Source organism: Coturnix japonica, chromosome 27 (assembly GCF_001577835.2).
Source record: "Coturnix japonica isolate 7356 chromosome 27, Coturnix japonica 2.1, whole genome shotgun sequence".
Classification (NCBI taxonomy): Eukaryota; Metazoa; Chordata; class Aves; order Galliformes; family Phasianidae; genus Coturnix; species Coturnix japonica.
The window spans coordinates 4,709,486-4,778,301 of NC_029542.1; the positions used below are offsets into that span (position 1 = coordinate 4,709,486).

The window sequence follows — 68,816 nt, forward strand, 5'->3', positions numbered from 1 at the left end:
AGTCAAGTCCTACAATGGAGAAGAAAGAGTGACATGGGGCCCTATCCCACACAAAACCTCCTGGCATGGAGGCAAAGCCAGGTATGATCCAGTTAGTACCACACCTTCAAGTGGGATAAAGCCCTTACTCACACTTGTAAGCCCTCTCCATGGCCAAGTATTCTGATCCCTCTTCACTTAGAACTTTCCTGTCTTTTCCATGCCAGCTCTGCAGTCAGCTCTGAGTGCAAGCTGTGACTTTAGGCAGCAGCAGCTGGCAGCTCCTTGCAGCTCCCAGGGAGCAGGACTTCCACCCTCACCCTCTGCTGAAGGGACAGGGCAAAAATACGCTGCTGCCCCCTCAATGGTTTTTAGCACTATCAACAGGATTTACATTGCTTCCCTCTCTGCCCTACAGGAATGGCTATCCAGATGCCCAGTATCTCCGTGAGGTTCGTGTTGTCCTGAAGAAATTGGGTATTGACTGAGACTCTTTACCTGAGCATTTGCATCCTGTGCCTTCGCTTCACTTTTCTTCCCTGTTGACAAAACTACAGCTCAGCACAGCTCAAGAAAAAAAGCAGACTTCTGGAAGACTGTTCCCACTGGCCACCACTGGCAGGCTGTGGCTCAGCCACCTCCACAGCCTGTGCTAGAGCTAAGCTATCATTAATTTCAGATGTTTATGTAGATATTTCAGTCCTCAAGCTGACAGCCATGAGGTACAGCCCCTCCCCAACACCTGCTCTGGGGACAGCAGGGAAGTTTATGCGTGGTTGGGGAGCAGCAATGAGTTTCAGATCTGAACAGCTGCCTCCTGAGAATATTGGGCATAGACAGGCTGCAGGTGCAGAAACACAAATAAACAATATTTATCTCCACAGTCTTTGTTGTGGCTGCTCACACACAGATTGCCTTACTGTCACTCTGGGACCCCCTTTCAATCTCAGCAGTCTACAGGGATACCCCAACACAAACTAAAGTGCAGAGACCAGCTCAGTGCTTTGCAAACAAAACCAATCACTGTAACTGCCCTCCAAAATAGAGTATTACAAGAGTGATACAATGTCTCTGTCTCAACAGAGATTAACAGTTATCCTTGAGAGCAGCGGCAGCTTTTCAGCCTAGGAGAATTGTTGGGATTTGTAAACTGATTACATCCACACTGCTGCCTTTTGAAGCAATACAAGGGCCCCAGAGACTGGCAGAATATTGAGCAGTTCACCACTGAGGGTTTTGTTATGCTTTAATTAACATTTTAAACACATAAGGCATATGGAAACATTAGATGGAGGAGCATTACACATTATAGTCATGTAAACAGCATTGGCACACTTGCTTTCTGTCTCACTTGGTTATACAAAGCAGAATACATTTTTAAACAAAGATTTTCCAAGTGTCTGTAGGGTGAGCATCACTCATATCACATATTTGCACATCAACATAACTCAGACAGTACAGATCAGACCATATGCTGTAAGAGGCTCAGTCTAATGCATTTCACATCACAACTTGCCAGTCACTTTGCCATCACCAGGGTTTCATACAGAAGAGACTTCATTAGGCAACAATAGTGCTTTCACACTTGGCCTGATAGCAGCTGCAAGTGGCCAACATTCTGTGCTGATTAAAGCCTGAGGCTCACACTGGCTTTGTCTTGCCACTGATCCTTCAATTTTAGTTTAATACAGTTGGAAAAAAAAATTAATAATAATAAAAAAAAAGAAAATACACAGCTAAACCCCTCCCCAGCCCAGAGCACTTAGAGGGGGTCATGTTCTTTGTTCTTTCAACTAAGGCTGCTTTCCTTCCTATCCCTACACTTGGCATGCAAGAAAAATGAACTAGAGAGAAACTGAAGAGTCAGAGGTGACAAAAGTTGCTTGATGATAGCAAAGGGGGTTGCATTTTGCCCAAGCCTAAAAGTACCAGTCTGGGAATGCAACTATAGCAATAGCATTGGAGTTAACAGTAGGACTGGCACCCCTGCCAGGGCTAGGGGAGCCTCTCCTACACTTACCTTCCAATTACTTATGCTTTTCACCTGGACATCTCTCCTCATAGCATAACCTTTGGATCAGACAATGTAAATCAACACTGAATTGCACTTCTGAATGCAGTAATGGCACTCACAATTTAAGAACAGGCATCTCCCATTTCCTTGACAGTATGACTTTGCCCTAAACAGTTAAGCAACACTGAATGGAATGATTTTTTTCTTTGTTTTGCTTTGGTCCTTAAGTGTACAAATGTGCTGGTTAACTTTAATTCATTAAGACACTTGAAGTTGTTTTACATAGGTTATTGATACATAAAATGTTTATCTGTTAAAAAAGTAAATATAAGGACTACTAAAACAAAACTAGAACAGAGCATTAACCCTGGCCTGTCTGTAGAAAACGTGGTTGATACTAAGGGAAATAAAAACAGTGCTCAGCTCTAACAGAAGGCTGTAACAATGGATTAGTACTCACCCTGATAAGGCTTTCAGGCATATGCAGGTAGCAAATACATGAGCAGCTCCCCTAAGAGCACAGGGAGCCCTGATTTTTTCCAGGGAGCCAAGGCAGAGCAGCTGATAAAGCCTCACTTGAGGACTGGCTCTGAGCTAAACTTTCACCCTGCGAGTAAGAGCTGCAATAAAGCAGCAGCTACAAGGCAGCTCTTTTGGCTGCAGGAGCACAGATGTCCAGGAGAGCCATACACAGCCCATGACACTTGCAAAGAGAGTTATATTCACGCTAAGTCAAACTACAACAATAGTGTTCACAAAATAGAGCAAGAGTGATAATGTTTTTTGGCAGTACTTTGAAAGGCCAGAATGGAAGAGGCTCCAGTGACTTCCCAGTCCTTACAGACATGCAAAAGAAGGCACCAAGATGCTACACTGTGGTGTATCATAAGGCAGCAAGGCAGAGAGGCCTGGCAGCACGCTGCAGAACTCCCACTCCTCTTCTACATTCCATAAAGAGGGCCTGGGCAGTGAAAATGCTGCCTAATCCAAAGCCATCCAAGTAAGGCACTGAGCATACTCCTGGCTGACAATAAAGCAAGAAAATGATGTTATGGTAAAAACAACTGGAGAGATTTCCCTTTTACAGCTGCAGAACCTGAAGATGTGTGGCATGGTATGCCATTTGAGCATGCTGCTCTTTCATCAAGGTGAAGTCAGGTTCCACAAAGGAGACTTTCCAATGCAGCAGCTTAGACAGCCATTCTGTTGTCAGATTTGGTAAAGCTCCATTAGACACTGTTGGATTTAATCTAAATTAGCAAGATAGGGGCAGGTTAGAAGGAGAAACAGCAAGATTCTGGATTCAGAGATGTCAGAAGTTGTGCTTCTGAATTTCATGTGACCATGTTATTGTTGGTGGTGTTCACATGTGCAACAGATGGAACAATGGGTGTCTGTGCCCGGACATATGGCCCTTCTCTAGGACCATAGGTAATGAGGCTGTGTTAAAGCTAGGCAGAGTAAGTCCTCTAGAGTATCTGCCCAGGCATTTTAATAGGCACCAGAACTAAGCACCTGAAATTCAAGCTGAACTGATGCTAACAGCACTGGTTTGGAAACAGAGAAGAAGAACTCGCACACTTAATCTGCTTGGGACCCCTCCCACCCCCTGAAAGTGTTTGTTCTCCAGCAGATGAGGAGCTTCACCAATGGGTCCACTTGCCCATGCATCCCCTTCCCTCTTTGGAGTCAGGACAGGCAGGACTCCAAGCAGCCAACATTTGTTTCTGCAGCCTGACCTCACCCACAACAGGCAGTGCTCCTTGATGCCCTCAGGTTTTCCTTTTAAAAACCCAAATGGAGCCTAAAGCACTGCAGCATCTATAATCCACAACAAAGCCTCAAACTGCTAAAGCAAGCACCTACCACACTGTGGTCACCCAGGGCTGGAAGCCAGGTGGAGCACGAAGGGGAAGTCCTCACAGAACTAGCTTTGGGTGTATGTACATTTCTGTTTCCAAACACAATGAAGATAGAAAAAAGGAAGAGAAACTAAGTTCTAGCTCAGGAAGAGCACCCTAGGCATTTCTTAAAGCCTCAGCGCTGGAAGGGGGCTGACAGCTGACACCAGGAGATTTGTTACACATGGAACCCAGAGCCCCACAAAGCAGGCTGCTTTGCTATGTCTCCTCAGCACACAGAACAAAGCAAGCAAAACCAGGCTTATTTGGTCCCATCTTGCTGAAGTCTGATTCAACACTGTAGGTCTTGGAAACACAAAGACAAGGGTGAAGTTTAGTCTTAGCAATATCAACTTGAAGTCTAATATTAATGAAGCATAGATCCAACATCAAACATTCCAGTCATCTGAGACACAGTTCAGTCCTTGTGGTCTCTAACAATCAGACACAGTTTAGGTCTCTCTTTACAGTTTGAAATCAATAACTGAACAGCATCAAGTTATTCAACTGAAACTTTTCTTCTGTACTCACAGAGCAGCACAGCCTGCCAGGTTCCTTATACACCACACAGAGAAGTGACTACAAATTAAATGCAATACCCTAAGGACTCCAGAATGCCAGGATGGTTATTTATGAGGCAAAGACAATGTGATTTGTTATTATCTTACTGGTGTTAGAGGCCTGTGAAAGCAGAGGGAAGTAAGCACATTTAGTGTGAACAGAGGAAAAGCCAGGGCTGGAATTAAACTGAAGAAGCCATGCTGTTCCTCTGGCTATTAAGAAGCATTCTCAGCCTGGCCCCTTCTTCTGCTGAGCACGCTTCTCAAAGGTGGCAGTGCAAGTGCTCCAGCATGGGCTGGGGGTCTGTGGAGATGCCTGGCAGTATAGCATTTTACATCTTCACAGTGACAGTCTATGCAGCTATTAAGCATCAACTGCCTCAAAGTTGCAGCTATGCTGCCAGAAAAAAAAATAACATTAGTTGAGAACTCAAGTAAGAAAGAAAGAGATTCAAAAATGTACAAAATAACCAGGCTTCAAAACGGAGAGCTAGGGCAGAAGACATATCTGCAGAAGGTCAGTCACAGCAAGAGCATGCAAACTTCATCTGAGCTTTAACCACAATGTTCTTATACTGGTAATAATGGAAGCTACTCATCTGTCCAATTCCAGGCCCCAAAGAGAGCAGCAAGTTAAACCGTGAACTCACAATCAGCACACATCTCTCTCCTTAGTTCTCTGCCTTTTTGGATTCTTCCTTGGGTGCCTCAGGAACCAGGATGACCTTTCCAATGTTCTTCTTCTCTTGCATGTGTTTCATGGCATCTGCCACCTGGAAACAGTGGGAATCTCATGAGACTACCCACGGCCACCCCACAGTGCAACCAGGACCCCCCCCAGGTCCCCTTGGTCCATGCAGAGCCAGGGGCATGCAGGAGGCAGCTCTCCCTGTAGCAGCTCTCTCTGCAGCCCACATGGGGGTTGAGCCTACAAATGCATTTTGGAGAGAGCTGGGCTGGAAGCATTTTCTGTGCACTGGAAAACAAGAGCCCAATCACTTTAATATCTTAAAAGAAAAAATTGCACCAACTCTTTAAGAACAGATGGCTCTTAGAATTGTTCAGCCCCTGTGAACAAGGTGCTCACTCTGAAACAGAGCTCCCTGTGCAGAAACCCCTTAAGGCTTTCTGTTCACCTACATGCTAGCTCAGACTCACCTGATCAAAGGACCACACAGAGTCTATTTTGGGCTTGATCTTTCCTTGATTGTACAGGTTAATCAGCTTGAGTACAACACCTGTGATAAGTTTGTATTCTTCATCCATATTTCCAAGATCATAACCACATATAGCCTTATTATGGTGTAGAAGCTGTATGGCATTGATACTGAACTGGTTCCACCAAGTTTTAGCCATGGCCACGAGGTTCTTCTTCTGCCCAGTGATCAGGTTTGCTACCCCTAAGAAGATGACAAAGCCTTGGATGAGCTGGGATCAGCACAGAGAGGCAGCGAGCAGCCCATGCAACAGAATCTGGAGCATCGGCTTGAAAATATTGCGAAAACATAGAACTCCTCCACTCTTAGAGAGGCAGTAGTGGTGCAGCTGAGCCCTAGCAGAGGCAAGAGGGGGGTTACAAGTCACAGCTATCAGGGCTGGTGGGACAGCAGCACTCCCCCTCCCCTACAGGCAGCCTTTGCCAGGGAACCTCACACTGCCTGCAATGGCTGGGACAGAAGCAACACTCTGCTGCAAGTGTCTGGAATCCTACTGGAGGCTGTGTGAGGGCTTTGTCTCCAGGGACAAAATCGCAGTGTTTTAGAGCTGGGGAATGGAGAGAGAAGTATTCAGCAACCTCAAATCTCATCACCCACACATCCTCTAGAAAAAAAAAAGCAAGGCTCTATTAGTGCTGTGCATTAAGGCAGCCTGGACAAAGTAGCCATGCCAGGATTCTTCCATGGGGACATTACAGTTTCCTGTGCAGGCACTGGGGCTTGAGGAGTAATCTCACCATGGGAAAGAAGAGCACTGGAACTTGTGACCACAGCCCTGAGGACAAGGAACACATCTTTCTCCCGTTGGTGCCTTATCCAGGCAAAGCATCCTAAAATCTTCACAGAAGTTGCAGAGCTATAACACAAACTGCAGCTAGCAACCACAGTGCTTCCTCCTGGCCACATACCCAGGTGCAGAACAGTGTACACTTGCATCAGTCCACAACTAAATTGGGGATGGGACATGGTGCCCACACTCACCATAAGTGATGACTTTACCCATTGGCTTCAGCAGGTGAAATGCTTTGGATGTGTCAGATCCTCCCAGGGGGTCCATGACAATGTCAACACCTAGAGGAAATGGAGAGCAGCTACAAATCTTCGCACATGAAAGAAGAATAGGGTCACTGTAGATGTCTTCCACAACACCATACCTTTGGGAGAGATTTTCCGGACCTCCTCTGCATAATCCATAGTTCTGTAGTCAATGGGGTGAGCAACTCCGCTCTCTTTGAGTGAATCATGCTTGGAGGCAGATGCAGTGCCAAAAATGGTGACATTTTCCACAGTCTTGCACAGCTGGATGGCAGCAGTTCCCACACCACCTAGAAACCAGCAAGGAAGAATGACTTAAAAGTAATCATTGGAGTTTGGGACACAGGTTTAGTCTGGGATAGGCTGAGTACATGCTGGGGAAGACTGACAGAGGCTATTGGGAAATGTTTTTCTGGTCCAGCACCTTTCTGTGCTGCTTTACTCATGCCCCCACAAAGATACATGTTGAGAAAAGAAACCTCAGCAAGAATTAACTTACCTGCAGCCATGTGGATGAGGATGCTCTGGTCAGGTCTTAGGTTGCCAAAGTCAAACAGGATCATGTAGGCAGTGATGTAGTTGACAGGAAGAGCAGCTGCTTCCTCAAAGCTCATCCCATCAGGCATCAGGAATGTCTGCACAGCGGGCACATTCACAACTTCTTGCCAGAGCCCAGTCCTGGCCAGGATCATCACCTTATCTCCAACCTAAAACAAGAAGGTGTAAAATGAGCTCAAGATCCACAGAATTCTTTGCTCTTGGCACAGCAGGACCATGCAACCACCAGCACAGTGGGGGCCATGCCCAGTGCATGGGGCATCAAAATGCAGCTGCTCCATATGCAATAGGAAAGAAACCAAGTAGCCATATTAGAGAGCAGATGACAGATGAGAGGTAGCTAGAAGAAATGCTCCTCATTTTGCAGGCTGGACATTTACATTTGGATAAACCAAGTCGTTTTCCTGGAATGGAGGGAATCATCCTTAAAAAAGAATTTTTTAGGAGGCACTGTTTCACTATCTGTGTGCCTTGATGGCCGTGGGAGCCAAAGCTCTGGGATGTTCAGAGCTGTTTTGCACCGGGGTTTTCTAGAAATGCAACAGTCTGAGGCTCCCGGGTCAACAACCCCAGCACCCAGCCTGCTGCCACCCACAGCTCAGCACCTCCGTGAAAGCTGGAGCCATTTCCTTCACCATTCACGTAGCCCAGACGGAATCGCAAGCAAGCAGAAACAACACAGTCATGCGTCAGCCTTTTGTCCTACCAAGTGATAAGAACATTCTATATACGCAAAGGATCTCCTCCAGCCTTTTCCCCACGAGGATAGACCAGCATGGACGGCTATCGCTGCCGCATACAGGATTTTGACAGGGGGAGGGTTGGGTCTGAAAGCAGCCAGAATGAAGCAAAGCACAGCCCCACCTCGAGCCCGCGGCCCAGAGCGGTACGGGGCCGTGAAACGGGAGCTTCCCATCCCATCCCCGTGGGCCCGGCACGCCCATCGCCGGTACTGGGGAGGGGCGGCCACAGCGCAGCGGGCACCGGGTGCGAACCGAACCGGGGCACCGCTCACCTGGCGGTCGCGGACCTCCTCGCCCACGGCGCACACGATACCGGCGCACTCCATGCCGGGGCAGAAAGGCAGAGACGGCAAGCGGTCGTACAGCCCCTGCCGCATCATCACGTCGGCGAAGTTGAGGCCGCACGCACGGACGCGCACCGTGAGCTCCCCGAGCCCGGGGCTGCTGCTCCGCCGCGTCTGCACCTTCACCTTCTCGTAGCCACCGAAACCCGTCAGCACCAGCGCCCGATGCTCCGGGGCCTCCCCGCTGCTCGCCGGCTTAACAGGCTGATCGAGGGATTGCTCGGGGGGGGTTGCTGCGGTAACCGGGGCCGGTTCGGAGGACATGGCGAAGAGAACCGAAACGAAACGTCGACGACTGCGAGAAGGGGCAACGGCGGCGGCGGGCGGGGAAAAGGCAGAGAGCGGAGCGGGGCGAGGCCGGGGGGGGCGGGCAGGGAGCGGGGGCGGAGCTGCGGCTGGAATGGTGAGGTGGTCCCCGCGGTCCCGGTGCCGGCGGTTCTCTCGCAGCCCGGTATTTACAGCCTCGGCTCACTTCCCCCGCCCCTTGCTGCTGCTGCCGCAGCCCCGGCCCCTCTCGGTGCGGTGCACGGGGTCGATAGCAAAGTCCCAGCCACGCCCGTGCAGCCGCTGCGGTGCGGGAATTAAATCCTAATTGCGTCCTCCAGCTGCGGCAGCCGCAGCTCTGCATAAGCCTCTGCTCAGCTCCCTGCCCGCTTCCTCTGCATCGACCTTGTTTTTCCCTTCCTTTCTGCTAAATGTTTCCTTTCAAGCAAAGTGCGTCTTTCTGGAGCCACGTTTGGAATGGCTGCCTTGGTGGGTAGTCACTTCCATGAGTACTTCTACAATTTATCATAAATGACCGAGGTCACTTCCAGGGCGATCCTGTAAACAGCTCTTTACAAACAGCTCTCTACTCGTAGCCCTGAAATGGCCTTGGGCGCTGGACAGGAGGCACGGGCTGCCTCCCAGACAAGAGGGAGGAGTCCTCCAGTCCCATAACTGCAGATAAATAAATGCGGCTGCATGCGTGGATGGATCCATGTATCTGACCCCTCCTCCTGCATGAAGCATCTGTCATCAGGCAGCAACCAACTCTGTGAAATGCTGTTCTGATTCTTGCCTGGCTCCCCAGCTTGCTACTGCAGTGCAGATTTGTGCTGTGCGCAGTCAGAGCTTCTCCATAACAGTCAGGGGAGAGCATCCTCATGCTCCCAGTGCACTGCAACTCAAGGGTAAAGGCTCAAAACTGCAAGACAAGCAGTCACTGACAAAGAGAAACATCCACCCCCAAAAGAGAAAAACAAAGTCCATCCCAAGGATGACAGAAACAAACACATTAGAAGTTTCAGTGTTGCTCCAGTGCTGTCCAGAATTCCCTAACCAAACAAAATCGAGTACAAGGCCAGCCTTGGGCAGGGCACTCGCAGCGCTGCTGACAGCATTTGATGTAAGGTTTTGTCCTGGTGGCAGGTGGACAAACCTCAGCAGTTCCAGGGGCTTTGTAACAGCCATCCAGCTCCTCAGGCAGCTGCTGACAGAAGCCATCAGCAGTTCTGCGTGGATGTGGCCACAGGGCTGTGTGGGGCCAGGGGCAGCAGGATGGGGCTCTTCAGGAAGCAGAGCACAAAGGCAGGAAAATCACCAGAGGTTTGGAGCAGGCTGTAAATCATCTGGTTCTGCTGTATGGCATATTTACAGTTGTTCGGATGGCTGCAGTGACAGCAAGGAAGAATCTTGTGGCCTGTTTGCACACCAGGACCTCAGAGCAGCTTGGGCATTTACACTCTTGTTTGCTATTGCTTGGCTCTGAGGAACACAGACGTGACTTTATAATGGCTGAGCATCTCTTGTACTCAAAGCTAAGAACAAGGGATCAAAGCACAATCCTGCTTTACACTGCTCTTCCTGTGTTCTTCTTGGAGTCTTTCATAGCATTTGTCCTCCCAGTAATTTATTTTTGGTGTTGTCAGGACACCCATGGTAGATGAAAAATGATGTTCACGAGAAAGCTCTTATAAACCTACAGAGGTGCATCAGATAAGGGGAAGCCTTCAAGAAACTCAGTTCTGGATGAAGTCAGTGGGGTTTGGGAGGCTCCTCTTATGCTAGGCTGCTCTATTTGTGTGCAATTAAAGATATTTTTGCAATCTGGAACCCTGCAGCAAACAGCATCAGGATAGGGGGCTAAACCATTGCTCTGAGAGTGAACACGCTGGAGACACCATGAAGTCATCTCCAAGCCCACCCATAGATAAAGAGCTCAGAGCAGAGGTTTTGTGTTTCTTCCAGAGCCCTGACCAGTGCAGATCATCCCCCCCTGTTTCTCCACACTCCCTGCTCTAGGAAAGAGGCTGGAGGCTGCAAGCAGCCTCAATAGGACGTTGCAATCTAAGGTAACATCTTCTGGGCTGTATGTTTTGCCATCCTGGAACTGCTGACACTGTTGCATTTATCCGAGTGTGTAGGGACACCCAGAGGCTCCTCCTGCCTCTGCTCTGCCTTCCCTTCACTGATGCCTGCTGTGCATTGTCATGGACAAAGCAGCAGTCACAGATGAGATCTCTCAGCCCCATTGTTCATGTTGGGAGTGCTGTGCCTGCTGCAATGCATTCACGCCTTCATCCCAGGGACACTGAGATGTGACAGCGTCACAGTAGGTGGAATAGATCTGCTCCCACCCCCCAGACGAACCTGCCACTCACAGCCACCACCCCCATGCTGCTGTTTTGATCACGGAGACAATGGAGGCAATCGTCAAGCACTAACCAAGGCTGGGTGAATATCACTTCGATCTGCAGTGACAGCAGGCTGAGAGAATGCTCACAGCACAGCAGTATCACTTCCTGCACTGAGCTGTGGCTGCTCCACGCACTGCAGAGGCTGAGGAAGGACCAGGTCCATGCAAGGCATCTTTCAGGGAGCGTGCAGAGCAACACCACTCCGTGTCCTCTGCTGCGGGCCCTGCAGACAGCCAGCTGCATGAGGATCCTTCTGCTCTCCAGCCTTGCAGCAGTGTCAGTACCAACAGTTACAGTCTTAAAATTACAGGCTTAGTGCATCCACACGCTGTGCTCCCATCAGAGCACCATTATTTGTCCAGCATGCTGGGAATAGGGCTGCTCACTTCCACAGGAGTGTGAAGGGAGCCCCAGGTCACCTCCTCAGTACACGGGAATTTGCAGCAATCATCGAGGTATTATGTCTCTTCCAACTGTAGCACACATGCTCCAATTGCAGTCTTTCCAGCAGCAGCCTTGTTGGTTGAATGCCTCCTTGCTCTAATCCCTGGTGTTGCTGAAGGATGCTGCTTTCATCTGATAGCATTTATGAACTGCTATAATGAGTTCTGGCTTGCTGAGATAAATCGCTCACCCAGAAGTGCAAACTTCATTAATGCCAACAGTGACTCAGATTAGCATTATTCTAGTTCAGATTGTAAACAGACTGGACACACGAAAGAGGTTTGGCATTTTTTCCCCCTTTCTCTTAAAATTCCCCTTCCTCTTTCTAATTGCTGTTGGTTTGTCTCTTTTGCTCTGCATGTTCTAACTCTGCGCTTCTCCACCTCTTCATCTTCCAGGAGAAACTGTTGTATGACACACCACCATTCAGGACCAACTGGTTTAGCTGCCGATTAACAGTGAAAGATATTCTGCAGTTTTGCCTGGCAAGTTTTGAGCTCTTTTACGTGTTTGTCAGATCAAAAAAACAAAACAAAACAAAAAACACACTCAAGAATTGAGCTGATGAAAAATTAAAGTCTCCTCTTTCTGCTCCAGGTTAGAGACTCAGCAGGGAAAATTCCACAGTGGAAATAAAATGTTGCAGGCTGAGACAAATGTTAAAGAAAAGATGTGTATGAAGTAACAACGCACAACATCAAAATACAGAAACGTGTCACGGTACGAAACAAGGAGAACATGGATTGGCAAGACGGAATGCAGCCACTGGAGGAGCTTTTTCAGGAACAAATGTGCTGGAGCCATCTGCTGCTTCCCCAGCAATGGTGACAGTCACACCTCTCCCTGTAGCCCACTCTGAAAATTGTCTACTATATATTTTGCAAGTGTTGCTTGCCAAAAGGTGCAGTTGCACCAAATGGGACAGTGATGGCACTGTCCCATGCGGCTCCAAGCAAAAGGTGCCCTCAGCTGCACTCCCTCTGCAGGGGAAGGCAAATGCAGCTGTGGGAAGTTGTAAAGTCTTGAATATTCAATGAAGAGGAAGCTTTTCTTTGTCCAATGCAGGGTCCCAGAAAACTCTTGGAAGCAAAAAGATTATTTCCTACTGAGATACATTCCTAATGAGGTACAGCAGAGAGCAGAGCAGTGCTTTTGAGCTCTGGGTGCTGGTGTGGCAGTGAGCCTCACCCCGTGCCTCTGGGCTGTGCTCATCCCCACGCACAGCACTGATATTTATATGAGAAATGGCTGCAATTTCCGCAAAAACAAACTGCTGCCTCAGTCCATTAATAAATCTGCTTTTCCTGCCAAAATATTTTAATTTCCACTTCCTCAGACTTGATTTGTCTTTGTTGTCTCTATTTTTACTACATTTTGTGACAGATGGTTTGTCTCTGACAAATGAAGGTTTGCTGTTATGGCAAATCTTTCTGCAGGATGGAGTGTATCAGCAGGAAAGGAACCTTTCCTTTTTAATCATTTTGCTAATTAAAGACACTGCCTGCAATTTGCATTGTTCATAACCAGGGAGAAAGAGAAAGGAGAGCTGATTGCTGCTGTGCAACCAGTGCTCTTGGGCAGACGACAAGCCTCCTGTCTTTGCCCATGTAACATGGCTGTGTGCATCAGAGAAACATGATTTTTAAGACTTATGTAGAGCCAGCTGAAGTGCTGCATGCTCCCATTTTTGCTGAAATTCTGCATAGGAACAGCTCATAGTTCTTTATCGGTGCCAGATCGAGAAGACCCAGGTAGGAAGCCAGACGTTGCTGCTGCAAGAGACATGATAAACTGCTGGCCAGTCTTGTTCCTCACCCTCCTGGCCCAAAGTGAAGCCCTACCTCCACCTCCTTGGCAGTGCAATTTTTGACATCTGCGATGTGCAGCACCAGCTTGGGCAAGGATTGGGCCCTCTCTGCCAGCCGGATTTTCATGGGTGGGAAAAAAACCCACATTTTTATTGTTGCTGAATGCTGGAGGGTGAGGTGGGGAGACGGATGGGATGCGCAGCGGCAGGAATCTGGATCACAAGAAAGAGGTGACAGAACCTGGCGTGAGCTTCCCGGTAGCATCAGAGCCGCTTCTCACGTTGCATCCCTGCGATCAATGGAGGGAGGCGGCCCGGCGCGGGGCGGGCAGTCGTTCCCGAGGCCGGGAGGCGGCCGGGGGCGGCGGTGACCGGGTGGCCCTGCCCAGCTCCAGCTCCGGTTGGTGCCGTCGGGGCCGGGGGCGCGGCCATTGCGAGCGCCGGTCCCGGTAAAGCGGCGGCGCTGCCGGCGCGGCCCCGCACCATGGAGGGACACCTGGCTCGCTGCAAGATCGTGGTGGTGGGGGACACGCAGTGCGGCAAGACGGCACTGCTCCACGTCTTCGCCAAGGACTGCTACCCAGAGGTGTGCGGGGGGCGGAGGGGGGCGGCCGTCGGCGCGGCTCGGCTCAGCTCGGCTCGGCTCACCTCCCTTCTCCCTATGCAGAGCTACGTGCCTACCGTTTTCGAGAACTACACGGCCAGCTTCGAGATCGACAAGCAGCGCACTGAGCTCAACATGTGGGACACCTCAGGTGGGCTCCGGGAGGGACGCGGTGGGTCTCGATGCGGCCTCTGTGGGATCCGCAGCGGGCGTCAAACACTGAAATCCCCTCTTGGTGTCTTTGCGTTGGATTTTGTGGCTTTCTTTCCCCCGGCCTTGGGGCTGGCTCTGCACATCGTTTCTGAGCCGACTGAGTTATCGGTGCGTCTCAGCCCTGACCACGTATGAGATGCAGCAGAGCACCAACAAAACCAGTTCTGGGGCTTGAGATGAGGCTGGGAAGGAATGGGGAAGGAAGCAAGGTGCAGCCAAGATGGGAGACCTCACCTTGGAGAGGAATGTGCTGTGGGAATATGCTGCCCTTTCATCACTCACTCCAGGAGAGCTTTTGGGCTGCTTCAGTTTTTTTGTGTTTTGGTTTGGTTTTGCCTCTTCATCTGCATCCTCAGCTGTGATGCTGCAGGGAATCTTGGGCACATCTCAGCCCTCCAAAACCCTTTTCAAACTTCATGCTGCCTCTCTGGGGAGACATGAGCTGTAAGTGAACTGCTTGATGCAGAGCTAATAAAAATGTTGGCATCTAGCAGAGGTTATGTGCACCCTTTAATTTACCTCTGACAACCTTTCTGGACTGTTGTGTATGCATAGAACTGAATGCTGGGCTGTGGTGGTGTACATACATAATGGACTTGCTGATGATCGTTCCCCTTAATATTTAGAGTCTTCTTAGAGCTCAAGAGCAAAAATAGATTAAAAAGTGACATTAGACAGTTTTAGGTCTTGTGCACTCAAATTCCTCTCTATTATTTTACATCCATCAGATTACAGCTGTAGGATCAGCACTGCTCTATTTAGAGCAGTGGCTTTACTGATTTTTGGACCAGCTTTAAATTGTAAAATGTTTATTGAGCCTCTACTGGAGGCTTCCCAACCTGGCAGACTTTGCTTTTGCAAATTTTTATATCCTGAAACAAACAGGGGTCTTTTGCCTGCTGAGTGAGCCCTGGGGGTTTCCAAACTGGGGACTTCTGCAGCTGATGGGAAGGGACTGGTTGTGTTCTTATTGTTTGATGCTCAGCAGCTTTGCTCTGACTGTCTGCATCTGATGAGAAAAACTTCACCTTTGGAGTGTGTGGAAGCACTTAGTGCACTCTGTGGGTTTTTTTTAGGAATTCTCTGGAATATTTGGCTTTGATCTTACAAATGTTGAAAGAAAATAACATGATAAAATGGCTTTGAATTTGTGTATGTGCACCTGATACCTGCATCTGTTGCTGTCATGCATTCATTTTTACCGTTTTCAATGAAAGATATGTTTGTCTGCTGCTTATCTCTACAGCCGAGAGGAAATGGACTTTGATTTTTTATTTTATTTTTTTTTAATTTTTTGATCTCCCTTTTTAAGAGCTTTGTTGTAGATAGAGCTCAGTAGATAGTTTTCCAGATAAATTGCCTCTTTTTGCAGCTTTCATTTGAAATACCCAAGTGCTATATATCAATAAACAGTCCTGCAAAGCAATACGTAGCAATTTTCTCTGGTAATCACACTGACATTTTTAGCTACAGACTTCAAGCTGCTGCTGTATTTCTACCGCCCTTTGGAGACACCTGTAAACAGCTTTTGGTAGAAAAAGTTTTACACAATAACACATGGAGCCAACTGAGCTGAAGGGATTGAGAGTGGCTGATTGTCCTAATAATGAATATGACAGGTGCTGGGTGCACTTTCCCTTGTCTCTGCATTATCTGCCACCTCTTTTAAGCAGCACTGTGGGCAGGGGCCTGTTGTTAGTGTTAAACTCATCCTAGCTGGAACAGGAAGGGAGATTCTGGGATTCTGCTTCCCTCTTTTGTATCTTAAACACTTTCCATCTTTTAGTTAAGTAACTGAAGCAGAAGGTCCCCTCCAAAAATCAGCAGACAAATCTGGACAGGGACTGTTGAGTTCCTTGCTATGAAATCAGCCATGAGAGTGGTGAGAGGCACTGTGGGCACCAGTGAAGGGCAGCTGTCCTGGAAAACCTGCTGCAGGGGTCCCAGATTGCCTGGCTGCTGCTGGCTCCTTTTGGTAATCCTTGCCCACGTCTGGGTGTTGTCTGCTCCCTGGACACGTAGTACTAGCTGCTGTGGGGAACTTGGGAAATGCAGCCTTTAGGTATGAATTGGCCCCTCCTATTAATATCACAGGCAGACAGGCAATAAATGTAGTTAGAGAAACACTGCCATACTGTGGGCAGGGGTGATGGGGAACTGAGTTGCTCCCACATTGTATTGGGACCTTGAATTTCCTTTAAGTGTCTTGTAATCCTTGATTATTTTTTCCAAGGCTGAAAGGAGGCTTACCAGTACTAGGAGTCCTTCAGACATGGCAAATACAGCCCCTCTGTGCTCACTGAAATGCTGTTGATCCAAATGCCTGTTAGGGAATAAAGTGACTGGGTATGAGCCTGACCCCTCAGTACTGCCTGCATTTTGGATTAGTCCCTATTTAACTCAGACCCGCCCCCATGCACAGTGCAAGGCTGAAATTGCTCCAGGTGCTATTTTTCAGTGCAGTAGGGATGTCCCATCTTTCCATTTCCACCATTTCCCAAAGCATCCATTTGAAAACAATTTGATATCTTCGTGTGTGAGAGCAAGGTGTGGAGGAGATGGGGCAGCTGCTGTGCTCTGCTTCTCAGTGGATGATGTCCTGTTTTGCTGCTATTTCTGTTCTCATTTTGGCTAATTCCCCCACTGATCAAATGTGCTTAGCACAGAAACAACTTCTCTTCATGGCAGTGGTATGGGGAAACACCAGCTTGATGGAATACCTGCTGGCTGGTCAGGACTGCTCTCGAAGGGCCGGGTGTCTCCTGGACGCTCAGTGCTGCTGTGTGACACTGACAAGGAAGTTTCCATTCTGCACAGCCTGCTGGCTGATGTTGTGACCACTCATCATGCTTTATGCAGTGCAGCCAAATTGCATTCCTGTGCTTCAGTGGTGGGAAGGGCATGCAGTCATAACGGGCAAGTTGGCTTCTCAGAAATGCAGCAGCTCTGTTTTGCATGTGAGCTGATACACTTTTTGCTGGTGCATCCCCTGGTGTAGAGCATAGCTGCCTGGATGTCTGTGCTTTTGGCTTATGGGAATGCCAAGGACTGGCACTGCGCCGTGTATTTGCTCACTGCCATCTTCCAGAGCTGCTGGAGAGGACTTTTCTGCCCACACAGAACCCAAGCTGGTCCAGCAGCACTGCTGTCTGCTCTGCACTGCAGCTCACAGCAGGGGAGCCTTTTGCAGGGACTTGTGTCTCATAAGTAGATTCACTCTCAAAACAAGAATAACATTGTAAAGTGCAAATCCCTCCCTACCTCCCTCTTTGCCTGCGCTCAGCAAACAGTCTGCCTTGGTATGGCTGTGTGGGAACCAGCAGGCTCTGATAGCAGCCCCTTCATTAGGGGAACTACCCAGGAATGTTGATGAGATTAGAGAGCTGAAAGGGGCTGAGTTTAGCAATGGCATCTCCATTGATGCTGGGGCTGAGGATTCCCAGCACGCAGCTCTGAGACTGCAATGGCTGCCTCTTCTCATGCATTCTGAAGCAGAGAAGAATGTGGAGCTGCCCTTTCCATACCAAAATAGCTCCTCCCATGCTCCCTGTTGAGGCTGGGAGCCTCGAACAAGCATACTTGTCTTCTGCCTCAGCACAAAGACATAGTTAAGCCTGAAAATATGTGTAGCTGGGTCACATTCTTAGGCAGGTCAGGAACCAGTTTGACAGAAGTTGAAAGAGCTGCAGCAGAAATGCATATCCTGGAGAGAGCGGAGGATGGATCTGGGAGGACTGACACGATGGGAGAGGACTGGATGGGACAGCAGAGTCCCTGGGGTATGTCAGGCTGGGCATGATGTAGGTGCTGCATGGTACAGAGGCAACTGCTCTGCCTGTATGACTTGGGGGTGTCCCTTCTACCCCAGACACCCATCAAGCAGCAGTACCTTAGCCAGACAATCATGTAAAGCAAGTGCCAAAGATCCTTGTAGGAAGGGGCTCTCACTCCATCCTCTGAGCATGATGGCTTTGCCTTTCTGCCCATGTGGCACCCAGGTGCCCCCCACTGTGCATCAGGGTGGTCCTGTGAGTACTTTGTGGTAGGGAGAGCTCCAGAGAAGCTGGTTGGTGCCATGCCACCAGCCCTGCAGAAGAGGCCTGGGTGCAGCTTTCTTCTTGCCCTAGATCCTATGGATTAGATCAGTATGCAATTAAACTTCACAGGCATGCAGGTCCAGCTTTCCCTGTGGGGAGAAACCTTATCTGGTGGGCAAGCAGCCAGGGAGGAATCTGCTGCTTGTGCACAGCAAAGTGGAAATGTGTAGCACTCCATAAAGATAATTTGTGCTCACTCAACCCACAGATATGTCCCCAAAGCCAGAGGTCTGTGGACCTCAGAGGAATTGGCTGCCATTCCTGGTTCTTTTTACACCCAATAAAATCATAGAATCATAGAATTACCCAGGTTGGAAAAGACCTCGAAGATCATGAAGTCCAACCACAGCCTAACCATAGTACCCTAGCTCTAACAAAATGATGACAGACAGGTTGCGGCAATGCCAGATGTCCTTGTGATGTGTCAAAATTGCCTGGAAGGGACTTCTGGTTCCTGTTTGCCTCCCTTGTCTGCTGCCATGGGTGTGATTGCTAGCACCCTTGTGTGGAGCCCCAGCCAGGTACTAGGGCTGTGCTCTCACCTCAAGTAGTAACAGATTCAAAAATTAGAATGATCAACCAAAGAGAATATCCTGATTCAGCAGAGAGAAAGCTGGGGATGATGCACAGCACAGCAACCACTGGTTCCCATTGGTCTCTTAGAGTGGCGGAGAGTCTTCAGGAGATCAGCCAATGGTGAATAGAGATACCAATGGGGCCAGGGCCATTCCTGTCCCTTGGAGCTGGGAGCAAAAATTAGAGCGTACAGAAGCAATTTTGATCTCATTAACAAAATGATGCTCTTAACCTGGGGCAGTTCTTCCTTCCCCTCCTCCTGCCATCTCCAGCAGCTGCCCAGCTGTGTCCTGACACCAGGCTGGGGGTTTGTGGGATGGGTGGTGACCACCTGTGTGGGCAGCACTCTGCTGCACTATGTACTCTCTGCCAGTGCAGTCCGTGATGTGCTGAAGAAAGCAGCAGGTTGCTATGATACACTTTGCCGTAGCAAATGTAGCTCCTACAAAAGGAGCATTCCTGGGTTGGGAGGAGGTCAGATTTATCTGCAATATTTTTGTGAAGTGGAGGAGCAACTGGGAGAGGTTGTGCACGGAAATGTTTCTCTCCCATCTCGGGCAGAGGCCCCTGCCTGGGGCAGCTGTACCAGGAGGGCATGGTTCTGATAAAGGGTCTGACACATCTGAGCATGCAGATCAGTGCTGGATCTTGAATCCCTCTGGGCAATGTAATGAGAACGCAAGCTTGGTCTGAAGGGCAGCTTGGTGCTGCAGAACTCAGTGCTGCCAACAAAAGCACCAAGTCACTCGCAGGATGGGGACTGCTCATAGTGCCAGCTCTGCCTATCAGAAGGTGAAGCATCCTTAGCCTGAAGCAGTGTCAGAGATCTCCAGGGTTTGCTGTGCCCCAGCCTGTATCTTCTGTCTCCATGCTGGTCAAGGCACCCCAGGCACTGACTCCACACACAAAGCACGACTTTCCCTCTACAAAGAGGGATGGGCTCTGCAGAGGTTGCAGTCTGATTCTGCCCTGCTGGATGCCAGCTTCTTCTCATTCCAGTGATTTTGCAGGGACAAAAAACTGTGCTGTATTTTTTCTCACTCATGGCTGTGGGGACTGCAGCAGCAGAATGTTCCTGCAGCTGGCTTTGCTGTGAACACAAATGCACATGGGGTGCTGGCATGGCTGCTCTGTGAGTGGTGTGGAGTGTCCCCACTGCCCCCATCCTGCTTCCAAGGAGGCAGACCCAACAATGGATGAGACTTTCTGCTGATTGCTTTTCTCTCTGCAGGCTCAGCCTATTATGATAATGTCCGTCCATTAGCATACCCGGACTCAGATGCCGTGCTCATCTGCTTTGATATCAGCCGCCCAGAAACCTTGGACAGCGTACTCAAGAAGGTGAGTGTCTGAGCTGGGATGGAGCCCTGCATCCCCAGTGCTCTCACCAGGTCCAAAAGCTCCCTTGGATGGAGTTTGACTGCGGCAGTTGCCCATGGTCTTTAGCAGAAAGCAAGGAATTTCTTTGTCTGCAAGGAGCACCATCAGTGATGCAGCTCATTGCAGTATGCAGTGCTCGTGTAAGGTCTGCCTATGTGCACACATGCAAACATGGGAATGGGGAGAGATGGAGGGTATCTGTTGTGTTTCTCATGTCAGCACTGGGAAGAAGCCCTGGGGCTCCGGTGTCCTGTCATGGGGACAAAAACCCTCCAATAGCTCAGTCAGAAGCTTGGGGTTGGGCTCCAAGAGAGCTCCCAGCACCCAGCTCAGGGGGCAGAAATTTTTCATGGGGATTGGAAGCATCTGCTGATCATGACAACAGCGTGATAACACAAGCAAATCTCTTGTACCTTAATGAGATGCAAGCCCATCAATAATAAGCTGGAGTTGGGCTTTATCGATGTCTGTCTACATGCTCCTTGTGTGAGCCTGCTTTGCTCACTACAAGGTCTTTCCCGTGTGGCCTCACAGATGCTTCCAGTGCTGTTAGCAGTGTCTGATACAGAAACTTTTTATCCCCATGTCACAGGGTATTTCTTAAGTGCCTCTGAGCAGATGCCTTGTTTCCTTTGGTCCATGTCAGTTGTTAAGGAAGAGCTAATTGGCTTCCAAACAGCTGTCACTCCAGTGAGGAAAATCCTCACATGGAAGGCTTCCAATGCAAAGGCAATGTATTGTTATGGCTCCAGGGAGCAACTCTGTGAACCCCAGCTGATGGGGCCTCAGGGATTGTGCAAAGTGGCCATCACTGTGCTGAGACCGTATGATTGGCTTTGTTTCTCCAACCTTGACTCTTTTATAGGCCGTCCATTGTCACACAGCCTCTGGCACAGCTGTGCACCTTCTCTCTTGTCTTCCCTACAGTGGCAAGGGGAGACTCAGGAGTTCTGCCCCAATGCAAAGATCGTGTTGGTGGGCTGCAAACTAGACATGCGGACGGACCTGAACACTCTGCGGGAGCTTTCCAAGCAGCGCCTCATCCCAGTTACACATGAGCAGGTGGGTTTTTGCAGCTGCTCATCCCCACAGGGATTAGGGACTTTTCTCCTGCACCTCCTCTGATAAGTTAGCTCAGCAGCAAAGGACCTCCACTGGTCTTGGTCTGAAGCTGACTGGACCTTGGCTCAGATACTCTGAGCTTGCAGCATTTTTCTCCCCTGCCCTGGGCACGCTGTGACACATTGGCAGTGCTCTGCTGAACCACTAGGAGGTGGTTTGCAGCCAGGAAGTCTTTCCCCAGAGCTGGTAGAGATGCCCAGCTTAATAACTTAGACTGCCTAAAGTAGGACGAATGTGTTTCTGCATCTCCTTGTTGGGCATAGCTGGACTGTCCTGCTTGGATGCTGCTTTGGGGTGGGGACAGAGTCACAGCCTGGGAACTGCTGCAGTCACCAGCACAGGGATGCAGGCTCTGATGCTGCACCTTACTGCAGTTCTGGAGAGCTGAAGAGAGTGAAGGATGCTGCTGCAGGGTGCTCTGTCCTAACCTCACTCTTCCTTCCTTCCCTGCCCTCTGGGTCTCAGGGCAGTGCGCTGGCACGGCAGATTGGGGCAGTGGCCTACGCCGAGTGCTCCTCCAAGGTGTCAGAGGACAGCGTGCGGGATGTCTTCCATGTCACCACGCTCGCCTCGGTCAACAGGATACACAAGAACCTGAAGCGCTCCAACTCCAAACGGGGACTGAAGCGGGTGTCACAGATGCCCAGCAGGACGAACTTACTGAATGACACGGAGATCAGGAAAGACCGAGCCAAGAGCTGTTCCATCATGTGAAAAACAGTCTGTAAATAACATACGTGTGTTGTCCATTTTGTACAGTAACTGGCGAAGACCAGGGCATGGTGCTGGCTGCAGGAGCCAGCTTGCCTTTCTGAAGCCTTTCTTAGTCTTCAGGGCTGAGCAAAGGTCACAGCTGCAAACTGAGGTGCAGGAGGCACCCTGCATTGCCAAGACCTGTGGGTCGGCTGCTGCTGTGCTGATTGCTTGGGAGAAAGGAACCACTTGATAGAGAAACATTTAGGCACTGGAAGGTCTACAGCTGGATGAAACAAAGCAAAAGAGAGTGATGCTGCATGCATGCCATCCTCCTGTCCCCATGGCCCAGCCTCTAGGTGACATAGGGTGGTAGTACCTGGGCTGGAGGCTGGGAGTATTGGGAGCCGCAAGCAGCAGAATATCTGGGAAAAGGTCTTGTTCCAATCTGTCTTTAGAAGAGAAGCATTACTTGAGCTGTTGCTATCTGCAGTTGGGCTGGATGGCAAGCCACCAAGGAACCACCCTGGGGAGGAAGCGTAACCTGGTGAGCACCACACTGATCACCTCCTGGGAGACCATAGATAGGCAGCTTTTCTCATGGTACTTTAGATACTTGAATTCTATTCCAAAACCAACAGAGCGGATCTGGCTGCTAGGTCTGTCGTAGATGCATCCTGAAAATTGTGGTTCCCTTCAGCAAGCAAATGCCACTCAGGAGCTTGTGCCTTGCTTCTGCCAGCCTGGTTCTTCATCAGGCTGTTCACTGCCACAGGCAGCTGCACCTCCAGGCACACAGCTTCCTGAAAAGCAGACTGCAATCACTCTCCATGTCCTCCACCAATTCTGAGCTGCAGGTTGTGTTCCATGGTGCTCTGTTTGTCTGGTACAAGACACAAAAAGGATTATATGTGTCTCCGTACCCTGACTCCGCTGCAGCTGTGGGAAGAAAGGTGCTCCCTGCCCATTCTGTATGGCAGTACAGCCTGCTGCCAACGCCTCTTATTGCTTCTGCTGCTGCCCTCTCTAAATGCCTTTAACAACAGTGTTAGCCTTGATCTAATGACACATAGACACTTTATGGAAAAAAAAAAGTCTGCTCCATTGCCAGATCCAGCTGTGTCAGTGAGCTACAGAAAAGAAATAAACACCAGTGGAAAAAGCATGGTGCTTGACTCTGTTCATTTTTAATAGTCATCCTCTCAAAATACCTTACCACCTAGCTTCTGTTCGTGTCCTCATGGCTCACTTTAACTCTTGACATTCTCTCATGCACACTTAGGCAGAAAATAAAGAGGTCTTAGCTGCATGTATCCATTTCAGAGCCAAAGTCTTCAATTGAATAAACTCTCATTCCATCCCGACTCATTCAATAGTAGGCAGCACTTGCAGCTTGTCTGTGCCTGATCCACCAGCCTGAGCTGACATGAGATGCCCTCATCCTCACTGTATTGCTAGCTGCAAGTGAAGATGGCTTTCACCTAATATTTTGTATCTCCTATCCTGCCCAGGGCTCAGACTTCATCTGCATCACAAAGACTTTTTAGGAAACTGGAACAGCTGAGTTGCCAGCACAAGAAAATTTTGAGCAATAGCTGAACACTGTTGTAATAGGCATAGATTCAGCATGCAGCTTGATATTCTGGCAATCACTTCTCTTTGGGCTTGATGGACTATAAAGAATAGTTGGCCTCCCACAGTGGTTCATTTAAACAGACTTTTCAAAGGAGCCTCTCTTCCTCTCTCTCCATCTTTAGAGGAATAAGCGTGCTGAAACAGGAAGCAAAATGAAAAGTAGAGAAAAGAGAGAGAGAGAAATGGATGGATGGATGGAAGGGAAGAAGAGCCACAGACACAGAAAAGCCCAAATAAAGCCACTCCTGGGTCCCTGCTCCTCCACACTCAACCAGCAGCTTGCCTGGGAGCAATTAGGGAGACTTCTTATATGGATATGTGTGGGAGTAGAAGGAAAAAAAGGATGAATGCATTTTCTGTTTTTTTCCTTTGGACATCTGTCTATCTGGCAACAGGTACTTTTCCCACAGATAATCCTCTTTTCTATCTGTACATAGAATTGGAACACTTTTAGGCTGCTTAAGCTGAACCCGAATGGTCTGTTCCTGCTTGGTGGGTCTGGGTGAATGTTCTCTTCCAATTAACTTCATTCTGCATTGGTTACCTTGCTCCTAGAGCTACTGATGGACAGGTAAGTCAGAGGTTCTTAACACCACCAAGCAAAACAGAAGCCCTTCCAATTTTTCCAAATGATGCCAAGCATAGCAAGGAAGCTGCTGGTCCTCCCCAGTCCCTTGGTGCTGATAACAGATTTCCAGCCCAGGAGGGACACTTCGCTCTTGCTTTATAAAGGCTGCTGAGTTACCCCATGTGCTGAGAAAAGTGCATTTGTGTGCACTGGCCTCATTTACAACAACACCATTGTCTGCAGCCGCTGAGCCCAGGCTGCCCCAGCTAATTAGCATGGAGAAATCAGCATTCTTGCTGCACCCCTGGTGTCACCCGGGGAAGAGGGACAGGCTGCCAAGCAGCTTCCCAGAGCTGTGCCCCTGTGCCAGAGGGAGGACTCTTCTCCTGCTTTTGTGCAGGGCTTTGTAGGTTTACATTCGCAGTAGGACACAGGAACTTCTGCTTGCTGAAAGCAAGCAGGTCAGGGTGAGCTGCTGCAGCACCTGGGACATGGCAGAGCTGGTGTTAAGTGCTTGGTCTAGGACTGCAGCAAGCAAGGCCAACAAGGAGCCTCTAGCTTTTTTTTTTTTTCCCCATCTCACAGTACAGCTGACAACCAAGTTATTCAGGCTGCTGGAGCCTGTCCAAACATCTTTTATCCTAGCTGCATTCTGCTTATTTAGGGATAAAGAGATCCCAAAAGCTTTGATAAAGCTGCCCATCACCTGCACAGGCTTCTTATTGACGAGGTCACCAGAAGAGCACATCTGCATGCCCCTTTTCTACTTCCTAGATCAAATGAAAACAGAAAGAAAAGTCTTCTTTCTTATTCTAAAGAGAGAAGCTCCTGGAGCAAGGGGAACATGGAAAGCCCCATGGACTGTGCCAGCAGCTCTTTGATTAGTATTGCCAGCACACACTTGAACAGATGCACATATGGTTTCCTGGCTATAGAGACGGACAATTCAGATTTCGTTACCCCTCCCCTTCAGCTCCCAAGAGTAGTATTAACCACAGGACACACCACACAAACCTCTGTGTAACACAGAAAAGTCTTCATACAGCTGTGCTCAGCAGCTCAAGGAAGGGGACACAGAACAGTCTGAAGTCACTCCTAAAATCAAGCCCATTGGTTCTGGGAAAGAGGGCTGAGGCTCCACCAGGCTTTAAATATTGGCTGCACTCTTATGGTAGTGGCCTTAGAATCACATGGGCAGCATAAGGAACAATCCACACAAGCAAGAAAACAGTTTCCCTTTGCTCCAACAGCAAACACCCCAAGCAATCGTTATAGCAAACTCTTCTTCAGAATATTCCACATTGATCCAATTCAAATGTTTATGTCTTAATCAGTGACAGACGTAATACAACTCACACAAAGTTATTACTGCACAAACCCTGAAGAGCCTGTTTGTAGTCCCAGGACCATAGTATGATTCCCAAGGAAAGAAAGCACACACCTTGCAAGACGCAGGGAGAGGATAGAACCCTGTCCTGCTCAGCTTCAGCTTGCATCCAGTGAGCCTGGTGAGTTCACAAGCATTCACCATGCTGAATCATTCTGACTGTGCAAAAGGTTTCAGAATATCAACATAATAAAACTGTCAGGCCCAAGATGAAAATATTTCAACAAAACACCAACAGTAACTATAGGAAGACACTGAATATTTATTTGATTTACCATTAACTCAAGTGACAAGTCAGATGAGTGTTCTAATTGCATCCATGAATAAGCTGCTCTCATGAATGGCTTCAGATCTGCAAGGAAATAATCCTTTGTGAATTGATCCTAATGCACAGAGAAGCTTTTAAAGAGTAATCAAATTTAGCAAAAAGCTGTATGTGTAGTCATTGCTGCTCTTCAGCAGTATTAGTAGGTCACATACTCAAATAGGTGTAACCTCACAGAATTCAAAAGGAATGCTTTTCCAAATAAGAGGCACGCACACAGAAGATTGCCTGTAGCAGCACAACAAGGTTACAAAAAAATACCCTTTTGGGACAAAAATCTGCTGTCTCAAAACAAACCAGTCTGCATTCCCAGGAACTCTCCATGAATCAGTGAAGTCTCATGAATGTTTGCTCCTCTGTGGGGCTGTATAGAGCAGGATCCCACCCAGGCAATGCAGCCCTGTTGGAGCCAACCCAGCTTTCCTTCTGCAAGCTCTGTGTCACACAAATCCTCTCCAGTTCTGTGTCAGGAGCAAGCAGCCAGAGAAGAGGTGGCTAACTCAGAGTCCCCATATATTAAGGACACATTTTTTGCATCAAAACCCTCTTCCAAATGAAAATGACTAAGTGAAGCTGCAAGGCAGGGACCACAAGCTAAAGAGTTCCTGCTCTTTACAACTTCAAGTGGAAAAGAAAGAAGGTTTAGGAAGGCAAAATTTGCATTCCTGACACCTCCCACTGCATGAGGCTGGACTTCAGACATTTTATAAGCAATTCATAAAAGAGCAGAACAAATCAGGGAGACACTTGATAAAATCAATTTAAACACTGCAATATTTATAAACATATTTTTATGTAAGTTTCCAAAGATAATCTAGCACCATTCAAGAACCAAACAATGATCTGAGATAATCTATAAGTTTTTATTATGATTTTTTTTAAACAACTTTATGAAAACAGGTTCTGAAGGTACAGAACTATTTTTTGAAGTTGAACTGCTTAGAAACAAAGAAGCAATATAGTTTCTTCCATAAAAAGCAATACATCTCTTCAGTTTCATTCTGCAGACAGGGACTATTAGGAACAGATTCTTACAAAGCTTATTGTAAGTCACCAGGATACTAAAGTGCCTCTTAATTATCTCTTCCTAGTTGCCACGTACACTCTCAAAAGAACATGACGCTGGCAAAGGCTTGTTGTTTTAAGAATTTCTTTGTTTTAGGAATCAAGTACAAGCTGTATAGGTCACTTGTGTGGTCACACAGTTTAAACTGATATCGAAGTGTCTTAACTACAGGGGTGCTGTTCATAGTTTTCAGAACAGCTATAGTCCACGGCCTAAGATTATCCATGCACTGGTAACCACAAAATAGTGTTTCTTCATATCGATATTCAGGATACTTAGGCAAAATGAAAATGTAAAGATTATTTGTGAATGCAAGTGTATTTTAATTCAAGCTGAGCCCAGTATTAGTCTTGTAAATAAGTATTCTTCCAGGATGTCCTTAAATATATAGGCAGAAACTGTCTGGGATGGTAAATAATTCATCACTGTTTCTCTGAGGAGGCCACATTATATATTTTTTTCTTCCCTTCCCCCTCACCTCACCCCAATTTGGGTTTTAACTTCTTTTATTTATTTTACACGAGTTTTAAATGACTGTTTTGAGATTAGAAATGTTAATCTTTAAAGAACAAAATGGCAACAAAGATGGTAACTTTCTTTATACAGTAATATTAACAATAAAAATACTTAAGTAACAAATATGTACTTATTAATTCTGAGAAAGAATACTACAAGCACATAATCTCTGCACATTACTTAAAAGTCCATAGTTCTTAAAACAATTACTCAAGTATCAGTACTGATAAGAACTCCTGTGCAACAGAAAATGAACTGCAGATCAGTCTTGGGACAAAAGGTAAGCATCCAATTCCTGGCACTTAAAGCAAGCAACACTGTCTAACACCCACTCTCGAGTCACCACGATGACATTATTCTTCTGCTGGATGGCTGCAAGACAGTGACCCAGGATAAAAACAATTATAAATTAGGCAAAGCAAATTTAAAGTGATCTTACTGATATCTTTCACAGGAAACTGTATGTCTTGACCCCTTAAAGGCCTTGATTAAAAAAACCAAGAATCTAAAAACAGCAGTGTGACACTACTATTCCTTTTAACAGTGCTGGCTGTATTGCTGCTCTATTCACCTGCTCTCTACCTCTCTGATATCTAACTATTAAAAACACCGAGGTGCTAAAGACACTCAACATGTACCATGAAACAATCCATGACAATAAGTAGTCTTACCTTCATAACTTGTGCCTTCCATCCAAGCATCTGGCTGCACAACAACAACAGCAGTGGAATTCTAGGATTCCAAGATAAGAAATGCTACTGTTACCTGTCCGTCTTTAAAACCTACCATCAGTGAGTGGTAACAGAGTGATAACTGGGCTGATTCTGCTTCTTCACTTTGGGAGTGGACTTCAAGAGGTGGTGAAAGGAGAACATAATTTTTTCTCCCCCTCCCCTGTTATTTTTCTCCAGGAATACTGTGCCTAAAGTTCAGGATTCTTGCACTGGAAAGTGAGAGTCAGTGTTTATTTCTGTAGAGAAGCATAGAATACTTGGATTCATCTTTGACAAACCTATGAAGGCCACATACCCTTTCAACATGTACTTTAATTAACGTGGTGAATGGTGTGTAGCTAAGCACAACATTCATTTAACACTTACTACTTTGTGAGTGAACAGATGAAGTTGTTTCACTACAGAGGCACCACAAAGCTCCAACATCCATTCCAAATGTCCTGGAGGAGGAAAAAACAAACAAAACAAAAAGACAGTCTTACAGATAAATAGTCTTACTACAGTGCTCTACAAAAGGAGAAAGAAATTAGATAAAAGGCCTATTTTGAAGTACAGGAGAACCAGCAGAGCATCTTCCCGATGCACCTGCTGAGATCACCTGAAATGAGGAGAACACTGTTTCTGTTCTATCGGTATCTCAAATAAGTACTTTAGAATTATCAGGGTAAAGAAGGAACAAGAGTTTCCGAGAGGTCAAATGCAAAACCCGATGAATGCATGAAGTCTTCCTTCACATCTTTATATTTTAAATAAATATTTCAATAATGAGAGTTTATTCAGTTCCACCAAAAATCACATACCTGTAGACATACCAGTGAAAGGTCCATAGCAGCAGATCTCAAAGTCTTTAAAAATCTGAAAAACAAGGAATGTGTTAACAATACACATACGATATGTTTACAGGACAACATCTACAGCATGCTTATTCCACTGCACTTCCAGGACTCAATGATCTAAGCACTGTTTTGCAAAGCTTAACTGAAGCGTTTTTGTGTGAGATTCTTTTGTTTTGCATGTTATTAAAAATAAATCAAGCTCATGCTATTCTAGACTGACATTATAAAAAGATATCATCCACTCTAAGTACAGAAAGTCACTTTCATACATGAGATGTGAGCTCTACCAGTGGCACTGAAAAATACACTCAATTTGTACAACTCTATACATTATAGAACTGGAAAATGTTCCAGATAGGCAGGCTACAACATATCTTGAACAGTCATGTCCAGACAGGAGTTTCTTCCTTGATATGCTCATACCTTTTCAGCCAGACTTTGCCTAGCTCTCTTAGGACCTTGGTGGTTTCTGCCATTGATTACATCTCCTTTAACTTCAAAGTTCTCCTGGAACATGACATAAACAAGCAACCTTAAGTCAGAGACTGAGAACACGTTCCTGGTCAGAGTTCCGGGTAGAACAGGAGAAATCTATCAAGATAGCAGAACTGGAATCTTTTACTTTTCTTCATATACTTAATTCTAAATGTTTTCAAGAAAGAATAATAGCAGTACTGGAACTTCTGAAGCATCCTACAATATCTAAAGAAACACACATCATAGTAAAATGATACAAAGATATGGCAAACGGTATAGAATCAACAAAACAATTTACCTCATCCAGTATTCTGCCTTCTTTTAAAGACTGAATTATCCCTAAACAAAAAGATCAGAACAGGACAAGTTATTCTATTAAGCAAAATTTGATACCATTCAGAAGACACAGATGCTTGATCTTACTGCTGTGTTAATTTGAATATGCTGACATAATATTCAAGATATGTAAATATGTATATTTTTTCCTATGTATATGTTTTAATTGGAACAACAGGAGAGTACATTTGTAGTAGAAGGACAGAGACTACTTTCCTTCAAAATAACTTATACTCACACTGGTAACTAACCACCCATTTTCTTCCTGCAATACCCAGAAAGTACTTCAACGTCCGTTCACATACCAGCTCCTCATCTGCAGGGTAAATAAGATCAAAGCAATCTCTCAGTTTTGCCACTAGTGAAAAGCACCTCAGATAGTTCATATCTAAAAGCAAAAGAATCATGCTAAGTGAGGCAAGGGAAATATTAAGACCAAAGACCAGAAAGGCTCAGAAATTCTAGAACTTTTTTTTTTTTTTTAAGCTAGTCAGTAAAGATAAAAGTCAAGGAAAGGAATGAATACTATCACAACACAGGACACTGAGGATTCAGTGCCTAGTGTTCGCATAAACATTTATATGACTAGCTGTCTTGGCTCCTCTTCTGCTCTACTGACACAGGTACAACTTTCAGAAGGCAGTCTATCCTATCTGTATTTGTATGAAGGCAGAACAACGTAGCTCTTCAAAACAATATGGTCATACTGTTTATGATACGCTTGGAGAAAAACACAAAAACAATTCCATTGATGAGGAATAACAGGGCTTTCCGGCTCCCTTTTTGAATTGGCTTTTAAAGGCAGCAATGTATCACTCAAGGGACTGTATCCAAACATCAACTACCCAGAAGTGCTTCTATGACAGAACGTAGCATATCCACATTCAGACTTGGGCCAAAATATTTTGCTCTAACAACTTTTTAAAAGCACAAAAGGAAACAAAACACTCCTTCACTGATTCTGTGAAACAGAATTATAGATTTGTATACCCAAATGTAAATGAACAAAAAATTATGAACAACATCTCCTCTAACATTTAAATTTGTTGCCAAACCATCTGCTTCTTGCTTAGTTGTTAGTCAGTTGTTTTTACTTGTGTAAACTTGGGGTTTGTTCACATCTCTCCCAACAAACCTGTTTTCATTACGACATGGGTTGTTCCATCAGTTATGTGATTAGAGAAAGCGCTCTGAGTTTTTCTGGCAAACTTCTGGACCATCAACTGAAAAGCAGTTAGAAAATGGACAGCTAGCAAAACATGTTGAGATAAACAAGCCATTCCAGATCATAGGAAAATAATGTGGTTACTTTATATAAATGTTTTTTTTTATTTGTGTTAGCACACAGAATGTACAGCTCTGCTAAAGACTTCATAAAAGCCACTCAACAGGCTAAGGAACTCTTGATCAGTAGTTTGTGTACCAAAAGCCATATAGCCTCCTATAAATGCTTTGCAGAAACATTAAGGTACTTACTGATGGTTACAAAACATATTAAGAATCAGTAACTAGCATGAATGTTTCCACAATACTATTTATAGTATTATAAGTAGAAAATAAATAAAAAATTCCATTCTCATCCTGCTTCGTACAGAAGATTCAAGAAATGCTAAGCAGCAAAGACTAATATATTTATCAGGATCATTAGTAATTTCAGATCTATTCATTACAGAAATCCTCATTATGGAGTGTAAAGACTATTTTATTATTTGTGATTACATTCTTAAGCCAGGTAAATTTTGGGGAAAAAAAACCCCCAATGACTATACACTTCTTTTACTAAATGAGAATTAATTCCAAAAGCTGACTAAATTACAACTGTGGTTTGGAATTGAGCAATATTAGAACAATATGGTATTTATGAAGCTGACAATTAGCTTTTATGATCTTCGTATGCATCTTACTTTAGAAATTTTTAGAAGAGCAGGCATTGCAACATTTGTTTGCCAAGACATTCTAATAACTCCAAAACATGTTTTGGAATAACACATTTTCCTCCTAGACAGTAGGAAATCTCCTAAAATGCTCAGAGTTCTCCAAGCTTCATAGTGCTGTTTTTAGGCCTCATTCTTCATATTTCTGGTTACCACAGTTACAAACAGTAATTCCTGTAATATTAGTTTCCTGTATAGGATCTAATCTCTACATTGAGGACTACAACAATCAATGGGTATATTAACAGCAAGTCTCTAAGCATTCCAAAATATACTCACATGTTCACTCTGGTTCAGACCGGATGCCACAATTGACATTTCTGTCCTGTGAGTCATACCTGAACTTGCAGCATTTTCTTTCCCAGCTGAATTGTACAGTACAGATGTAGGAAAACATATACTTCTCTTTGATTTACATATTTGAACATTGCTTTTGTTATCACTCTGAGATACAGTGGAACTATTTGTTGCTTTTGCTGTTTGAGGGCAAGGATGCTTTAAAGAGGAAGAAGAGCTATTTGGATTCCTGGTCACATTTACACACAGATCTGGTAAAACAGATTTCTTACTTAGCTTGGTCTCAGGGTCATGCTCAAACACATTTTCTAGAGGAAAAGAAAAATTAAACTTTTAAATAACTTCACATTTCTTTCATTCATAGTGGAGAGCTGTTGTGTCACCTTTTAAATTTACATGCTGGAATAATCTCCTGTGCTTATTTATTTGCTTATTGTTCAGCATTTCAGATACTGTCATTTACAAAAGTAAGATTTCAGTTAACATATCATGTGGCTAGAACATATTATTAAACAGGCCATGAGCAAAATTGCACTATTTAGTGTATTACACTAAATACTACATTACCATATCTGTGTTCAGAAGCAGTAGAAAGGCATTTATTTGAGAGTTGGAAGGTGCCTGTAACTTGTAAGAAACTGACAATAATTCTAATCAGTTTAGGCTTTTACGAAGCAGAAGTCTGTATTCTAGCATAAAAAAAGTAAAATCATATTGCATTAATTTTCTACTCTGAAGAAAACTAATCATTAATTTGCTGAATTCATTATCCAACATTCTATTTGTAGTTGTTATCTATAATAGTTTTGTTTACTGGGTTTAGCAATGTCACATTTCAAAAATCTGTTCTATGAACCAACAGAATACTCTCATGCTGCAGTAAAATTCATGCAATTCAATGATCCTTATTAACTGAATGTTGATTAAAGACTAACCAACCAGTCTCTCAGTTTTAATTACACTATGATTATTTTCAGCTTAAAACATTAACAAGATACAGTAGCACCACAGTAAAAACTATACACAGTAAAGGCACGATAAGTCACTAAATGGCTTTGCATTCCAGGTTTTCCTTGATATTTACCTGTTTCTTGTCTCATCTGCTCCATTTCAAGTGTTCCTCCACTACTGGAATGTGGCAGTTCCCTATATAGGGGCAATTCCTCAGTGTCCTGACTTCCATGCTGCTTTAGCACTGCTTCAAGTACAGCCATTTCTTGTTGTAGCTTTTTTAGGTTATTCTGCATAGCATTTTTCTGCTGCAAGTGATACACAATTGTGCCAATGTTAGCAAATTCAGTTTTCAACAGTATGATTAATTTTTTCAAATACTTTGTAAAATACAAGAATAATTTTGAATTACTCATTACTACATGCTCAGAAGACAGCTGTAGTGCTTTTAGTGTAATAAATAATGAACATAGGCTGTATCAAAAGAAAATAATATTTGAGAAGAGATACTGTGCTAGATAAGCTTTTCAACAGACAGCACTTTTTAAGTTTCACACATGTATTATTCTGTAATATTGATATTGAATGCTTTTTTAATATTACCCATAAAAGGTAAAGACTATGCCTCTAAATATAAAGACAAGATTTGCTGGTCTACATTGTCACTAATTACTGTAAATCACCATCAAAAAAAGACAAGTGTAGGAAATTCTGAGGCTTCCATCAGTGGTCAAGTATGGAGATTTATTAACAAGCATCTCCTGCAATTAAGCACCGTAATCGATACCACAGAACAAGTTAAATCCATTGCAATAGAATGCCACCATGGAAAACAGCAGGAAAAATAATGGCATAGAAGCAGCTCTACAGTTCTTGATTAATTAAGTTTTACTATGGTTAGGAATATAACCTAGCTGCACAAAGAATCATACTGAAAGCTGTTACCCACTGCACCAACTTTGCAGCTCTTGCTTATATCCCAGAATGCACACTAGCCAACTATACTGGTAACATACAAAAACCACTTCTGGAATGCAGAGCATAAGCTCACCTGTGTAGAAAGAATTTCACCCTGAGAAAAGTGTTCATGTGCATCCTCTAGGTGACTTGTTTCACCGTTGTACCCAGATGCTTCACCTTGAAGGAAAGAAAATCCAAGTTAGTCAGAAAAGAAAATCCAACAACCACCACCCACAATTTCTCTTATTGCACAGCCCTCTTAGCCAACTGCTAACTGTAAAGATAAGTCTTTCACAACCCTCTTATTTTAAGTGAGAAGCAAAGATCTACTTCAAATAAACATTCCAAAGAATACCATGTCACACGTATGGCAAAATAAGCAGAAGTCAAGGTAAATGGTTGTAACAGTAATGAGAGTGTTAAATATTCAGAAGTCACTAAAATATCAAAACAAGTACTTCAACAAACATCTCATCTGCAGTAATAGCTTAGGTAGAACCTATGAAACTCTGCTGATAGATCCAAGCATTGCCATTGCATCAGCAACACTAGTATTTCCACTCAAAAATTAATTCCAATCAAACAGGCTCTAGCTGTCCTCTGGGGCCTAGCCTATTCATTTTTTCCCCTGAAAAAGGAATTTTACTACATTAATTTTAAGGAATCAGTCACCAAGGACTGATTTTTTTTTTCAGTCCTGACTGTTCATAGATGATACATTACTTTACAAAAGCAAGCACACAAATATGAAGTTCCCATGCAAACATCAAGAACCCAATGATATCACTAACACAGCTGAAGAGATAAAAATCTTGGTTTGTACCTAGGTTTGCCCCCACGTTTGGATCTTCTGGGTACTCATCACTGGAGCTATTTTTTCTTCTCTTCAGCCCTCCACTGCAACTCTGAAGACCTTCTTTACTCTTATTTACATTGCTCACTTGTATCAAAGTTTTCTTCAGCTCCTGTGCTCCATCAACCAATTCTTCAGACATGTTGGACTGTGATGAAAATAAGTTCACAGAGCATTCCGACTCCTGGCTTGGCGAAACACACTCATTGTTTAGGGCAGCATCAAGTGTTTTCTGCTCATTATTTTCATTATGACATTCACTGCCGGACAACATGCTCAGATTTGCTGAAGACTGGACCACAGATGTAACCTGTTTTTTGATCTGCAAAGGCGTGCTTACTGATTTGCCAAACATTAATTCCTGAAAACATGGTAAATCTTCATCCTCACTAGATTCTTCATCTGAAGATTGCAGTTTCTGGACTCTTTTCCGAGACTTTCGAATACCTTCAGAACTTGGCTTACAACTAACAACTGAGTCATTTGCTTCTTTCACCAGGGCGACACTTCTTTTTACAAACACAGCAGATGTGTCTTTCCTATTAGTTACATGAAAGCTGGTGCTTTCTTCAGTATCATTGTCAGAGCACAGTAAGCCATCAGGGGTTTCAGACAGATCTGTAAATTCACTGCGGCCTTTAAGAGATTCTTCTAGTGCCTCTCTACCTAAATACTCTGACAATCCTGTGCTGACAGTTTCGATTACTCGCTCTTCATTGCTCTTTACCAGACTTCTCCCTCTTTTGCTACTTTCTTTTTCAGTGACTTCGCAGTTGAATTCAGCTGGATTTTGTTGACAAGCTGTAGGAAAAACCATTGGACTGAGCTGAGAATGTTGCATCAGTTCTTTGCCATCAACTTCAGCCTTTTCCACTTTATTGCTTTCTGAACTGAAGTGTGTTTCACTGACTGTGTTCATGTCTGTTCTTTGGAATGCATGCTCTTCTGTATTACTCTGATCACTTTGACTTCTACTGCTTCTGATTGGATTCAGTCTCAGTTTGCTTTCTACCCTTATGTCAGCTGACAATGTCTCTTCACTTCCCTGCTCTCCCTTTTGTGGTCTGTTTCTGCCTTCATTCCTAGCACCATGCATTCTTACTGGTGGTGTAGGATTCCCATGATTTGTGACCTTTGAAACATCTTCCTGATTCTTCATAGGGTGCACACATTCAGCATTGCTGACAAAGCACGACACAGGACTAACATAAGAAGATTCACAGGTCTTAAACTTCTCACAAACACTACTCGGATCTTCAGCAGTTTTCTCTTCTTGTAAGTTTTCTGTCTTTAAATATTCACTATGCCTTTTTTCTACCCGATCAAGACATGGAGTATTTTGTTCAGACGCAACAACATTTGTAGTACATGCCTTCACAGGAGTAGGATAAAGACTAAAAGACTGCCGCTTTGAACTCCTAAATATATTTCGCAGATACTGTGTGTCTAACTCACTGTCTTCAGCCTCTGTGGTCAACTCTGAAGCATTTTCAGCCATTGGTGACTTTCCAATTCTGAAGTCATCAGGAACATTCTGTGAGCAGCACCCTTTGTCATGAGGAAAAGTAGTACATGACCCAGACCTCTTCTCTTCAGTCAGGATGGAAGCAGTGTGCAGAACAGTCTTTGAAGGAGACTGCTGGAGGGAAAGTCTACCTAGCATTTCACCTTCTTGAGAACCTGCTTTGGGTGAAGGGAAATTAAAATCTGAATGTTGACAAGTAAATATAGGACTGAAGAGACTTCTGTTTTTTGCCATATCAGCTGAATTATTTGGACTAATCTGTATTCCATTTGCCTTCAGATCAGCACCATTCTGATCAGCAAGCGATATGTAACTCAATATACCCTGCTTCTTCCCTGGGTCTCTGCACTGGGAATCGTGAACTAACACATTCCTTTCAGCTCCAAAGACAGACCCTTCTGGAACACTGTCAGAATTTCTTGCTTCCTTAAGTCTTATTTTTCCTGTTTCTTTCGTGATCTCTTCAGAAAGTAGCTGAAGCCTCCTGCTGCGTCTGACTTGTCTTTGCTCACCATCAACTTTGCTTGGTTCTTCACTGCTTGGATAGCTATCAATCAGTGACTCAGCTGGATCAAAGGAACCTGGGTTTCTATCAACTAAGTGTATAGCAGACTTGATTCTAGTTGAACGCCTGCATCCTTTTGCTGCAGAGCATGTATTCTTAGCACTCTTCTTATCAGAGTTATTCAGTACCAGTTCTCCGTCAGACTGCTTGCCTGACACGTTTTCAGTAGCATTTTTCCACTTTAATCCTCCTTCCTCAAATTCTGCTTGCGTACAACCCTTTCTTTTTTCAAGGAGGGGATTCTCCTTGACCGCAGAATTTTCATCACATTTTTTCTTCTTGGCATCTCCAAGGCTGGAGTTAATACCCTGAGGACATCTATCTACCTCTTCCAGGTCTTTCTTCTTGACAAAGTCTTCAGGCTGAAGGACACGGGCAGGCTTCCTTTTTCGTTTTAGTCCATCTTTTCTGGAACTATTCAAGCACTCCTCTTCTACAGCCACATCTTCTTTTTTTGTAGCAGGCAAAATGTCACTCAAGATAGTAGAGGGATTAGACTTCCTCCCTCTCTCATATGTTTTCCCAAATATTTTGTCATTGATGCTATATGTTGTTTGTTTTGGCCATCTCTTGTTTCTTTCAACCACTGCAAATTCCACAGAATCTACTATAGGGTTGGTCCTCTCTGAAATACATGAATCTTTATCTGATAGAGAAATATCTCCTTCGCCTGAAGCATCAGTTACTTCAGCAGGATCATTCTGGGATGAACTGGAAGACAGAATTTCATTGCTTTTTGAAAACCAATCATTGACTTTCTGAATGCTTTGCTTCAGTCTCTTCCTAGAGACCTCATGAAGGGTAGGACAGTGATGTATCTTTGGCTGGAGTAGTTTCTCCACAGGAGGTTCTTTCTCAGGTAAAGAATCATTCATGGGTTCGTACATTTCTACATCTTCCACACTTGGCATACAAATATCCTTTTCTTTTATCTTATGCAGACTATTTTCTGAGCTATCTTTTAAGTCAAGCTCTTGGTTTTTACTACTGCACTGAGTTTCCTCTGCATCCATCTCTTCATTCTTAGAGAAAGGTGTGTCATTATTCTTTAAAGGACTGACATTACCCATTCCATCACACTGTTCTGTGAGTAGGTCTGCATCAAAAACATTTAAAGGAGAACTCTGGCCCTCAATTGTGTTTACTTGGTTAGATTTGACATGTTCACCGATGTTTAAAATGCGTTTCTTGCTCAAAGCTTCCTTCAAGAAATCAGTTTCACCTGAAGATTCATAAATGTTATAAATTATTAAGCCCTATTTTAAATGCATGAGAACGCCAACAAGCTTAATAACTTCCGATTTTAAGAACTGCTCTTGTTTCCCTCCAAAAGAAAACATTACACTGAACAAACCTCTCTCAAGAAAAAGGTAAAAAATATCAAATAACATGACATACTTTCATCCAACTCCTTACATGAATTACTGGATACTTCTCTCAATTTATGTTGCGAGGGATAACATAATGGTTTATATAGAACAGAATTAGCTTTGCACTTAGAACCAAATAGTATTTTTCTTTCTGTCCCCCTGCACAAAACATCCATATCAAGCATATAGTTTACTGGCATTGCCTTGTATTACAAAGTTACTGGCTGTAGGCATCAAAAGAACTTCAGAATGCCATACTGCAAGAATATATATTTAATAATGTGAAAGCAAAATAATAACTTACGGCATTTCATTCAAGCTTTCCTCTCAATATTTCTGTCACTAAAATAATGAACATACCTATGACATCTGGTAAGATTATTTCTTTAGCAGCCAGCTTGAGTGGCTGTGTATTGCAAGAATTTCCACGCTTCTCAGCACTCTTAGGTTTTTCTAGCTCTTCCTTGTCTTCTAACCTGTTGGAAAGGTTTATGAAGGGGTAAAAAACAAACCAAAATCAAAACCACACATGAAAAAAAAACAAACACACAACCACAAAAAACAAAACAAAATTACATTTCCATTACAGAGGTAATTTCCATTATGTTCTAATAGGAGCCTGTACCTAAGTTTTCTCCTTTTTGTTCTTGGAAGTAGCCTTTGGAGAAATTGGGCTGCTCAGTAGACAATTGTGCATGATTAAACCTTGCTACAACTCGATTAAGAGTGCTGAGCTGTTATCTTCAAAAAAACACAAATTCTCAATGACATTTACTTACCCAGTACCACGTGCCAGTACAGAAAGCTCTTCAGATGAATCAGTACCTAAAAACAAGTTAGCTGTTAATTTTCTTTGGAACAGTTCAGATAAAGATTTCTTGTCAGATCCAGTTTTTATCATCACAGAAGCATGCGTGGTTAGTTTTTTACAGAAGTAGATGTCTTCAAATTTTATCAGACAAGATCAAGTTCAATTGACTTTAATTATCATCATTTCTATGTACAAATACAGACCTCTGGTATAAAGTTGTGTTATCACATCCATGATGTTTTTAAATACAATAAATACTGGTAACAGAGTTAGCAAGAGCTTTAGTTTCCGATGTTCTACAGAAACAGCTGCCAGCACTTAGAATTTAAAACCGTAAGTCAGAGCAATATGCCTCAGATTCGTTGCTTGATAATAGCACAATGGGGGAAAACCAAACAAACAAACCCAAAAACCAAGGTAATGAATACAACCTGTTAAAATGAACACTTGCTATGTTGAAGGAACAGGGAACGAATCAGAAAAAAAAACCAAAAAAACCACTATGCACTGCATCTCTATCATTTCTTGCAGCACTCAGCATCAGATAGAGATATTTGAATTTCACATCTCATTCTTTAATATGATTAAGAAATAAAGCCTTAAGCACTAGCAAACAAGTCTGAATTTCAATGCCTTCTATTACTTTGCAAGTGTTATACGTTAGATCAAAAGGTATGCATGCATGTACTACAGCTCTTACCAAGCTCTATCAGTACACCCTTTTCACTGCGATGTTTCTGTTTTTTGCTTCTTATGGAACACCCTTCAACCCTGTTATCTGTAAGCTGTGGATCCACATTAGCTTCCCACTTACAGAAGAACAGAAATAAATAGTTATTAATAACAGTAGGCTATTAAAAAAGTTGGAACTACTTAAACTGCCTAGGGCAGGGCCTCTATACTAAATTCCAATGTACATAATTTATTATATTCATATCAGAAATGGAATTTACTACAAACTCCTCCAAAGCTATAATCATTAACAATTTTATCATACTTAATATCTATTCAATACCAGATAGACAAAATAATAATGATTAAGAACACACTCATACTGGAAAGCTGGGGAGAATCTATGTATATGCACATATTCCAAGTAAAAACAACAACAAACAAAAACCAGAGCAATTCAAAAATTCATTGCACACACACACACACACACACACACAAAAAGTCACCAAGGTATAGCTCTCTTGTCCATTTTCTTTAGCACTTTTCTTCCTGTTTCTGAAACCCTTACTCTGGATGACAGAACTGTTATTACCCAAGAGCTCAGCAGTAGCAGCATCTGTGGATGTTTTAGGAAAATAACAGCTGCTTAAAACTGAAAAGACAAAAAAGATGCAAAAATATTTTCCTCACACTTTGCAATAAAACATGTATTATTTATTCCTGTAAACAACTGCAATACTTACATTTTACTCCAGTGTCAAGCTCAAATGCACTGATAGCTTCCAACAGTGCTTCAATTAGTTGCTTAAATCTTGAATTTTCTTTGAGACTTCTGAAATAAAACCACCATGTGAAATGTTTCTAACAAAAATGAATGGGCAAGCTCTCAATAGTTCTCCAAGAATTTAGACTTAACAAGGAAAGAGCAAAACCACAAAGTAGAAAATGAACAACAAAAATCTTCTGCCAAGTAACACAATTCCCAAAACAGCCCACTCCAGAATTAAAACACTATCATAAAATAATAATAATAGCTACAATACTTTTCTTCACATATACCTAGCACAAAGAAACTAGTTGTAATAACTGAACAATAATACCATCTATACTTAATAGTAAAAAATCACAGTTCATTCAGTCAACTGTTTCTTTTTCGCTCTCCTGGGTTGGCCCTGCCTTCCCACCAGGTAATCAATCGCTGTTTCAAGCCATTACTTTATATTTCTGCTACAAGGCAATAATTCACCTTTTCCTTAGAGAAAACTTCTCATCCCCAAGTGCACTTGCAAAGATGCATTACCTCTTGGTAACTTCAGTCTTACACAGAGGACACTGGATTACACCTTTTTTCTTTTTGCTGAGGAGTTTAAACATACAGAACCTAGAGAAAAGAATAATCACAATGTACCACTTAGTAGATATTCATTATTATGCCGAATGCCTCCATTTTTGTTCTAATGTTAAGGTGAATTTGTTGATTCAGTTTGGCATATCTGTACAACTGCAGTTATTTCAGAATGGACTTTTCCCCTTTAGAAGTTATACTTTAGGTAATCAAAACACAGTATACATCATTAGCAGTGAGGAGAAGTATGCGTGGAGAATAAGAAGAGGTTGACTAGTAGGCACTATAATTTTAAGTTTGCAAACCTACCTGCAGAATATGTGAGCACATTTTGTTGAAACTGGCTCTTTTATTATATCCAAACTATAGGAAGAAAGATGAAAAAGGAAAACATAATTTCTGTGTTCTGGCTTGAAAATAGCAACAATACAAAATTCAGAAATACAGTGTTTTCTACCACAGACAAAATAAATCTAAGCAATTTGGTTAAACAGATGCAAGAGTCTTTTAAAAGACTATCATGCATCCTAAATAGCTAGGCTTGAACTGAAACCTATGCCTTTTTAGTATTTATCTGCATTTAAAGAGCTATGAACCGTGCTTAACTTTTAGAAACAAAAGACAAAGATCCAGGCTGGCTTGCAAACAATGCTCTAATCAGCTAACTTTTTCCCCCCACCTGGATAGAGCAATGATACCTTTGGGTTGTAATATACAAGAAATATTTACTGGAACACACTAACAAAAAGTACTTCCTGTCACACATTTACTCTTATCCATTAATATATTTTGTTTTAAGAAGGCTATTCTTTATGTTTTTCTCATGATCACAGTATTGACAAAATATTTGAACAGAAGAAAAAGAAAGAAAGACAAAGAGCACATTAATTAATTCTCTTAATGTCTACCAGACTGGACACTCCAAGTTCTTCTGCATGGCTGAAAGCACATTTTGCACATCTCCAAAGGCAATCGCTGAAAAGTCCATCTTTCAGACCCCAAAACACTCTACAAACAAACAAAAAGTAACCAGCATTATTTCTTATCTGTTGCATTCAATGATCATACTTTCTCCCAAATGTCTTTCCTATGATACATAAAATTACATAGGCCAACTGTATCCTGGGCTGCATCAACGTAGGGGTTGTTGTTGGATGAGACTGTCCTTGGCCAAGTAGTGTCAGGACAAGGTAGAATAAGTCAGGTAGAAAAAATAAGGTTTAATACCAAAAGGAAAGATTTAGGTCAGATGTGAGGAAGAAATTCATTACTCAGAGGTGCTGAGGTCCTGGTGCTACTGGTCAGAGCAGTGTGGGTGCCCCATCCCTGGAGGTGCCCAAGGTCAGGCTGGATGCGACCCAGGGCAGCCTGATTTGGTGCGGGGCACCCAGCTCGTGGCAGGGGCTACAAAGTCCCACCCAAGCCAACCATTCTATGATTCTATCTTGACCAAGGCACATTCAGTTCAAATCCATCCAGCCTCACAGACCGAGGCAAACCAAACCAGGCTGACGGCAGCGGCATTCAGCAGCAATTCAGCAGCCGAGCCCACAAACACAGCCGAGAGCGGACGGAGCTTTCAATGCAGATGCGGCCACAAAGGAGCAGCAGCAGCACTGACCTGAGGAACCCCGGGCACCGTCCGGAAGCGATCACCACACACGTACAGCGCACCCCAGAACAAAGCCAAGCGCTGCAGGCATCGCGCGGCGGCACCTCAGGGCTCTGCAGCAGAAAAGGCCCCAGAAACAGCCGGCTCCGAAACGAGCGAACAGCCGGCTCCGAAACGAGCGAACAGCCGGCTCCGCTCCTCGGCCGCCTCTAGCGCGTCACATTTCGCGCCCTTTCTGTTAATGCAGACACCGACGCATTAGAGAACCAATCCTGAGCTCAGTTTGTATCACGTGGTCCCAGAGGCACCATCCTATTCGCTTATTTTCTGGAGCCTGTCGTTCCCTATCCGGCCACAGTGAGGCGGGACAGGAAAGAGCGTGTTTGATTGGTTGTGCCGGACTGCCCTGCTCCGGAAGAGGAAGGGCATTGTGGGAGTCTCGGAAGTGCGTGCCTGCTGGCACGATGCCCGCCCACTTATTTCCGGCCTCCCTGGTTGTGTTTATTGTTGTCGTTTTAGCGCACCTGGTTCCGCCCCTCCCGCCCAATCAGAGCGGCGAGGCGGATGAGAGGCAGGCCAGAGAGCCAATAACATCGCGCGAAGTACGAGGCGCTTGTCTAAGCCAGTCCGCCATGTTAGGGATGTCGCTCTGCTGAGGAGGGGGTTTCTGCGGTGGGGGCTGTCGCTGGAGCCCAGCGGGCGGTGAGCGGCCCTGACTGCCCATCCGTTCCTTCATCCCTCCCGCCAGAGCTGGGCCAGCGGGTGACTACGGGCCAGGGCTGCCTGGTGGGGCTGCCTGACAGGGCTTCCCTTGCTTCCCGAGGAGCGCGGCATGGAGCCGCAAGTGAATCTTCGCGTCACCTGCCGCGGGGAAACCCAGAGCTTCCTGGTGTCAGATACAGCGCACACGACGTGGGCCGATGTGGAAGCCATGGTGAGCACTGCGCCGCTTCTCTCTCGGCTTCCAGCGCTGTTGCTCATCTTACGGGGCGTTAAAATTAGTCTTTTTTCAATCTGCTGTGGACTCTTGCTTTGTTTTTTGAGTTGACGGTAACTTTGTTTTCTAGTTAAAATAATGTGGAAGAACTTGTTCTAGATAGAGTTTCGTACAGGTTAAGTTTTTTTTGTGTGTGCGTGTTCTAATCCATGATTATGCGTTTTACGGCTGTCCTGTTGTAAAGCGCGATTTGTTTTGCTTCTCTCCCATTCTTCAGTTCATTCAGGTAGGCACGGTTGGGTAACGCTCATCTGTTGCTTATAGAGCATCCTCATGGTTTTGTTGTTCCCTGGGTTATCTAGTAGCTAATACACTGTTTGCTAAAGCTTTTGCTTAAATGTTCATTTCTGGTTCTAGTTATTGCAGACTCTTCTGTTGGATGAAGTTTAATCAGTGCAATAAATATTCTGTTGGTTATGATGTAGTGACAGTGTTGTTATTTATTCTGCAGCAATTCTTCTCTTTTTCTTGTTTGTTTGCTTTTAGTTTATTCACCAAGTTGCATCTTACCATTGTTTTTATTTTCTCTCAAATTCTTTTTTAGCTAAAATAATATATACGGTGGGATATTCTTATGTGAGGACTTACTCAGATTCTAAACCTAAGCTGTATGATGCTTTCCTGGCTGTATTTCCGCCTTCAAGAAGAGGTGTTAGTTCAGTCTTAAAGTAGTTGTTGATGGGTAGGCTGTGTAGGAATGTTTGAGTGGGTTTGTGTTCTACTTGCATCAGAGCTGGAAGCAGATTGCTTTTAATCCTTGGTGCTCAAAGAACGAGTGTGCTTAGTTGAGGCATGAGCCCCTATTGCATTAGGGTTATTTCTCTAACCAAGGATGATCCTGCACTTTGCAGTGTTTCATGGTAGTACTAGCTAAACTATTTCTTGTGTTTTACTGCATTAGTAAATATGTCTGGTGCTTAAAAAGGACAGGCAAATTTATGGCTGTAGCTTGAGTTCTGGGGAACAACTTATGGTGCAGAGATATATTTAAATCGGCATTTTTTTCACGATGAATTTGTTCTCTCATTGCACTCCCAAAATTAATTTGGGCTATATCACTGAAAGGACCCACCAGTCACCTATAAATTCTGCAATAGAGGTAGCTCTTGTGAGGCTGTCTTGTGAGAGACATCTACTGTCTTCCAGATGGCTAGAGGTCTTTTGTTAGAACCAGGCTGACAGAATATGCCTCAAGTAGAGCGGACTTGGAGAAGTGCGGTTTGTGTGTAAAAAATGCACATGGGCCTCAAAGTCTTATTCAACATTACAGTTACTTTTGTTTACAGTTCATTTAATATTGTGAATTCTGCTCTGTTAATACAATATAGCTATTTGGATTTGTTGTTCTTATTTGGAAATGCATCATGGGTTTATGTGTTCAGGCGTACAGTGAATCTGCCAGGGAGTAGTAGAATGTAAAATTCCTCTCATCTTAACTTGCATTTGTTCTAGTTTCTCAAAATTCAGGTAGGTTTGTCAGGGGAAAGAAAGGCTGCTTGTCAGTACCAGGTGTTGTTTAATGCACAAGCTAGTGTTCAAAGATTGTTGGCTTTAGCCTCTGTAAATTGCAGTGTTTTCCATGACTGAGTTCATTAACCCTGAGCAAGTCCCTTTACCATGTAAAGGCTATTCTGTGATCTTGATTTGCTGGGTAAACGTTAACTAGAGAAGCTGGAACACTAAATAAATGATTTTCTGCTTTTCACTGTGGCAAGTTGGTAAAAAGTGGGGTTTAGGGAAGACGCTGGGAAGAGTTTTTTAACTCCAGAAGAACAGACTTTGTAAAACTGAAACTGAGAGGGAAGGGACCTTTTTTTTTTTTCCTGTTAATGGTCATGATTAACTGAAATCTGCTGGAGGCCTGTCTCATTGACTTTGTTTTAATTTTTCTTCTTTTGCTTGCAGGTTAAAGTTTCATTTGACCTGGATGACATTCAGATAAAATACATTGATGAGGATAATGATGAGGTATAATGCTGCCCCTGTCCCCCTCTCCCCTCCCATCTCTGAAATACAACTGCTGTGAACCTTTATGCCTCTTATAGTCAGTCTTTCTGGAGCATATATTTTGCAGAGGTGGTGAGCTTTGTCCCTTTGAGAAAAAATGTAACTGATAGTCTCTTGGTTTCACTCTTAATGTAGCATTCCTAATTTCAAACAGAAGCTATTGCTTCTGTTTTTAACACCAGTATAACCCTACAGAAACAGTTAGTGTTTCTTTGTGTTCTGAGGAATGGGAAGTTCTGTTGAGGAATTTTTAGTTTTTTTAAATTATTATTTTATCAGAGTAAAGTACTTGTAACTGCTTGTGTCCGAAGCCACAATAAAGCCCTGTCTCTTCAATCTACGCTCATTCTTCTGAGATCCCCTGGCATTAGCCCATGTTTACTTCAGTGATCTGGTATACTCAAATCCCCTGCTTATTTTATGTGAATGCTATAATCTGCAAGCAGATTACTGACTCAGAAGGCAAATTAGTTACTTCCAGTTGTCCTTGTTGAGTAACTTCCTGTTTGTCATAACTTTGACCTCATTCTTTCTGCTTATCTGGAGTTTAGATTGGAATGTAGCTGTCAAACAGAACAGAGTTGCTGAGCAGTCTGAGCTCTACAGATAGATTTGCCGCTTGGCTAGATTGCAGAGATGAGGATTTAACAAACAAAAAACCAAAACAAAACAAAATTCCTAATGGGAAATGTCAGGACACTTCCAGAAACATTGCAGGGAAAGATTCTGTCCTTATTTTCCAGCCTTTATTTCTTTCCTTGTCAACATGTATGTATACTTGTTTAATGTGTGTGTCTGCTCAAGATCTCTTTCATTTGCTAATAGAGTAAATATTAGAATTATGTAATGCTGTAGCAATTAAATGACTCCTTGTATGAATAACTTCTTTATGCAAATTTTGATTTAAAAAAGAAAAAAGAGCACCTGTAGCAGATTGTGTTGCCTGGTTTGTGATCAAGAACACATAAGTGTTGCATTCTTGGTATTAACAGCAACTGGGTCCAACCTCTGTTTAATTGCGTAGGAAGCCTTGTGATAGCAACACTGGTTTACTTCTGCTGAGTGAGACCATGCTTATTCTGGGTGCCAGTGGAGCCAGGGGCCTTGCTGGTGGTGCAAACCTAATAAAGAACGTGATCTAGTCCAAAACGCTTCAGCATTGGTTAATAATTAAACATTGCAGCAATAACAAAAATCTGAAAGAATGATAGGTACCTAAGAAACTGAATAAAAGTACATTTACCTTGTAAGCACGTTGATTTCTAGAACTACAAAAATAATTAACAGGCTGTTACTCATTATTATTTCTCTTTACAGGTTTCTGTGAATAGCAAAGGTAAGCTGCTGTTTTATTGAACTAAAACCAGGCTTGTTGATAGACTTCAGCTGTTACTGTAGGGAGAAACAGCTGAGAAACCTTGCTTGTTGAAATTTCATACATGCTTGTGTGTCAAATTCTTCCCAGCAGAAGAAAATGTATGATACATTGTAACTGTTTGTTTGTTTGTTTATTTATTTATTTTTTATGAGTGAGTTAATGGAATGTTAACTCTAATAAAGGCTACATGCCTTTCCTTGGTGCCACATGTGCAGCAGCTACTTTAAAATAATTTATTGAAGGTGTGGAGGGAATTCCTAGAAGAAAGGGTTCTTAAATGCTGTATGCTAAATTTACGTGTATTTGATGTAGGAAACATTCACATGTTTCTCTTTTCTTTTCAGAGGAATATGAAGAAGCTCTGAAGGTAACTGGTCTCTGAATTTTTCAGTATATTCAGCTTTCTAATGAGGATTGTTGTAGCTGAAAAAATAGCGTTATCTAGCATGTGGAGCTCACATGCTATATATAGCATGTAGCTCAGTTTTCCTGCTTTGGATGATAGTTTGAATATTTTGCTACGCTTTAGTCCAGCCAGGCCGATTTTGACATGGTATTAATTATTTGAGTATATTGTGGTTCAGGGCTGTAAGCATACAGTGAACAATCACTGACTTCATCAAACATGCAGTAATGCCATGTTTGGAGGTACTCGGCTCTTACGAGATCCATTTAAAAATTTAGCTGTGCGCTTTGCAGTGTTATACTCTCTGGCAATAAAACTTCCTTTCATGTTAAGAGCTTAGTTACTTCATCAACAGGTTGTTGTTGGTTTTTTTTTTTTTTTTTTTCTAGACCAAATAAGGATTGCATTCCTTTGAATTGTACAGCACTAGTGCTTTCAGAACTTATGGTTTGCATTTCTAATCTGAAAATAATGCATGAAAACTTATTTCAGGTTCCTTGTGAGATTTTCTGTTGTTTACTGGCTTTATGTAAACAGCTTTATTGTAGATTTTAGAACTGCTGCAGAATATTTGCCTAATAAACTTATTTGTAGTGATCTTTCTAATAAGCATATTGGTTACAAGGCAGAATATAAGAAGCTTGGTCTGTCACTCAATTTTTCATGTCTTTTGCTGTTCCTTTCCTACCCCCCTCTTCCATCCTTGCCTCTCTGGTGCACTATAATGCTGTATTTTTACATGATTTTGTATTTTGGTTTTAAGTGGAATAAATATGGTAAATTGTGTTTATTTAGATTGCTGTTAAACAAGGAAATCAGCTACAGATGAATGTGTATGAAGAAAACTCTCCTCTGAAAGAAGCTTCATCTTGTTCTTGGCAACTGCATGAAAAAACAGTCACTGAGAAGTTGGCAGTTCTTAAAGATGAGCTGACAGCTCAGGTAGGATGAAGACCTGGATTATATTCTCATTAAAACAAAGAATTGGAACGTTATTCATTTCATAGCCTGATTATCCTTTTTTCCCATTTGTTAAAAAACTAAGCTCACAAATTGGTCCTTGTAGCTACCAGAATGTGGCCATTGAAGGTCACAACACTGTTTGAATATCTATAAGAGGATGTTTTGATGCTATATTTAGAGGTTCATTCTTTTTGACGATTATGAATATCTTGATAAATAAAACGGTCTCCTGAAGGTCTGATTTGCCTTCTAGCAATTTTTGTTTGACTCAGTTGCTTTGGCTTCGATGTTTAATTGTATGTGAATGCAAATAAGGCAGAAATCTTTCAGGAAAACTTTAGTGGCTTCCTTGTCTGACTTTCCTGCTGTTTTCTAAAGAGCCTGAAATCTTTATTTTAAAAAACACTTGAGGAGAGAGCTATTTCAAAGTGGTTGCTATGCTGAAAGTGTGGTTTGGTTGGCTGGTTTGTTTTACAGTTCCATGTATTTGATGTGTTTGACTTTTTTTTTCCCTCCCTTCACCAGCAAAAGTTAAATCACAGTAGAACAGGAAGAACAAATCAAAGCCCTCCAGAATGGTTTACTAGCTACTTGGAAACTGTAAGTGTATTTTCTTTTGCATAATCCCTTAAGAGTGTTAAAATTTGAGAGGTTTTGGGTGGAATTGATACCTGTGATGCCTTGTAAAATCAGTATCTTGAATCTCCATCTTAGTGATGATTTTTTTCCTCTTCAGTTCAGGGAGCAAGTGGTGAAGGAAACTGTTGAGCAACTAGAACAGAAGCTATACGAGAAGCTTATTCATCACAATCAGTCTTCAGACTTCTCTGAGAGCTCTATTACAGCAGCACCTCCTGGTTCAGAGACCCAAACAAAGAATGGTAATCAACGTGACTGGCTGATCTCCTGCTGCAACTGCCAGGATCGAATTGTTGGAGTTCGCTACCAGTGCAGGTAGAACATGATGAACGATGACCCCATAGAAAACTTAAGCATGTGAATGAGAGTTTGAGAAACCATCTTCTTATTTCTAGTCTGATGGGTGGTATAGGCTTCAGAACCTCTAGTATGTATCTCATAAAGAGCTTACTTTCTCTGCTGTTGCAAACAGTCTTTATCTGCATAAAAGAAAAATTAAGAATGTTTTGAAAAAAATTTCTTACAAGAATGGAAGACAATTTTCAGACTCCTATTATTCTCAAGCACTTCAAAACTTTTTCTAACATACAGTGTGCAGTAGTTAAGCTAACCAAGTACTTTCCTTGATAAGTTAACAAAAGCATGAAAATTATAGCTACCAGTCTGTCAGAACTAAAAGGAGAGTTGTGTTTTTTTTTCTGTTGTTTTGTGTTGTTTTATGGTCAGTGATTTTAAAGGATTAAATGCTTTTTTTTTTCTTTTTTTTTTTTTCTGAGGGTTTTTGTTTGTTTGTTTGTTTTTAAATGGAAAGATTAATTGTTATTCTTTCTTTTCTAGTGTATTAATTCTTTGTCTACCTCCTGGTAATGTTCTACCCTTTCTACTTTGCAGTCTCTGTCCAGCCTACAATATTTGTGAACAGTGTGAAGCAGGAGTGTATGGACACGATCCTAATCATATTTTGCTAAAGCTACGAAGGCCTACGCTATGTGTTGCTGAAAACTATGATGTTGCACAGTTTTCACCTTGCCTGCCCACTACTCTGGAGCAAGTTAGGTAAATGATGGCACTTGTTAGTACCTGGTAAGACTGTCCTGGCAGTAAAATAGAAAACCTGTCTTGCAGTTAGCGTTCTGCTTTTATGAATTCAGATTTATTCAAAATAGGAAATGGTACTCTGCAGAGAGTATTTAAAAATAGTTCTATACCTAGATTCCTGACTAAAGTCACTTTGTTACAGAGCTTTTAATAGCAAAATAGAAAAGATCATAGGTAGTAGTCTTTGAGAGCTTGCTTGTTTTTTGAGCATGGTCTGATCTGTCTTCTCTTTGACCAAGGCTATTCTAAATACCTTTGTCAGCAGCTATGTTCTTTGAGAATTGTCTGGTATCGAGTCTAGAAACAAGAGGTGTTACCTGAGGTGTTCTGAGACTGTATTGACTAAAGCTAAATTTTAATCAGATTAGTATGCTTAACAAAGTGATTCTCTCTGCAGGCTCCAGAAGCAGATAGACAAAAGATTTCTGAAGGCAGAAAAGCAGAGGTTACGAGCAGAGAAGAAACAGCGAAAGGCAGAGGTCCGGGAGCTCAAAAAGCAGCTAAAATTGCACAGGAAAATTCACCTGTGGAACTCTGTCCCTGTATTGGAAACTAGTGGCTCACCAACTCTGAAGTCAGAAAATCTCCAACACAGTACCATACCGTAAGGCTTGTTATTAGCCAATCAATTCTTATTTGCACTGTCTGGCTATCTGTGATGAGACCAAGTTCAAGTAATGAGGAAGGCTGTGAAGTTGTCTCTCATTCATAGTATTGTTTGTGTTTGAATCCTGTGAAAATTGTGTCTAAATAGATGATTATGTAGGTTGGCAAGGGAAGGAGAGTGCATAGGATTACATGTGTGTAATGATGGTGAACTGCTGGTGAACTGCTTCACCAATCCTCTCTTGGTGCACTAAACTATCAGTAGAGCTTTTTATTTATTTGCGTATTAATTTATTGCCTTTCAGGCAAATCTGTGGTACCTACTGAAAAAACAATGTTGCATGTAAGGCCAAATAAGATACCACTAAACTATAAGTAGTTGATTCAAAGTTGGAAAGATAGTGACTTTCTTCTGTAACAGTGTAGTAGCATTGACCAAAGTGTTTTAAAACTAAATTAAATATCAACTGAAGAGCAGTGAACCCTTCTTTTAAACCTCGATATTGTAATATTTATAGAGATTCTTCAAAATGAGCAAATATGTTTCCTTTTTAGTTAAGCTAAGCAAACTGCTGAGTGGTGTTTAGACTTGAGATGAAAACTGTACTAAAACATTACAGTTTGGAAACACATCTAGAGACAGGAAAAAAACACATTTAAGTATGTTATTCTGTTTTAGTCATAACAGCTGAGCAACTTCCTCAGTTTTGGTGTTTTGGTTTCTCTTTCTTCACCCTCCCAGGGGTCTCAGTCAACACTTCCAAGCAGTTGTCCCAACACTGAGTGCAGTTTTTGTGGATGAGAATTTACCAGATGGGACTCGCTTGCAGCCAGGCACAAAGTTCATCAAGCACTGGCGAATGAAAAATACTGGCAATGTGGAATGGAGCACAGACACAAAGGTAGCTTTCCTGTGTTGTTAACGTGTACATACTAAAATAGTTGTAGAAAATTAAAGTTTATACGTACTAGGAATCTGAATTCTCACTTGGAACCTGTTTATGATTTGACTAGTTAATTGGGAAGTGTAGGGCAGTAAGCTTTCCGTAAAACTAGAGAGCATAGAAGGAAAGCAGTCAAGGTAAACATCAGTGAAAATGTCTTCTGTTGTTGTTCTAATGTAATAGCGCGGCCTGGTTACAGCAAGTATGTTGCACTTCTGATTTCTGGAGTGTTTTCTGCTGTGAGTGTTCACTGAATTCCTGTTTAAAAATGAGTATCTTCTTACTTTGTGCTGATAGAGACTAACATGAATCTTTACTAGCAGCCATTCTTTGTCTAGCAGTTGTATGAGGCATTGTAGTACAGAAGTTCAAAATGTTTCTTCCTTACTACTTGTAAAGAGAAACTTGTAAAGTTTTTTGCTTTTTTTCTGTTTCAGTTGAAACTTATGTGGGGAAATCTCACCTTGGCATCTTCTGAGAAGAAGGATGTGTTGGTACCATCCATACCAACAGGACAAGTAGGAACTGTTTCAGTTGAGTTTGTGGCTCCCAATATAGAAGGAACTTATACCTCTCACTGGAGGCTGTCACACAGAGGGGAACAGTTTGGGCCTAGAATCTGGTGCAGTATTGTTGTGGATCCTTCCCCAGCTACTGACTCTTTAGAAGGCAATTGGAAGGATTTTGATTCCTGTCATAAAGATGATATTTCCAGTAACAAACAGGCAAGTAACTAATCCAGTTTTGGGGCACTAGTGAATTGTCTGGTAGTTTGAAGAATATGCATAGTAGTTTGCTTCTGTGTTTTTTTTTTTTTTTTTTTTTTTTTTTTTTTTTTTTTTTTTTTTTTTTGTTGTTTTTTTTCAAGTTCTTTTTCTTCTCAACTAAGAATAAGAACTTCTTTTACATTTTTAAGTTATGAAATAGTAATTCTTTTTTGACAGATGCAGTAAGTTATCGATCTGTTTCAGCTATTTGTCTTTTTTTTTAATTAAAAAAAAAGCATTACAGATCTTCTTCATGTTAAGTCTTGTCCTTTTGGCTCTAAATTTGTGACTTAAATAATATTCAGGCATTATGTTTTGTGACTTAGATTTGCTACCTGACTGAGGTGTTTCTGAAACTTCTTTTGTCTTCTGCAGGATACTTACTTGAAGACAGAAAGAAATGCTCAGGTTACGGGTGAAATTGTGGAACAGGCTGAGATATCTCTGCCAACTTTTCCTTTGAAGATGAAAAATCTACCCAGTGAGAGAGAATTCTATATCCCATCTGTTGATCTTCTCACTGCACAGGTAAAGTGCTTTAAAAAAATAAATAAATCAGATAGAGATGAAACAAACAGTATTTGTTTTGATATCTATGTACATAGAAATCCATAAGAATGAGTAGCTCTTAAGCTTTAAAATAACCACTGTGTTTTCAGGAAGAGAGTACTGCATTTAATATAGCAGCAGAACAATTTCCTTGAATTATTATGGGGTCTGTCACTGTAATTAAAATATGTGCTGAGATTTTCCTTGAAGAGTTGTGGTGTGGGGTCTTTCTTTGACCTCTGACAATCGAGTACTTAATTTTCCCTCTCACTGCCTTAATCTGTGTGTTGTTTTCTCTAGTGTCGAAAGATCTCTAAGATCATCCAGTCCAACTGTCTACCTATCACCAATGTTTTCCACTAAAACATGTCTCCCAGTACAACATCTGAACATTTTTTGAACACTTCAGGGTTGGTGATTCCACCACCTCCCTGGGCAGTTTATTCCAGTGACTGATTACTTTCTTAGAGAAGTATTTCCTAATGTCCAACCTGAATCTCCCATGGTGCAACTTGAGGCCATTTTTTTTCTAGTTCTCTTGCTAGTTACATGGGAAAAGAGGCCAACTCCTACCTCACCACAGCCTCCCTTCAGGTAGTTGTAGAGAGTGATAAGGTCACCCCTGAACTTCATCTTCTCCAGACTAAACAATAATGGATTCCGGGGATCTGATGCTGGGAACTACCACATTATGATTCCAGTTCATTGCTTGTTGATGAAAACTGTAGGATTTCTTTCTCTAGGATTTGCTGTCCTTTGAGCTACTGGACATCAATATTGTACAGGAATTAGAGCGAGTGCCACACAATACTCCTGTTGGTAAGGATATTCTGGTGAACTGTTGCTAGCATTCCATTTTACCGTTTACTCAGTGAAAATTTGTTTGGGCAAAAGTTTTTGTTTTTCAGGCTGAAGTGTCTTCCTAGTTCCTGTGTTGTTTTTTTTTTGTTTGTGTTTTTGTTTTGTTTGTTTTGTGCATCACTAGAGGAGATTTAGTTGTCACTTGTCACTTTCTTCTTTTCAATTTCGCATTCCCAGGACCATAAGATTCCAGGCATTCTAGAAGGTTGCCATTTGCTTTCCTTGACAAGTGCTGGTGATTGCAGAGTTAATTGTCAATTTTGCCAAAGTGTCTTACAACTCTGCTGCCTTCGAAGAACGTTCTTTAAGAAAGGATCTTAAAAAGTTACTTTCTTGAGGAAGGTTCCTATTACTTCAATGACGGTCATCTTCATAATTTCTGTTTTACAGATGTGACTCCCTGCATGTCCCCTTTGCCGCATGATAGCCTCTTGCTAGAGAAACCTGGCTTAGATCAGATAGAGGAGGAGAATGAGGGTAAACCAGTGTCTGGTAAGCAGTAGTGATGGGGAGCCTGAGAATGGGGAGGGAGGAGGATATTGTCAAATCTGAGAACTGGACAGTAGTTGTGTTTTATTTACCTAAAGAATTTGAACTCCTGTTTTTTGCATATCTGTGGAAAACCAGTTCATTGGATTATAAATCTATAATCTGATACTATTCTCTATAAAGCTTGGAGTGTAATGTATCTAAAATTCAGAAACAGAAAAGCATGATTCTTATGAGTTTGCTACCTAGTAGAATTGGTGAGAGAACTAAGAATTTGCCTTTTAAGGACTAGATTAGACTCGCATTCAATTTCAACTTGAAATGAATTCCAAAATCTTCAATTTCTGAGGAATAATCAGTACATAGGATCAGTATTAGTAGCCTTGGCTAGCTTTAAAAAAATGGTTTTATGCTTGTGTTTCCTTTTAGTGACATTCAAGTAATCTGTTGTTTCCCTTTCAAAGGAATGATTGAAATCTGCTTTTCTACAGATTCTTGTGTGGTGAAAATGAAAACTGAACATCCACTGAACCAAGAAGAAGGGGAAGAAGATATGAGCGGGACTCAGTTTGTGTGCGAAACTGTAATTCGCTCTCTGACTCTGGATGCTGCACCTGACCATAAACCCCCACAAAAAAAGAAATCGCAGAAGAGTGAGTACTGTACTCAGCTGACTTTTGTGGTGTTATTTTCCTTGCAGATATTGGCCACAAATTGATTTATACTGCAGCTAATGATAAATTTTCAAATTATTTTTACTGATTGCTGTATTAGATTCTTTGCAAACATTCCAAGACGCTTTCATTTGTAAGGTGATAAATGAAGAAACTACTAGGATAAAAATTCACTCTGTTTCTAGAAAGGAATTAAAAATCCATCAGTCAGAGGCAATGATAGAAAATGGTAATAGTACGTAAAATGAGTCTAAATTGAGGGTAAAGCTGTAATAAGGGCTGCAGGCGGAAAAAAAAAAAATTCAGTTACAAAAAGGTCTGGTGTTCTGGGGCTTTGGTTCTCACGTTGTACCAAGGATCAATGTTACATCAGAATATTGTTGTCATTGCTTTGAACAGCTGTTTTGAGAGCTAGCAAAGTTAATTAAAGGAAGAAAAATAAAAAGTGAAATTGAGATAATGCTTCCAGTCAATGTTCCATTCATTACCCCAGTCATTCAGATAAGTGCTCATAGATGGCTAGCACTTGCATAGTTTGCATGCGTAGTTTGACGCCTGTGCGTAGATCTGATACATATAATGTAGGAGCTGAAAACTGCTGTTCTCAGTGTACCTGTTACTTCTGTTATATTCCACTTAAATTTAATATGAGATCAATACCTCCCTTCTCCTCTCGTGAAATAATATTAATAAAAAAAGCTCTTACACAGTTAACATTGGTAGCAAAGGTTTAAAGTTATGTCTGAATGATTGCCCTTTACACCTGGAACACTACTGCTTTTGGTCTTATCCACACAAAATAGACAATTTTTAATACCCTTTTCATTCTTTTTAGATGAGCTTCTGCTGTCTGATGAGAGAACAGACCGCTCTAGCAGTACAGTCAGATCTGATGAAGATGATGATAAAGATGATGTTCAAAGTCAAGGCTCTTCTGCTTCATCAGAGGATTATATCATTATTCTCCCTGAGTGCTTTGATACCAGTCGTCCTTTAGGGGAGTCCATGTATAGCTCAGCTCTTTCTCAGCCCAGCCTGGAAAAGATGGGAGAATCTGAAACAGGGGCAGGGAATTCAGAAGGGGAAAGGCAGCCACAGATGCATAGCATCAGTAACATTTTGACAACTTCACATACACTGGCTGTAGTACCGTTGGCCTCTGAGGTTGTGGACACCTTACCCCAGTCAGAAAGGTATGATTCTAGGACAAGAATAAAGAGTTGCTGCAGGCTTTACAGGATGTTGCATTCAACTTCAGTGTCAAAATAGAAATTGTTGCCAAAAAAAATCAGTTTTGCATGTGCCTGTCCATCGTATATCCTGTTACTTTTTTTATAAAGCCATTTGTGCATAGCTAATCTGTGAGTAGAAAAGGAAATAAGGGAGTACGTGAAGATTTCCTTTTGCTTTTTTTACCTAAACTTACCTACATGTGGGCACATTGAATGGAAGGGAAAAAGTAATTGTTCTGCTTTATGTTTTCAGAAATCTTGCATCTCTTCAGAATCATATCTTCCAAGAGCCAAACAGACCAACTTTGGAGAATGTCTCTTCCACTCCTTGTAATCAAATAAGAGAAGGTAATGACTGTACTTACTGAAGGGTGCATACATAGTTGCATCCTATTCTTTACACCTGCAGTTGAATTTCATGTCTTCTATCCTTGAGGGGAACAGAAACCTACCCAAGTAATACTAATCTGTTTCTCTGGGGGTGTTTAAAATTTTATCATACAGAAGTCTTGAATATAACAGTAATCAGCTTTGTGAATCAGGTGAGAGTAGTGTTTATTGATTAGAAATGTTAGAAGAGCACTCAGGAGTGCCTTTATACATGTAGAAGTTTATCTTGCTCTGGGATTAGTGCTGTATGCTCAAGCCATTGTTACAGCTATTTGGAGCTCAGACAGCAGTTCATATTGTGGTGAGGCAGATACCCACTGACTTTTCAGCTAAATGACTCCTAGAATTATTTTGATTTATATTAACTGTAGTGAGAATCTTGCATGCCTAGTTTGCATCTGGGTCACCAAGCTTGAAAGTAGTAATTTAGACTGAATCTCACTTTACATTTATGTGTGTGTTGAATCTCTTCAGCTTTTAGTTAACTTTATGTGTTCATATGGGGTATTTCCTTCTTCTTCCAGAACCTAGTGGTGAAGAGAGGCGTGAACCAGAATCTTCTGTATTTCTAACTAGTATCCGGAAGGGCTCTGAATATGCAAGGTAATGAAACAGAAGCTGCAGCTTTGCAAATTCTGTTTGTTCCATGGCCTTTCTTTGAAGACTAAGTGACTAAGAATCAGTGGAAACCAGACAGAAGTTACTCTGGTCTGGATGCATATGTCACAGCTTCTATGTACGTAGGCTATTCAATCTTTTCAAACTTTCATTTTACGTACAGTAAGCTAATGTATGTTAGCACTTAAAGTACATACAAATTAGCAGAAGGCATGGAACGCTTGATTCCTGAGTAGCAGTGATTCTTTTGGATAATGAGTTATTCTCTCCAGTAAGAATTAAGTCTCAGTTGAGCCATTAGTGGGGAAGGATTTGCCTTTTAGGTGAAAGAAATACGGCTTTTGCTGACCCAAATGTAATACCTAACCTTTCTGCAGACACCCACAAGGAGGCAGTATTGCAGGAGATCTAGTTAAAGGAGCTCTGTCAGTTGCTGCCTCTGCCTACAAAGCATTATTTGCTGGACCGCCCATTACAGAACAGGTAAGTGTCTTTTTCCCATGTTCTGTATGAGTTTTACAGAAGTTCAACGTTAACATTATAACTGTTGGTACCTTAATAAAACATACATTGTCTGTATTGATGTTTCACAACACACTGCTGCAACAGTAAAATGTTAAACTTGGTGGCATCTCTTGGAAGCATGGCACTTCCACAGCTGATAGAGAAGTCTGTGCTGTGGAAATAGAAGCAAGTCTCTGAGCATAATGCAAGAGAAGTAATTCAAATGTACAAGTGACCAATGAAAATAAGTGCATATTGCTTCCTTGTGGACAGAGGGCTTCAGTGTCATCACTGCATTCCAGTATAATGCAGGACTGCTGTTGAGATGGCAAAAATAAGTCTTCTTGTCTCTCTTGTTTTGTTTCTATCAGCCTGCAGCTACAGAAGAGCACACTGCTGCTCTTCTATCCAGTCTGTGTGAGATGGGATTCTGTGACAGGCAGTTAAACCTGCGACTGCTGAAGAAACACAACAATAATATGGTTCAAGTGGTAACTGAATTGCTTCAAATCAGTAATGGTGACTGGTACAGCAATAGATGCTGAGCCTTCCTGGTGGAGGGATGAATCTCCTTAGTTGAGCAAATTCTCATTAAACACTACAGCATTAGCAGACTGACCTTCAGCTACTTTGGAGATATAGATAAAACTTTGTCCTTTCCTCAAGCTTTTGTCTTTTTCCTCTCATGGAAATGTCAAACAATGCTTGTCACAACATTTTACAAATTGGACACCAGAATTTCAACTTTACTTTTGCTGAAATTAGATGTATTGAGGTTGGTAACTTTATGCTGATTCCTTTTTACCTGGAAATGTTATAGAGTGACTTTAGCCTGCACACTTCTCCTTTTACTGTATGTAAAATACTTCTAGGCAGCTGGGAGCTTTTGTTTTGTTGACTTCTAACACATTGCTTCCTATTACAAAGTTTAAAATGCTTCTGTAAAATATAGTCTTGTCTAATTTATAAGAGATACCAGCTACTTGGAAACTCTTTCTTCTGACATGATACAGTTATCGGTTTTTGTCCAGTTCTTGATAGTAATGTAACAGAATTAAACCTTACAAATAATTCTCGGGGGTGTTGGGGGGCTGGGGGAGAAGGCGATGTTGCTCATATATTAAAATTAGTCTTGAACCATCAAATGACTTCTGAAAAGCCTGAAGTTGATTTGAACGGATGTATACCAGGAAAATCACTGTTTCTTGAAGCAGAATAAAGCATAAGAGTTAATTTACCAGCTGCTATTAACTGTAACCATTAGTAGTAATTATAACAGTAAACTTATATCTAACAAAAAATATAGTCTACATAAAATATTTTGTTAAAAATGGAGTTGTACTGTAGGAAAAACCTTCCTAAGAACCTTTGAAAAGGTTCTTTGGGGGGGATGGGGGGGGAGTGTAAAAACTCAACCCCTGTGTTTTTTGTGTTGTCCAGACATCTTAATACTACATTAAGAGTTTTCATGCGTACAAAGCCAGACTTGAACTGGAGTATGAATTCTGGTAGTATTTGGGAAACAAACCCAAATACCCCCCTACCCCCCCAAGGCAGGGGTTTTACAACATACTTCATTTTGAAAAATATAGTAACTTGAGCAGTGTTATATGTATAGTCTCTGGCAACGTTTCTGGCTGCTTCTGTGTTTCTGTAAACACATCTGTAGAACTCACTTTCTCTCACAGTTTTTCTTTACGTACACATACTTATTTCAGTGTTTAAGCTCCCAAACATCCTGAGAGGTGATTTGATTCTGAAGAATCGCAAGCAACCAGTAACATACACTGCTGTGCAGTGGTGTATCTGTAGATAACTGCTCACAGGTCAGTCCTCTGAAAGTGACAGCAATGTTGGCTACATTCTTTCTTTCGAGTAAGCTTTCTAAGTTGCCGCAGTGGGAGACCACTGATCCTGAAATACAAATACTATTGCTGCTTCAAAATAAGGTGTTTCTATTTTGACACAACGTAGCTGAAGCAGCTGTGAGTATTCTGATTGATCAGATGATCAGTATTAGTTTTTTAAAGACCTAATACTCTCCATGATAAAATACCATTAAAATAATTGAAGAGAAATATGTATCATACTTCTTCTGTTTTAAACATATTTTTATAGATTGTGGAAGGCAAACTCTTAAATGCTTATTTTGAAATACAGTAGGACTATTTTGCAGTGTTTCCCATCTGTCTGTACCCCAGTACAGCTGCCTACTGTGGACCAGATAAAGACTTTTCTGTAACTTGAAATTATGGTTTTTTTCCCCCCACTATAACTTACACATACTGATCTGAATATCTTTCAGCTTATGCTTACTATACAATATGATGAGGAGGAGGGGACATGGATAAGTGCAATAGCTGGTGAAGTTATTAATCTGGTTGTTTGTTTTGATCTGTAATGCCCAGCAGCACACTTGCTCTTTCTGTGTATACCTTCATACTTAAGATTTTAATATGTTCTGTAAATTAACAAAACTAGAATGTTTGAGGAAAAGCACTTCGTTGCAGATTGAAGTGTGAAGTGTGAAATACTGTTTTCTTTGGGTTACCGTTTACTAGAGGTTAGATAGTGTATGTTCAGGCTTAAGATGTATTTCTGTTGGCTTTGTATATTTTGTTAACGGATGCATGGTATAATTTATAATATATTCTATAGTGCAAATATGACCTGTACCTTATTTAGGCTAAGTGCTTTAAATTCATCTGTGATGCGGGGGAGAGGAGGGTAGAAGACCATAACCTTACAATAAATCTCTTTATCTGGCTGGCTCTCATTGGCCTCTTTACAGGTGGCTGCTCTGGCTGGAGTGCTCAGCTGTGGCTGTTCCCCTCTGCCCTGGCAGCTCACAGCCCTGCCACAGCATCAGGACCCTGGCAAGGTGGGTGCCCCGCTTTTAAGGAGGAATGCATGCCTGCCCTGTGGCACTGATGCTGCCTGTAGTGGGTGACGGGTAAGCAGGAGGGGTGGGCTGGAGTGTCTTGGGCAATGCCAACTTGTGGGAGGCTGTGTCCTGTTGGGGCTGCAGGCATGGTGGGGCTTCTAGGGCAGTACTGGACTGGGCCTAGAGAAGCCTGCTTTCAACAGGGTCTGGGTCTGGCCTGGCCACTGCAGGGGCGGTCAGACCGGCAGAAGTTTGTTGTGCACCTGTACTGTTTTGAGGTTGTGAGGTCTCAGAACTTGCAATATTAGTTGCTTTCTACTTCCTTGGTAGAGATGAGGCCTGTCCCTGCCCTGGAGGAGGGTGTGGGAAGGAGCTAGTAAACATTAACTGAAGTGTGAGAAGCTGCAGCTTCACTACCTGTGGCTTGCAAGAGACTGCAAGAGGGTGGGGAATACTAAGTTAATTGCTGCCTCAGACCACTGTCTTGCACACTCGGAAGTTCTAGGAGTACTCTAATGTATCACAGAGTAAAGGGAGCTGCCTTTGGAGGCTCCCAGAGGGAGCACTTGTCCTGTAGGAACTTAAAGGTGCCGTGCTGTGTAGCTAAGATGCCCCCACTGCCTACTGGGACATAGATTAGATTCTAGCATACTGGGGTACGCATGAGCGTAACACATGCATAACTGTGCTAGGTGACAAGTATACAGCTAGGCCTGCTCTTGTGCAATACCTGCTTAGCTCTCTGTGTACACAGCTGCAGACACATGCCTAGACACCCTTAAACACAGGCAAGCATCCAGTTCTCCTGGTGACAGCAAGGAAGGGCCTGGGGGTGAAGTATGATACTTGTCCCCGTGCTCCCTAGCAGTTACAGCTATGTGTCCTCCACCACCTGTGCTAGTGCTTCCCCATCTCTACATGCTTGGCCATAATGACACAAAATTACTGTTATTCTCTTCTTTCTCTTTAATAATAAAATAGCAGCAAAGTACCACAAAGGAACAACCTGGGGCAGGGGGTATGGGGACCTCAGTGTGTCCCTGCAGGCATGGGCAAAGGGGACAAAGAGGACAGGGAAGAAGCAATACAGAGCCACCAGGCTAGGCCTGCCCATGTATTCACATGCATGTGTCTGAGACCCTCTGTCCCTGTCCCCTGGGTTCACACCAGGGCAGCTCCCCTGTGGAGATTATTAATTACATCGTTAATTGCAGGCCAGTTACAGGATAGGGATCTGCTGGTGTTACTGGGATACAGACACTTCATCCTAGGGCAGGTTCCTGCATGGAGAAACTGAGGCAAGGGCAAGGACTACATGGTGGCACAGTCTCATGGGATAAAGTGTGGGCAGCTTTTGGCAGTGAGTTAGCTGTGTCAGCACAGGGCAGGGGGGCTGTCCCATATCCCTGGTCTCTTCCCTCCCCCTCCCCCCCCCCCCAAAAAAAAACCCAAAAAAAAATAGGGTAGGTGGGATGGAGGAGCTGTACCCTACAGTGGTGGTGCTGAGCATGGTGTGGGCCCCAAGACAGGAGTAGGGAGGCACACACACACACACTAATAGCACTAATAGACCCAGGTGACAGGCACCCACTGGGGCTCAGCTCGCAGATGCTCCATGGCCTCACGTAGCTGTCCAAAGGTGTGCTCCAGGTTGTCGTTGGTCAGACTCAGGTCGAAGTAATGGCTGTAGCCCTGCTGTATGCGACTGCTCTCCTCTACTGTCCGCCGGGCATCAGCCTCCTACCCACAGCAGTGCTGCCTCAGTTTCCTTACTGCTTCCCCCTCCCCACTCCCACTGCACTGTGTCCCTAATCCCAAGCACCCACCGTGAGCTGCTTGATAGCCACGCCACTCTCCAGTGCTGCACGGTTCATTGCCCGCAGGGTTTCAGTACTGGGGGCCTCGATGAACACCACATAGGGCACGAATTCTGCTGTCCTAAGCACCTTCACTGCCTGTAGGGGGATGGGGTGGGGCTGAACACTATAGACTTCCCCTTTGTCCTCCATGTTCAGGTGCTGCATACCTGTGGGTTGACGTCCAGGATGCACATCTTGCCAGCATTCACCACAGCACGAATGGAGTCAATCTTGGTGCCGTAGAGGTTGCCCTCGTACTCGCCGTGCTCCAGATAGTGACCTGCCTTGATATCTGCCTCCATCTCGCTCCGTGATACGAAGTGGTACCCGTGCCCATCTTTCTCGCTGTCCTTGGGCTTCCGTGACGTGTCTGCCCGCAATGTCACCCTGAGCACCCAATGTCAGCCCACCCTGGGGGTCCCATTCAGTACATGGTGATGGTAACGGGGTTGTGACACAACTGTGCAAGGCTGGGTTACAGTGCTACTCATGGGGGACAGTGCTACTCATAGGAGATGGGGATACAGGGGGAAGCAGTGATGCTTTTACGGGCTGGTGATGTTCAAAGAGAACAGTGATTATGCCTGAAAGTGACCATAATGCAAATAGGGGACAGCAGTACATTTAGGGGACAATAATGCCTTTAGGAGGGTGGCAGTGCTTTAAGGGACCATAATAGTCACTGGGGGAAGGTGACACTTGTGGTGGATGACATGGGGACACTCACAGGGGATGGTGGTGCCGTAGCGTGCCTGGTCGGACATGATAAGCTTGTTCTTGAGGCTGCGTCGCCCCACGCCCTGGGCACCAATAAGCACCAGGGTTTTCCTCCGGAAAGGTGGCATGCGGGCCACCTCCTCATAGATCAGCAGCTCATGACGGTCAAACTCTGTGCAAGGGACAGGCACTCAGCGTGTGGCGTGGGGATCCCAGGGTGCTGCCACAAGCACAGGGTAGGGACTGTCCCTTGGGGATGCTCACCGGCATTTTTTGTGGTCAGGTACATCATCCTCTTCTTCCTCTTCCCACTGAGGCTGCTGCACAGGGCCCCTGCTAAGGGCACAAGGCTTGCTATGCCAGGGCTAGGGACAGCATCAGGGTGCGAAAGCACATTGCTATGGGAGCTGGGGACCCGTGGTGGGGCAGGGGGCTCCATACCAGATGTGGGAGCCACCTCCAAGTCTCTCTTCACGAAGGCTTTTCGCTTCTCCTCCAGCAGCTGGCTGGGGATAAGCCCTGCACTGCCCCCCTCCACATGGCATGCCTGGGGGGGGACAGTGTGGTGCATGGGGATCCCATGTCCATAGGAACCCTCTGCATACTGCACTCCCGGGGGGAGCACAGTATGGCACACTGAGGTATTCCTCAAGCCCACCCTCCCTCCAAAAAAACAGCACCACCGCCACATCCTCAGCAGCCCTTAGGCTGCTGGGAGACCCTGGACTGGGGAACAAAAGACAACGATGCCCAGTTCTCACCTGCCACCAGTTGGGGTCGTCCTGGTTGACGATCTGCAGCAGGTCTCCGGTGGCAAAGCGGAGTCCAGCCTCCTTGCAGGGAATGAGGCTGTCGGAGGCTGGGTCGTAGTCAAAGTGGCACTTCACAAAGACCTGGGGACAACGGGGGTCACCAGAAACAGAGGAGACACCCACGGGTGTCATGCTCCTGGCTTCCTGCAGCACAGTACCTCGGTTTTCCTAGCACCATGCACGCTCACACATGCACACACGTCCTCCCTGCCACTTGGTGCAGGCAGGCGTGCAGGGCACCCATGCACACACAGGCAGCACCCAGGGCAGCACCCAGACACCACAGCAATCCCAGGGCAGTGCCTGCACACAGCCCTGCGCCCACACACAGCCCTGCGCCCAGACACAGTGCAGCCGCAATAGCACACATGTGTGCATGCGTATGCAACAGCAGTGTCCAGTCCCTGGCTGGGCAGGAAGTGTGTGCACACGGGCAGCAGCACAATGCTTGGGGACACATGGTGCCAGGCACTGCAGTGCCAAAGGACTTGCTGACAGTGCTTCTTTGTTCCTCTCCGGGTGACAGCACGCAGCTGATGTGCAGGGTAGGGGACACAGCACCCAAGTCCCATTGTGGGGAGGGGCACGGAGTCAGATGAGCAACGCTGCAGCCACCACAGGTAGGAGCAGGGTGTCCTTGTGGGTGCCCAGGGTGCAGGACACAAGGAGGCAATGGGACCCCCAAATATGGGACACTCACAGCTAGTTTGCAGGGGACAGAATGCTCAAGGAGGCTGGAGACAAAGGACACAAAAGCATGGGTAGATGGGTCACAGGGCACACGGCAAAGGAACAGGTGACACTTGGGTATAGGGCATGAGCACGAGCACAGGGAAAATGGAAGCATGGGGACAGCACAGAGGTGGGAACAATGTAGGCATAGGGCAGTGGGACTCGTGGGCATGGAGGCACGTGAGCCATAGGCAAGGGAACTGCTGCAAGGTGCAACGTGCAGGGTACAGATGCAGGTTGTAAATGTGAGTACCTGCCGGGGCGGGTGTGGCTCCTGGTAGCTGGGCAGGATCTTGAGGACAACACTACCACTGGCGTGGCGCAGGCTGTCCTGCAGCACCCGTGGGTTGCTGCCCACCTCCTGCCCATTCACCTCCCGGATGACGTCTCCCACGTGCAGAAGTCCCTGCTGGGCCACCATGCCCCCATGCAGGATGCGGGCGATCACCAGCTCCCCCCGCTCCACCCGGAATGTCACTCCCTGGGTGGAACAGTCCCACATCAGCCCCTACAGCAGTCGTCTTATGTCTGTCCCGGTACCTGGCAGTGACACCAGTGATTTCCCCAGACCCTGCAATGTTCCCAGTACCATACAGTGTCTTCGGAACCATCCAAAGTTTTCATGCAATGTTCTCGGTAATGTCCTGACATCCAGCAGTGTCCCCAGCACCCAGCAATTTCCCTGGTACCCTGAAGCGTTATCATCACTGTGCAGTGCCCCCAGTATCCAGCAATTCCCCAAGCAATGCTGTCAGCATCCATTAACACCCCCTGCAACTTCCACTGCCCCCAGCACTCAGTGATGTTCCCAACAACATGAAATTTTCTGAACACCCTGCAATCTCTCCAAAATGCTGCAGTGTCCCCAGCACTGTGTAATGCCCTTGGAATGCTTCCAGCACCCAGCAATGCACCCTCCACCTTGCCCCCAGTGTTGTCCCGAGCCAGCTTACCAGGTTCTCACCGGCCGTCTTGCGAATGCCCACCATACGCACGGCATCAGGGGGCACGGGCTGGTTGTTGAAGGTTGGATCCAGGACAGGGCTGGGCGGAGGTGTCTCATAGCTCTTTGAGGCCACTGAGTCATGGGTCTCCAGCAGGGACTGCAAGGTGCACAGCTGTCACACATTGTGCACATGTGTGGGGTTTGCACATGCACCTTGCATGCACAGGGCTTGAACGTCTCCCCACCACACCTGGAAGTGGGGCTCACGGAGGATGCGGGCCAGCTCAGCTGCTGCACTGTCCTGCTGCACCAGGTGCCCAATGTCATGCAGGATCTCCTGCACCAGCTCCACGTTGTTATCTCGTACCGCCTCCAGCTTCGTCTCCTCCAGTCGCTCGTGGGCCTGGGGTGGGGGCAAAGGACTCCTGCTGCCACTGGTGCCCACATCTGTATTGTGGTGCACACACACACATGCATATACACTGTGCACATACACTTATGTCCACATGCACGCTCTGCACAGGCACAGAACCCGGCATTCACGTGTGTAAATTCACCTCTTTGGATGCACACTTGCACCCAGCCTTGCATGCACACTACCACACCAAACTGTGTGGTATGCATGTGCCAGTGCACGCATGCATACACAAATACAAACACGATGTGCTGAAAGTGCAGGGCATGCACCAGTCACATGCACCTCATAAGCACAGCCAGCAAGTGGCACACATGTGAATACCCCACCTTGTACACCACCTCTCCCCACTCGTACCGAGCCCCCTCTAGTCGCTCCCCAACCCCACATACAGCTGCAGCACAGGACCCTCATACACAGCTGTGTACACACACTGCAAGCACACTCAATTCCATGCACACACCTTCCTATGTGTACACATATATGCATGCATACGACCATGCACCCATACAAGTGCATTCCCACACATGCATGCACACAGATGTGCATTCCTTCTCATTGCACACATGCAAGCATTTGTTCCTCTGTGCAACACAGGTTCATGCGCACGCACACACACACACTTGTGCCCATTCACACTCACACATCCACACACCTCCATGCTCCCACATCCCCTCCTTTACCCATGCTTCAGGGTCACAGGAGGGACACAGTGCCACCGGTGCCTTGCGCCACTGTACCTTTGCCAAGGACCTTACTATTGGGCTCTCCATGATGCCACGGAGGAAGATGAGGTCAAGGTCAGCAGCACCTGGGGCGCTGGGGAGGCCCAGGAGGTTGTCGAGGACTTGCTGCATGGCTGGGGACATGGGGATGTGGGAACACAGGGATACAGGGACTCAGGGACAGTCAAGGGTGGGGGACAGGGACAGATTTAGGGTCTCCATATCCCCCTCACTTTACCCCAGGGTACTTGATGGTGGCGTGGTGGGATGCTCTGCTCCAGTGGGAGCTAGTGGCTCTGTGACATGTCCCCCCTCCCACCCATGGGACAGCATCTCCTTGCAAAGGGCTGCCTCCCCAAGCTCCCACCTATTGTCGCAGGAGGCTGAACTGCCCCTCCACCAGCCCCAGCATCGGGGGCTACAAGGAGAACCTGCCTCCAAAAAACATCACTTGGGGGGAGGGGCGTTTGTGCTTACACGGGGAAAGGAGGGAACTCCTCAAAACCCCCTGGAGGCATATTCCCCACACACAGTTCATGCAGCAGCAGGCAGGTCTGCAACACAACTGGCAGGATGCAGTAAAGCCTGGGGGGGGGGAGGGAGGGTTGCCTTATAACCAGGCAGCGCAATGCAAACAAGAGACTGCAGTGTAAATGGGCTTGGGTGGGGGTGGGGGCGGATGGTTGGGGATGGGGGACGACAACACAGCACTGCAAATGAGGAAGTTGCAGTGCAAACACGGGGATGTAATGCATCTGGGGAGTGCAATTCAAACAGGTGTGTGATGCAATCAGCCAGGGGACTGCAATGCAAACAAGGGCTTGCGATTCAGCAGGGAGCGCTTGCAATGGAAGGAAAGGCTGCATGCAATGGCGGGTGAGGCTTGAAATGCAGATGAAAAAGGGAGGAAGGAAGGTGCTGCTGCTCCCAAACATCCCTCACTCCACACCTAGGGCGGGTCACAGCATTACCCAGGAAATCCCCCTTCCTTCCCCCCGCCCTTCACCTCCCCAACCCCTGCCCCCAGCTTACCCCTACTGCATCCCCACAGCCACCAGCCCCCGCACAGCATCACACTCTGACCCGCCCTCCGCGTCCGGGGATCCAACCTACCTTGGGGACCCAGCGGGACACCGGGGGCAGGCGGCGAGACCCCAAGGCCGGGGCCGCTGCTCATGGCTACAGGCAGCAGAGCCCGGCCTCCTGCCCGCCCCCTGCCCAGATCCGGGTACCGCGGACCCCGCCTGTGCCTGCTGCACCCCGAGCCTCGCACGCAGCACACGGGTGTGCGACAGGAGCATGGACATGCAAAGGGAGCGCGGGTGTGCAAAAGGAGAAGGGATGTGCAAAAGGAGCATGCATCCTCTGGTATGTGCTCACAGCCTCAGTCGTGGTACGTGCAAAGCCCACATATGTGTGCAGAGTTCATGCTTGCACACAAATGTCCCTGTACACAGCATACACATTAACACGTGTGTATTCTGATGTGATACACCTGTGTGATTGTCTCTGTAAAAGCATACTCATGTTGCAATGCACACCTGCCTCTGCATGCTCACATAGGTACACCTATGTGTGCAACCATGTGACCATCAGCATACAAGCACAAGCTGGTGTGTACTCATACACTTATTCACAATATGAACAGCTGTATGCATTCAAAAGCACATCTAATATGCCCCTAATATGCACACACGTGTGCACAGTCCTGGTCAGCCACAATCCCACACACTTGGTCACGTGTGCATACCCATGCCCCCAGCAGCGTGCATGCTCACATAAATGTAAATTCGTGTGCACATGCTGACACACGCCTCCCTTTGTAGACTCACACTTGTGTTCACACACACCATGCATGTTCCCA

General features: G+C 44.3%; 6 protein-coding genes across 17 annotated transcripts in view; 3 read left to right on the forward strand and 3 right to left on the reverse strand.

Moving 5' to 3' along the window:
- Positions 1-1,683, forward strand: part of LOC107325297 — a 6,582-nt gene extending 4,899 nt beyond the window's left edge. The window contains exons 4-5 of one of the 2 annotated variants that reach the window (XM_015886005.2): positions 1-81; positions 398-1,683. The exon at positions 1-81 is cut by the window's left edge and continues 128 nt beyond it. In XM_015886005.2, the coding sequence (XP_015741491.1) occupies positions 1-81; positions 398-467 (151 nt within the window). In that variant the 3' untranslated portion in view covers positions 468-1,683. The remainder of the gene's footprint in view (positions 82-397) is intronic. The other variant, XM_015886004.2, reaches the window with a different exon arrangement.
- On the reverse strand, positions 1,208-8,712 carry VAT1 (vesicle amine transport 1). The gene is made up of 6 exons (XM_015886017.2): positions 8,280-8,712; positions 7,206-7,413; positions 6,826-6,996; positions 6,653-6,742; positions 5,613-5,854; positions 1,208-5,227 (listed from the first exon to the last, which is right to left on the reverse strand). The coding sequence occupies exons 1-6, from the start codon at positions 8,613-8,615 to the stop codon at positions 5,126-5,128; spliced, it is 1,149 nt and encodes a 382-aa protein (XP_015741503.1). The 5' UTR covers positions 8,616-8,712; the 3' UTR covers positions 1,208-5,125.
- Positions 8,713-13,675: 4,963 nt separating this feature from the next.
- On the forward strand, positions 13,676-23,130 carry RND2 (Rho family GTPase 2). Its single transcript, XM_015886023.2, has 5 exons — positions 13,676-13,866; positions 13,948-14,035; positions 20,002-20,111; positions 21,078-21,212; positions 21,738-23,130. The coding sequence occupies exons 1-5, from the start codon at positions 13,765-13,767 to the stop codon at positions 21,984-21,986; spliced, it is 684 nt and encodes a 227-aa protein (XP_015741509.1). The 5' UTR covers positions 13,676-13,764; the 3' UTR covers positions 21,987-23,130.
- Positions 23,131-26,724: 3,594 nt separating this feature from the next.
- On the reverse strand, positions 26,725-42,980 carry BRCA1 (BRCA1 DNA repair associated). Of its 5 annotated transcripts, none has more exons than XM_015886047.2 (21): positions 42,750-42,979; positions 42,037-42,136; positions 41,438-41,491; positions 41,084-41,164; positions 40,527-40,615; positions 40,290-40,399; positions 39,812-39,920; positions 39,080-39,125; positions 38,661-38,776; positions 34,811-38,152; positions 34,079-34,164; positions 33,161-33,335; positions 32,059-32,384; positions 30,981-31,068; positions 30,084-30,161; positions 29,808-29,848; positions 29,456-29,539; positions 28,997-29,051; positions 28,563-28,636; positions 28,134-28,194; positions 26,725-27,834 (listed from the first exon to the last, which is right to left on the reverse strand). In XM_015886047.2, the coding sequence occupies exons 2-21, from the start codon at positions 42,114-42,116 to the stop codon at positions 27,725-27,727; spliced, it is 5,205 nt and encodes a 1,734-aa protein (XP_015741533.1). In that variant the 5' UTR covers positions 42,117-42,136; positions 42,750-42,979; the 3' UTR covers positions 26,725-27,724. The 5 variants fall into 5 exon arrangements, with proteins under 5 accessions (XP_015741533.1, XP_015741532.1, XP_032296814.1 ...); XM_015886046.2 differs by having other exon boundaries at positions 40,290-40,435; XM_032440923.1 differs by lacking the exon at positions 34,811-38,152 and having other exon boundaries at positions 40,290-40,435; positions 42,750-42,977.
- A 355-nt stretch (positions 42,981-43,335) lies between these two features.
- On the forward strand, positions 43,336-60,633 carry NBR1 (NBR1 autophagy cargo receptor). Its single transcript, XM_015886050.2, has 20 exons — positions 43,336-43,674; positions 45,643-45,705; positions 47,062-47,080; positions 47,467-47,489; positions 48,324-48,470; positions 49,017-49,091; positions 49,228-49,445; positions 50,022-50,186; positions 50,626-50,832; positions 51,577-51,736; positions 52,216-52,503; positions 52,921-53,073; positions 53,838-53,913; positions 54,346-54,447; positions 54,936-55,097; positions 55,954-56,311; positions 56,604-56,698; positions 57,265-57,343; positions 57,736-57,841; positions 58,234-60,633. Exons 1-20 carry the CDS (start codon positions 43,573-43,575, stop codon positions 58,405-58,407), a joined length of 2,772 nt encoding a protein of 923 aa, XP_015741536.1. The 5' UTR covers positions 43,336-43,572; the 3' UTR covers positions 58,408-60,633.
- Positions 60,634-61,688: 1,055 nt separating this feature from the next.
- MPP2 (membrane palmitoylated protein 2) overlaps positions 61,689-68,816 on the reverse strand; it is an 8,066-nt gene continuing 938 nt past the window's right edge. The window contains exons 1-12 of one of the 7 annotated variants that reach the window (XM_015886058.2): positions 68,066-68,816; positions 66,911-67,125; positions 66,063-66,215; positions 65,820-65,969; positions 65,120-65,347; positions 64,084-64,215; positions 63,764-63,869; positions 63,587-63,655; positions 63,333-63,494; positions 62,773-62,975; positions 62,573-62,701; positions 61,689-62,486 (exon numbers count right to left, since the gene is read on the reverse strand). The exon at positions 68,066-68,816 is cut by the window's right edge and continues 96 nt beyond it. In XM_015886058.2, coding sequence (XP_015741544.2) covers positions 62,310-62,486; positions 62,573-62,701; positions 62,773-62,975; positions 63,333-63,494; positions 63,587-63,655; positions 63,764-63,869; positions 64,084-64,215; positions 65,120-65,347; positions 65,820-65,969; positions 66,063-66,215; positions 66,911-67,125; positions 68,066-68,129 — 1,788 coding nt within the window. In that variant the 5' untranslated portion in view covers positions 68,130-68,816 and the 3' untranslated portion in view covers positions 61,689-62,309. Of the gene's footprint in view, positions 62,487-62,572; positions 62,702-62,772; positions 62,976-63,332; positions 63,495-63,586; positions 63,659-63,763; positions 63,870-64,083; positions 64,216-65,119; positions 65,348-65,819; positions 65,970-66,062; positions 66,216-66,910; positions 67,126-67,984; positions 68,028-68,065 lie in introns of those variants that run through there. The other 6 variants (XM_032440924.1, XM_015886057.2, XM_015886053.2 and 3 more) reach the window with 6 other exon arrangements.

Bases quoted from the DNA above. Each gene is read 5' to 3' on its own strand.
- VAT1 (XM_015886017.2), bottom strand. From the start codon at position 8,615: ATGTCCTCCGAACCGGCCCCGGTTACCGCAGCAACCCCCCCCGAGCAA. The intron at 5,855-6,652 runs GTGAGTGTGGGC...TCATCTTCTTAG, and splicing joins GGGTAAAGTCATCACTTATG to GGGTAGCAAACCTGATCACT. The intron at 5,228-5,612 runs GTGAGTCTGAGC...CACTGTTTCCAG, and splicing joins CTGTGTGGTCCTTTGATCAG to GTGGCAGATGCCATGAAACA.
- RND2 (XM_015886023.2), top strand. From the start codon at position 13,765: ATGGAGGGACACCTGGCTCGCTGCAAGATCGTGGTGGTGGGGGACACG. The intron at 14,036-20,001 runs GTGGGCTCCGGG...TTCTCTCTGCAG, and splicing joins CAACATGTGGGACACCTCAG to GCTCAGCCTATTATGATAAT. The intron at 21,213-21,737 runs GTGGGTTTTTGC...TCTGGGTCTCAG, and splicing joins TCCCAGTTACACATGAGCAG to GGCAGTGCGCTGGCACGGCA.
- BRCA1 (XM_015886046.2), bottom strand. From the start codon at position 42,116: ATGGACTTTTCAGCGATTGCCTTTGGAGATGTGCAAAATGTGCTTTCA. The intron at 33,336-34,078 runs GTGAGCTTATGC...TATCACTTGCAG, and splicing joins GTGAAATTCTTTCTACACAG to CAGAAAAATGCTATGCAGAA. The intron at 30,162-30,980 runs GTTTGTTGGGAG...TTTACCCTGCAG, and splicing joins CCATGTCGTAATGAAAACAG to ATGAGGAGCTGGTATGTGAA.
- NBR1 (XM_015886050.2), top strand. From the start codon at position 43,573: ATGGAGCCGCAAGTGAATCTTCGCGTCACCTGCCGCGGGGAAACCCAG. The intron at 50,833-51,576 runs GTAAGGCTTGTT...TCACCCTCCCAG, and splicing joins CTCCAACACAGTACCATACC to GGGTCTCAGTCAACACTTCC. The intron at 56,699-57,264 runs GTAATGACTGTA...TTCTTCTTCCAG, and splicing joins TTGTAATCAAATAAGAGAAG to AACCTAGTGGTGAAGAGAGG.